The 61507-nt window shown below is 37.9% G+C and overlaps 3 protein-coding genes across 3 annotated transcripts; 2 read left to right on the forward strand and 1 right to left on the reverse strand.

Annotated features, from left to right (window-relative positions):
* The first annotated feature begins 6555 nt into the window (after positions 1-6555).
* Positions 6556-8233, forward strand: selenoe (selenoprotein e). The gene is made up of 4 exons (XM_063490695.1): positions 6556-6663; positions 6953-7029; positions 7293-7371; positions 8090-8233. The coding sequence occupies exons 1-4, from the start codon at positions 6556-6558 to the stop codon at positions 8231-8233; spliced, it is 408 nt and encodes a 135-aa protein (XP_063346765.1).
* Positions 8234-8655: 422 nt separating this feature from the next.
* On the forward strand, positions 8656-11677 carry zgc:112294 (transmembrane protein 17A). Its single transcript, XM_063489864.1, has 4 exons — positions 8656-8944; positions 9252-9358; positions 9933-10046; positions 10292-11677. The coding sequence occupies exons 1-4, from the start codon at positions 8818-8820 to the stop codon at positions 10610-10612; spliced, it is 669 nt and encodes a 222-aa protein (XP_063345934.1). The 5' UTR covers positions 8656-8817; the 3' UTR covers positions 10613-11677.
* A 17279-nt stretch (positions 11678-28956) lies between these two features.
* On the reverse strand, positions 28957-55740 carry LOC134639447 (calcium-binding protein 7). Its single transcript, XM_063490634.1, has 5 exons — positions 54858-55740; positions 37134-37277; positions 36876-36988; positions 34915-35065; positions 28957-32234 (listed from the first exon to the last, which is right to left on the reverse strand). The coding sequence occupies exons 1-5, from the start codon at positions 54964-54966 to the stop codon at positions 32104-32106; spliced, it is 648 nt and encodes a 215-aa protein (XP_063346704.1). The 5' UTR covers positions 54967-55740; the 3' UTR covers positions 28957-32103.
* Positions 55741-61507: the final 5767 nt, after the last annotated feature.

The raw sequence follows: 61507 nt of genomic DNA on the forward strand, positions 1-61507 counted from the left end.
ATTTCTCCCCCTCGAGGGAATTCAAGGTCAGACACACAACACTGTGTGACAAATCAGAATGGTTATTCTCAAGGACACCAGTGTGAATAAAGTTGTATTCAGAGCTTTACATAAAGTCATCATGAGCATGAATATCATGGAAATATGAGGTATTTAATGATGTTTGTATAGCATACATGTTAAATGTCTTTCAGACATTATTCTTATTCAGGGTTTTCTCTAATCCACACAGGTGGATTATATATATATATATATATATATATATATATATATATATATATATATACACAAGCTCAAATATATGCACATATCCCCACTAATATTTAGCAAAATGTCTCTGCCATTGTAAAAGCAGACATGTCTCAAAGATTGTGTCCAAAGTACATCCAAAACCAGGACTGTCCATTAAACTCAAGAAATAGAGAGGTCACAAAGAATGATTGTAGCATTTCAGTAATTAATCAAGCTCCATTTGCCTCAACAGTGGTTCTCAGTTCCAACAAACCAATGAAAATAGTTTTCACAGGAAATTCCAAGACGATACTCAACTCAGCTCTACTTTTCTTTTAATGACTTCAAAAGACTCTGTACTGAAACCAAGCAATAGAGAAATGCAAAATTGCATTTCTCAAATACAGACTCGATTTATTAAATTTCAACTAAAATAATTGTATTTTGGATATTTGTCAAATAAAAGAAAGAGCTTTCAGAAACAAATTAATGTGGACTGCCAGACATTTTGGGGAAATTTCTGAAGAATATTAAACCATATGCAGCTCTTCACTAACAGTTTCACTTCCACATAACTTGTATTTGCAAACATTTGTTTGAACTGATGAGCTTTGAATCTGCAATTTCTTAGAAATGGTCCTAAGAGACCTTCCTAATTTTCTTAATGTACAATTCTGCTTTGATGTTCACATTTTCTTGGACTTTCCCACATTGTCCTGCCTATTGTTCAATCCAGTGAGTGCTGTCAAAAAAGCTAATAAGTGTAGCCAATCAAAATCACCAACAATACAAAGCTGAGGGCTATTAACAGACAACCAGAAAGTTCAGCATCAAGTGTGCATATTTGAGCCCGTATGTATACTTTTAAACTTCCTGTGGATTTGAGAAAATCCTAAATAATTTCAAAAGTGTGCACTCAATTCTTTTTTTTCTTTTTTTTAAGATTTATGTTGTAGATTTGTAGATCATTCCACTCTAGAAAACAAACAATTCAAAAAACTTATTACAAGCCATGGCTATAACATTCATGCCCATGATGAGTGAAGATGTTGTCACGTACCTGACCCCAAACTGTGGGACCTCAGCACTTAACCAGTGACTAACAGGCTACATGAAATACACAAAGAATTCATCATCCATCACATGGGATTGTCTTTTTTTTTTTTTTTTTACAAAGCTTTAAATGACTACATCCAAAAACACAGAGAGAAAAAATGATGGTGTTATTATCTTGACAGATAATCAGCCAGTGCTGCCAGTTTTTCAGCTTTTTTATTTCCATTTTCTGCCAGTGGAGTTTGAGTTTCTGCAGGTGAGGATGTTTTTTAAGCTTTCATCATCCCATCTAATGAACCAGATGGTGTTTAGATGAACCCTTGCCCCCTGAGGATGTAAAATGCATCACGCAACTTTTTCATGAAAGGAATGATTGAATCTTCATAGAATCACCCACATCCAGGATGCTAATCTGTCCTGTAAGTAACACCACCACAAATCAAGGGGAGTGAAGAATAAAGCAGAAACTGTTTCTAATTTAAGAAACAAATGAGGCAGATGCTAATTTAGCTGTATAAGTGTATAGTTTATAAGTAAAAAAAAAAAAAACTTTCATAAACACTGTTTTAGGTATAAATAATGGGATAGCGATTTGGTGACAGAGCGCTCATTAATGATATAACCAAGTCAGCTAAGTGAAGCAATTATGGAAATGCCTTGAATTGCAATGCCACCATTTCAGATAGACTCCCATTCAATAGTCCCAGTCAACTGCTTCATGAAATTATAAGTAATTTTTCCCACATGTCAATAAGATGTCATTAGCTAAGGTCACTCCTTCCAGTGAGTGTACTAGCTGTCTTCTTCAGAGGAGAGACATATGTTCCCTCAGTCACGTTTCAAGTGTTGCTCACAGCTTCTTCCTCATGTCCAAATACAGTCAAGTCTATCTAATGGAAAAATAAATGAATCAGTGGAATGCAAAATAGGGCAATGCCCACAATGCCAATCTGCTAGTCCAGAAATGTGTGACGTCATGGTGGCTACTTAGGGAAGTAGTTCAGCTTTCAGCTAAATGTGCTTATTATGGTTTTGAACTTTTCTGAGTTAGATGTGAAGATTAAAGGCACAATCGTATCTGTCCTTTACTTGAAAACAAACAAAACAGTTACTCTGCCATTGCTGAGGCTATAATCTATCACCACATCCAGACTTCACTAATTAGTTTATGTAAAAATAAAAAATGAGACTTTATAAAGATAGAAAACTCTATTCAATCTCACATTAAAGTTTTGTGTGCTTGAAAAGTAATATTATGCAAAGTAATCACTTCTCTTTATGGCCTTTGTATTTTATATATTTTTAATATTGTTTTATATTACGTCTGCAGTGTAAGCAGAATTTTGAGGGTTACAGCTGCATGTATTTACCAATCTAAATACTGCACTGTTTTATTTAAAATGTTCATTTGCAGAGCATTTTTATTCAAAATGTCTTATTAAAAGTATATTAAAGTTGAATTGCTCAGTAAACATCCTTGAACGTTTAATTCAATTTACTTGAATAAAAGCATTTTTTTTTTACACAGAGAGTGTACATTGTTCAAAACAGTCATCGTCAACTTGTAAACAATTAATCAGGTATTACATACTCAAAAAAAACTTTTACTGAAAAGCAGCCATCCTATTTCACATTCACCATCACGCAGCGAACAAGCTCCAAGAACCGTCCTTGTATTTCATGCCTGTACAAGATAGATTCTCTGCCAAGGCCGGCAGCGTCGCACAGCCTTTTGTGGCCTCCTTGCGTGAAGAAAATTGGAGCCACTTATTTTAGGTCGTAGGTTCAAGCTAAACCACAAGCTAAATCAAACTCGGTGACACTCTCATTTACCCCTTGAGCTGTAAATTTGCTTACAGTTACTGTCACGCATAGACATTTCCCTAGGTTCTCCTGTTTTTATTTCCTAATTCCCTGTTATATTTTTTAAATTGAACCTTTAAGTTGTGTTAAGCTGCCCAGCGGTAATGACAGAAGCATCGTGGTGAGCAAGTTCTGCTAAACTATTTGATGCTACTGTACAGCAAGGTTATTGTATGTTTGAAGTGGAGCACACTCATTAGCATTATAATCTTTTTAAAAGTCCTCCACATCCTCCTTCACTTCCTTCAATGCTGCCTCTCTTTTATAAGCTGACTCGAGCACAGCAGGCAGGCAGACATCAGACTTTGCAGCAGCTGCCCCAAGGCACCAGACAGATAAGCACACACACACAGAGAGAGAGAGCAAGAAAAGACAGAGAACTAAATGTTTAGAACTTAATCAAGATACATTTTTAACCATCTACTTTGCTTATTCTTGAACATACTTATAGATATTAACATTGGAGCACAGAGGAGACACAAGAGTCAAACATTTCTCACAAACAACCACAAATAATTGTCCACATCATAAGAGAACAGACACACAGAGTAATTGTTGGTTGCCGGCTGGTAGGCAGCATCCGGTGCTTTGGAGAAAAAGGAAGTGTGTATCTTTATAACAAGCTCTCTGAAGGAGGGAGGATTGCAGTGAGGTGTTGTAGCTTTTGATCTTTTAACAGCTGCTAGTGTTGCAATTTTTAAAACTCCTACTGGAAAAAGTTGCTCAGTGCGAACTTTGTAAATGTTTTCATCATCTCCTGTCTAAGCTCCATAACCTTCCAGTTATTAATGACTATATTTCCCCCTTGTCAGCAGAGTAATAATAACAACAGCCCCCTTTTGGCATGCACCATGTGATGTAAGCTGAAACATGCTGATTGTGAACACATATGGTATGCATCCACACGTATAGACTGAGGAGTCAGCCTCGGCAAGCTCTCCCCACCCCCACCGCTCATTGTGTGCTTTTCTCTCTCTCTCTTTTTCATGTGAGCCATCCTTTTTCTCTAAATTCTTATTTCTCATTCACTTCTTTAAATTCTTTTGGGTCCAACTTTCATTGTGAAAGAGAGACCTGGAACAGTACGATACAAAGATGCAGACGTAAAACTGCTGCAAGTGTACAAGCCTGTAGATTTACAACAGCTGCCAAGGGGAGGAAACCCTGTTAAAAAAGAGGACTGTTTTATTGCCGTTTGACACATAATCCCAAACAGTACATGCAGAGCACAAGACTCTGAGCTGCAACGCTCTGTGTCTGGAAAAGACAGAGACAGCAAGATGGTTTTCGCTTCAGCATTCCAGGCAGGAATGGTTTATTTTTGTTGGAAACATAATTGTCTGTGGCTAGGATTTGGAAGTACACGTTACCCGCCAAACTGCCAGGAAGTGTACATGTGGGTGTTACCGCCCTCTTATGGTGACCTAATGAATTGGAGTTTTGCACAATACAAAGCAGTAGAGTAAACTTGGAGGGCCGAGATGTTTTCTTCCCCCCAGGGTGTTGACACAGTGCAAATGTGCTATGCTGTCACAAGGCCTGATTTCATAGAGAGAGCACAATGGAATTAAACATTGCATAGAAAGAAAGTTAGAAAAGGGAAAGTCAGAATGAAAAAACAGTGGGAACAAGCCATATACTGCTTTCATGGATCAGAATAGAGCTAGTGTTTTGTTCAGCTACATAACTGCAGGATTTACAAAATATGATTGTGAAAACTTAACAAATGTGTGTCAAGAGAAACATTCTGTTCAAAATCCTAAACAATGCGGAATAAAAGAATATCGCTGAGACTTAATGGATTAGTCAGACGTTTTAGAAAATATACTTAATAGCTTTTTTGGTGAGAGTTACATGTGAAGACCCCTAACACCGTCATGTCTGTGCAGTAAAGCTCCAGAACTGAACGGTGATAGTTTAGCTTAGTACAATGACTGGAAGTAGGGTAAGGCAGCTACTCTGCCTGTCACAGATAAAAGGATGTATTAAGACTCCATACAATCCCAAAGTGGCTAAAACTGCATATACAGCAGGTAAAATGAGTATTGAACACATCACCAAATCCCATGCAGACTGTTTCTGTGTGAAAGAATGGGCCAGTGTCACACCTGAGCAATACAGCTTCATATACAGTAGGCAAACAATGTAGCTTCTTCATACAGGAAGCTGTCATCACCAACAAAGGCTTTTGTACAAAGTATGAAATACATTTCAGTAAATGTATTCAATATGTTTTCCCTGCACCTTTTCTCATTATTAGACATAATTTCTAGACATCTATGATTTGATTTCTTTGCATGTGTGGATTTGATGGGTTGTTAATAACGTTCAATGAGAACTTCATGCCAATAGCAGCTTTAGAAATATATTTACTCAGAAAATTGGTGATGTTTTCAATACTTCTTTTACATGCTGTAAATTAGAATTTTTCTCTGTGTCATTTGAACATATGCATAGACAGTTGCATTGTGAAACCTTTTACACATCAGATTAAATGGATGGATGCTTTGTCAGTATCAGAATTTTTGCTGCTGCCCCCAAATAGCGCAAAAAGTTGTACTGTATCTGTAGCAAATATACTCAATATTTGGCATTGAAATGTTCTGTACACTCAGTGATCTTTCTAATATTTTACTATACTGTGTTTCATAAAGTCCAAATCATTCATGTTGTAGATATTTGGACTCATATTTTACTTGCAGTTTTTGCCGTTATATTCATCTTCTATGTAAATGTAATTATAAAGCTACATTACTTGGAAAAAATGTGACATGTGGAGGCCTTTCTGTGTGTTTCGGTGGGGGTTTTTTTCTCTTACAAGTCAAAGAAGTGCAAGTTGGGGTTATCAGTTATTTGAAATTTCCCATAGATGTGAATGTGATCATATGCTAACATTGTCATGTTCTTATTCCTGCAATGGCAGATGGTTTCATGAAGTTTTTAGTCATGAACCAGTTTAGCTGTATTGGGGGAGTGAGTCGGTAGTAACATGCGGTTCTCTGTGACCATTAACCACCTGCAAGTTTACTGCATGGGAAAAAATGATAAGAGTGCAGATGTTCTGTGTTCCCCCAATGACATTTGATCTGGAAGAAACTATAAAATATAAACCTGGGGGCCCCTTTGACATATAGAAAAACACCCTAACAGCTAACTCTGTTGCTGAATAAGTATGTGGTGGTAACTTACTTGGTAAACCACCAGTCTAATTCTTATACTGACACACAATCTATGACAGAAAATCACAAAAGTGAGATTAACAGCTCAGCCCAGGTGTGCATTGCTCCCCTACAGAGGTGGCCATGGTCTTGTCCACCCTGAAAAAACTGTCCAAGAGTATTAAAGGGTCACTTATCAGTGCTTTAACTCAGAAAAAGGAGCTAAAGATTTTGCCATCTAGTAAAAATGTGGACCTTCTTGGTGCTTACCCTTACCCTCGCTCTTAGGCTATTCGAAGCGAACAATGACACAGTAGGTGAAGAAAAGCTCGTTATAGCCAGAGCTAAACTGCTGGTAAGTATAGAGCAAAATCATCATTAAGAACCTTTTATATTGATTGCTTTTTTTTTCTTTTTTTTTACAGGAAATCATTTAAAGTGAAAAATTAAATCTACACATAATATTCAAAAAACAAGTGAGGAAATAGTGTGCATGGTGATGGATAGGTCGTGTGCTGTCATGGCAGTTTATTTTCTGCTGTAATGTGACACCTTTTTTGTCACCTTTGATCACATAAAGAATGAGATATGTACACTCCTCTTTGTCATGCTGTTTTAACAAATGTCTCTTGTCATCCCTGCAGGCTCCCAGTGTGGTCGGATGAAGCATAAAGAAAATGCCTGAGCTCTATCATTTTCTCATGGAGCGAATGGCTTTATAGTATCCTTGTATTGTTTTCATGTTCCTCAGGATTCTTTGCTAAGCTGTGAGCCTTCCACAAAAATCACTACTGATTTTCTCATGACCTCTTTTGTAAACAAAACAGTATTCCTAGCAAGCTGCCAAGTTCAGTGCCAGCTCTGTGAGCATTCCAAGTAAAAAAATCATGTTAAGTGAGCCTAAAAATAGCGAAACAGATGGATATGCCTTGTTCTTCACAACCCCTCCTACCTGTTTCCCTTGATCTGCTTTTTCCTGTGTAGCCACAACTTGGAATATGATTCATCGGAAGAGAAGAAACCCCGTCTGATATTCTACAATGAAAAGGATGAGATTGTTAAGGTGAGAAGTGAGTACAGGGACCTTTTATTCCGCTGCCTTGTGATGGAGCTTATCAAGAGACCGCCAGAATGTCAAACAGGATTCATGTGGGAAAGTTTCAATATTACTTCATGTGATATCAGATCATCTGTCAGATACCAAGAAAGAGGATGTACTTGAATGAGAGTTAAAAATAAATACATACAGTATATGAACTTGGGATTCTGAGAATGGAGCAATAATTTTTGTACTGAGACAGGAGAGTTGATGTGACTTTGAAAATTGTGTGCCTTGAAAGCAGTTCTCACATGCCATTTATTTTTCCAGGGTAGAAAACCCCCTGTTGCAGGCCCCTATTGCCCAATTAGCCTCTCCATTAAAACCAATAAAAATGAATTTTCTTAATGCTGGCCTACATCGAAAAAGAGCCAAGTATTACTGCTTCCTTGAGTAAAGCCTTTTAATTTTCCATCTAAAGCTTTGTTTAGAGGCTAAAGTTTTTCTAATGTGGCTTCTCTGGGAGATTATAATTTGACTTTAGGTAAGGAGAAACAAAAAAAAAAATAGTTGGACCCTCTAAATCTGTAGTGGCTAAACACTTCCAAGTAAAAACAGGGGTTTAGTAAATCATGTTATATCTACATATACAGCTAATATACAACGCATTACTGCCTTTAACCACGTTGTGAACCAAACATGTCTGCCCTCCTGTGTATGTGTATGTGTGTGTGGGGATCAGACTGTTTCTGTGAAGAAAATGAAGGCAGACGAGATCAGCAGCTTGTTAGACTCACTCGGCTTCTACAAGAGGTCCAAGAAAGGGGAAGAGGTGCCAGAGGAGTTTCAGCATTTTCCCCTGCGCGCCCCCAGGGACGAGCTGTGATGACCCCTTGTGGCCAAACTCTGTCTCTGCACCATGGTCACAATAATGACGAGTGAGGCCCAAAGGCCAAAATAAGCCAGGCACCACTCTGATGACTCGCTGGCCGGGTGCATTGAGCAGAGTGTTATGTCATTGTGTATATCTGCCGAATTTAAATAAAAAGACTTTAAACTACACCAAAATCTGCCAGAGTGAATCATCGCTTTAAATATGTGTACAAAGAATGTAGAATTTTCAAACATACTGCACAGAGTATGTGCAACTTTATCTCTATAAAGTTTAAGTATGTGCTGAATTCCCTAATTAGAAAACCAAATTAACTGAGCATCATAGATGGACACTAACTTCAAGCAAGCATGCAACTGTTTCAGGCTTATCTTCAGCCCGCCTCCTTCACGATAATCAGATTAGCAGTAGCGTCTGCCAGCATGTGCCTTTATGTGTCCACTTGTATCTCTTCTAGACTGGTATTGTGCGATTGTTTAACTTAAGACAAAAATTAGCAGCGGATACTGAAAACATATTTTTGGCACTGTAAACCTCCTGACTCCTTGGCTCTGTCATGATCACCACCTCTGTCAACAATGCCTGTGTTTTACTCGCCTGTTCCCGAAAACCTGCCGCTGGGTCTGGTGTATATGGGAGGCTCTGTGTTCACAAACAACAGGACAGCAGACAGTGACTTCACCAGGGAGCAAGAGGATGCATCTGGTTAGTTCGTGCTTCCAAAGACTGTTTGGAACTTTAGTGTAATATGTTTACTATACAGCACAATGCCATTTAGTACTGGAGAATGTAAAGGCTAAGATTAGACAAGACATCTAATGACTGTATTCTCAAGTAAATCACCAGTGTGCATCAGGATTGCTTTAAAAAAAAAGACTTAGCTGTTTATTAAGGTCAATAACAAAAATATTATCAAGTCTAAAACTCAGCTGTTAAAGGTTTTTCTTCGTTTGGTCAAATTTCACTTCGGTTTTTCAACTTAATGTTTTGTGCACTGTTATTTGTCTTGCAGTGGTCAACGAGCTGGTTTCTCACCTCCCCCTTCAAATGCTCCTGTATTTCAATATGTTTTATTTTCCCTGTTGGTGGTTTTCAGCTGTGTTCATGCTGGAAGTAAAGGTTAGTGCCAAATTAGTCCATGAAACACACACAAGAGAATTTTTTGTAATTTGGAGACTTCTTTTTTAACATATTGGAGCATTTTTGTTTTTGGTTGATTGCTTAGACTTTCAAAGTTACTTAGGCTTGTTCCATTGATCATCCAAGGATGTAAAAACTCACTCACGTGCACTATTATAGCGAGATCCTTTATTGAACAGCTTTTGGTGAGTAAATATTTAGAAGTATTCCTCTTGAAGTCAACAGATCAGGTTTTGATTAACCAAATCTATTTATCAAGCCCAGTGTATCAATTGGAAAACCTTTGACTTTGGCTCCATCTAGTGGTGCCTTCAAAATGAAAGCCTCCTCACATAAACTCAGAAGAGGCACAAGCAGTGAACTCCACATTCACTGTCTTTCTGAAAAACAAAACTTTCAATAAATTTTGAAAAAAAAGTTTACATAAAAATCTAACATGCCTGCGTGTACACACACACACACACACACACACACACACACACACACACACACACACACACACACACACACTCCTTGATCATGCTCATTAATTACAGCCCTTCACTTTTCCCAGTTCTACTATCTTCCTGGGTACTATCAAGCTCTACTCATTACTGGGATGATCCTACTTACAGTCATCGAAGTGGTTCGACTTTATCTGGGCTACACTGGCAACCTCAAAGAAAAGGTATTTCAAATTTATATCTTACACTGAACTACACGAAGCTCTTTTATGAACCGTGAAAAAACACAGAGGAGGAAACTGCTGAATATTCTACCTGCTTGTGGCTACAAGTGCCTACTGAGTTTTAGTGTATGTGTGTCTTTGCTTTCATGTGGATTCAACCAAAGCACTTGATGGATGACTGCTGCATCTTTTCATCGTTTGTGCGCGCCAACCCAAATTTTCTCTCTTTTCCTCCCTGTCATCAGGTGCCAGAGCTGGCAGCCTTCTGGCTCCTGTCTTTCATGTTCCAGCTGCCAGTGCTGCTGTTCTTCCTGACCGATGAAGGAATTATCATCCTGCCTCTGGAGAGAGCTGTCCACTCCCTCTATCTCCTCTTCCTGCTCGCCCAGATCCTGGCCTCCTTCTTGGCACTTAGAACCATGACCCGAAAGCTCACCCTGCTCTTCCATCTGCGGCAGCTTGGCAAGGTGGAGAGCTTCCACCACACAGGGATGAGCCCAGTATATGGGCTTTCTTATCACCGCAGTGTGCTGCCAGTGTCAGCCACCCAAGATATCTACAATTAAAGCAAAAATCCATCCTTTCTTAATAACACATGTATCAAATCTAGTGTTGTAGGAACCACATTGTTTGAAACTTTCCAGAAAACCTTCAACAGCTGCCAAAGCATGAGCATGAGCATTCATTTATTATTTAAAAGAAAACATTTAGAAACCACCTATTTTGTAAAACTCTGCTCTGTGGGTCTGCGTTTATTATGACTGTATAGCATTCAGAACTTTTTAGGCCACTGTTGTGCTGAAATTTGGGTGCCCCAGATCTTTCTGTATGACTTTTAATGTGGTATAAAATGACAGGCCTTTGAAAAAATAAAATAAAAATCACATACTAACTCTGATGCCACATTCTGACATTTACCGATGTTTTTAACAGATGAAAAACAACATTTTAGCCCAAACCTCAATGTCAAAACTTGATGCCACGTCAGCCAAACTGTCATGGAGTGACACGTTTACAGGGGAGTAAGGTAAAACACACCATCAAATAATAAAATGAGATCAGAAATACAAGGCAGTACAGTGCTTGTGGCTGCTTTTATCAGTATTAAAGTGTTTCAGGTTTTTTTTCCTTTCCTTTCTTAATGATGATGGATGATAGAGGCTGTAGTGTTGGTGGAACAGAATTATTTTGCCGAGGCAGATTACCTTCTTGCCCACAAGAAAAGTCGAGTCTTTCCCCAGGTTTATTTCAGCCTATTTCTGGGAGGAGGACTGTGATACTTCAATAAAACGGTTTCTAATTTATCTCAGTCATGGCTACAGGATGCCATATTACAATCTGATAAGTGGGTTGCAGGAATCTAATTTTTTAAACCTTGTACAGTAAAAGAGTGTAAACTGAATTGCAGCAGAACTGTGTTAAATATTTATGACCACACAGTGGCAGTCAGTGACCAAAAGAGGGATGGGGGAGCATCTGACAGTGTTGCAAAGTCCAATGAGTATAGATTATTATGCACCACATGTCCTGATCAGGAAACCCTCTGGCAGAGAATTAAAGGTTAGCCCTGTCTACATTCGGAAATGAGGTTTTTTTTTTTAATCGTTTTTAACTCCAAGTCAAGTATACATGAAAATCAATAACATCATTTTAATTGTAACCTCTTTCTTCTTATTGTCATTGTATATGCCTGACTGGTTTTTAAAATAACATTGTGTGATTTAATATTTCTTTCCTGGCGAGAAATTATTTAGCGAGTGGTGCATTGAACAGATAAGAACCCGGTTACTTGAGAGACACAGTTTCTGTGATACAACATGCTTATTCCGCTCTACTTTACATTCAGGAAACAACAAGCTGCAGTGGTTGCTGCATGGTTCATGGAGAGGAGGAAATAGAAAAACCTTTAGAGGGTGGAAATTATGCACTGTATGCAGAAGCAGATGCGTAAATGATACCCTAAACATAAGCTTGCATATTACTGCATTTTTTTTAAAAAAGGATTTGAACCCCCCCCCCCCCCCCCCCTAAGAATTCAAGAGTTAGTTCAACATAAACTGTAAAGCCATAAGTTGTATTTATGTAACTTTAGAGAGTTTAGGGAAACAGCCATTAGTACTGATAATGAAACAGCTTGGTGTGGTGTTTCCACCACAACAGCAAAATAAAGTAAACCACTGATAAAAACAGAAAAAAACAGTTTAGTCATGATTTTATTATTAGCAGCAGAATCCAAACCCATAAAAAGGAAATAATTTACGCAAGCTGCTGTCATCTGCAACAGCATAAGTATGCACCACACATGCAAGTGATTTATGGCCATATTTAAACATGCAAAAATGTGTCCCTGCATCTTTGTAAACATCTACCTGCACAATATATTTACACACAGTGTTTAAGTGGGGATTCTTTTAAAGATTACAGAAGAAATAATTACCATGTCAACCCTCTGGCATCTTTCTTTTTTAAGTCTAACCAGTGACTTGAGGGGTGATGAGTGTTTGTAACTGAAAGTTGGAGCATAGGTTTTTGATAGGAACGTGCATGGACATCTCCACTGGTGCCGGGTTGTATCATTAGTCTCTCACTTCATCACTTGATTAGGTTCACCTTCCTGCCTGCCCAGCTGCACCTTAGCTGTTCTCAGTTTTTATACATTGGGTAGTGTTCGCTCCCAACTGTTTGAACTAGTGATTATGTGTTCCAGCATTCACACATCACAGCATTCCATGTTTCATGCTTTGACATTTGAACACTAAAATAACCGCACATGAATTCATTGTTTGGCTGAATGATTACAGTGCAGATCATGCTGAAATTTGTTTCCTTCAGCACTAGGAAAAAAAGAGTTTGAGTAATTTGTCATTACTTTGAATTCCTCCCACATTAACTAGACAATTGTAGAGAGTAGGAGCTGATTGTGTGCTCTATGCTGTTTTGAGTCAGATTTTAAAGAAGAACTACCGTATTACTTCATAGATTTATAGAACAAGAGTCAATTCATGTGCACAGCAATAAATCATGTTTATTGTCTTTATTCTCCTCAGTAAAGTCAAAGAAGGAAAAATTATTAGAGAAAACCAGGAAAGGTGGACTGAAACTATTAATAAGAGGGGTTTTTTAATGTTTTGTCTGTATTTTTGCCACAAAACATTCACTGTGGTTACTAAAAGATGTAGTACAACAGTCTTGTTTTCATCTTTATTTTAACCTGACATGTTTTCAGTGTTCCAGCATCATGTTCAGACTTTCCATTCACCAGAGAGTACTTCATGTTCATCCTACTTCTCTCCATATCTGTTTTTAATTATGAACTCCTATTAGGTGCTGCAGAGGGAGATTATTCAGCTGGTGGTGAAGAAATGAAATAGAAATCACCCCCCTGGAGACACAGTGGTCACATCTGAAGCAGCTCCTTGCACCTTTTCCCTCATCAAATTGCCTTTCTTTAGCACGCACTGAACAATAGCCTTTGATAGTCCTGTTGCATTTTCTTTTTCGTCTCACTAAATGAATTGCTTGCCTCATGCTTTTTATGCTCTTCTGCAAAAGTTTTCTTCTTCCCGTCGTGTCCAAAATTCAGCAGCATAGCTCATCGTCAGCTGTGCATTAGTGAGAATGTCATCACCTTAATTATGATTGGGTACAGCTCAGAGGTAATCACAAATGTGACTGACGAGGCTGTGCTAAGCACCAGTGGGAGGCAATATCCGAGACATCACAGGGACATCCTTATGCCTTATTTCAGTAATCCTTCATGGTGGAGAGCTTGCCAGTGCTGCCAAGATGCCTGGAAGTGTTCCTGCCCTCTCAATTCCAGGTGCTTATACAATGAGCCTTACCCTCACAGACTATTATAGTCCAGCTTCAATATAAATTATGATGAGAAGTTGTTAGTACCAGTTACTAAATCGTTAGTTTTTTTGTTCATTTTTTTATGCTAATTATTTTCTATAAACATATTTTGTTGTGATGAAACAATAAATGCTTCTGTGGCTGAAAATACTTTAGTAAAGAAACTCTATATACTGTTGTTTAGGTAATGTCTGCTTGGGTTTGTATTGAAAGGGCAATCAAAACGTTTCAGCCCTGCTGGTGTTGCTTTCTGAATTAGAGAAAAGCTAAAGCCAAAAAAAAAAAAAAGTTCAGGACCTCTATTCAGCACTGAATTTGGTTCAGGTATTACACAGACAGAAATGCCACACAATAAAATCTTCAACTTGAAAAGCAAATCCAGCATATTAAAAAAGGAGCTGTCTCATAGCCTGAGAAAAGCAAACTTTTAAAGAACTTTCAAAACACTTCAAGTTTCAGGAGAAATATTCCTCAGAAACAGCTGAGGACAAGGACTTGCAGGTATGGCTTATGAAGACTGTGACACACTTAAAGTACTTAAACTGTTTTTTCCAATTTTACTCACTTTTTTTTTCACGTTCTTGTTTAAAATATTAAAATGTTTAACTGTCTGAAGCCTTCTTGTATTTTGTTTCCCCCTTTTTTTATAGACTTATTAAATAAATAGCACATTAGCAGCTGACCCTCCTCTAGAGCACACTGCTATACCTCTATAACCTGTTTCCATTAAAAATTGAGGGGAATTTCTTTCAAAAATATACAATGTCTAACAGGAGCTCACTGGTAAATCCTCTGGGATATTTTTCAATCTTGTTTTTTTTATTCATTTTCCTAGATACAGTTGGCTGGACCTTAGTGTCTGCAAAGAAGGGGCAATACAATAGTTGATGGAGACACATGTATGGTTCTGTTATTTGATGCCATTGTGATGACCCAGCTGCTTCACCAGTCAAATCAGAATAAGCAGAAGTCATTTTAGGGATAGAGAACACATATTGCTCAATTACTGACTCTAAATGATATTGGGCCATGAAATTCAAATTTCATTCATAAGCCACTTATATTGTCTCCACCTTTACAGCCTGCAGGAAAAGCGACATCACACTGGCAGGCAGGGAATATTGAAACTGGACTGAAATTGGCGGCTGGATATTTTCAATTTGGGGTCTGATTACCTGGGTGAGAGGAATGGCAGGGCAATTCACTTCTCCCTGTGGTTTAAACGGATACTCAGCATACAGTACAAATGGAATATTTTATCTATAGCAGTATTAAATCTGAGGGTTTGATGACATAGGAGAATCTATTGCCTTGAGTGTAAATCGAGGGGCGCTGTTTTTAACAGCCTTACTAAACACTAATTTCCAGCTCTATATTGTTATATCTGGATTCCATTAGAGAAGTAAAAAATAAAAAAAAATCCTGCTCTCCTGTGATTGGCTGCCTCTTCTCTGAATTCCTATAAGCAGGACCCAGTGCTCTAATGTGAGCATCTTCACTTCCAGTTGAAGCTTTTGAAAACAATCTAAGCAATAGTTGCTTGTTTCGAAATGGCTCTTTCTCATATCCATCCATACATGTTTACATCTGAATTACATGTGATGAGAGTGGATGGTTATAGACAACCAAGATTACAGCAGGGTGTCTGCTGAGTAGAGCTTTAAATCTTCTAAGACGATAGTGAGTTTTAGATAGTCCAACACTCTTCACTGCTCAGAAAAATGTAACTCTTACATTTGCCAACCAACAGCTGAAATGTTCAGCAGCAGAAGTTGTAAATCCTCTTTCATTACAAATTATATTTAACTACACCATGGAAGCAATCCATCTGCCTGCCATATTCCTTGCCCTTAGTGTTGTAGTAACAACTGAATACCTCACCATCTGACACACAAACATAAATACAGACGATCTGACAGATGCATTAGCTGTGATATGGTTTGTTTGTTTGTTTGTTTGTTTGTTTTTTTTGGGGGGGGGTTTGCCATGGTGGCATAATAATGATCATTGTGGGAATAAATAAATACATAAATAACTGATCTGAGATTTTAAGGCAAATATCATGCAATGAATAGTCCCCCATGCTCCCATATTCAACCAAATGTATCTATTGATTTCTTCTGAAAAAGCCTAACTTCTTGTGGATGCTGAAGATAATATGGGGAATTAGGGCAAAAATTCCAGGTATGTTCTTATTGCTAAATCTATTTTCACAGCACAATATATTGACAGTATTGGTATTATCTGTGGTCTGAAGAAGCCGACCTTGGTCCAAATACATTTCCACCCAAATCATATGAGGCGGAGAAGCATTCTTGATATATGATCCAGTGGAATCAGTGTGATGTGAGGTTGCTAGCAGCACATCTGCAAAATGCAAAAATGCTGCCTAAAATCTGCAACAAAACTTTCAAACCAACCTGGTATTTGTCCCTTTGGCTCTCTTAGTGCTAGACTAGCTAAGCAGAAATTGCAAACATTGCCTGCTTTCTGCACAGGTTTTCCAGCTGTTCTTTATCTTTGTTGTCAGCAATTTTCTTTCACTCAGACAAAAGGCAGATGATATTTTTATTTTTTTTATAAGCATGAATATATATTGAAGTATAAAGGGAATGCACCATTACCTGATTTCAATGTCATTGAAAGCAGCATGCTGCCACTTGTATTTTGCAACTGTTAGCTTGTTGAGGGAGTCCTCAAGGACTTTTTGGCTAACAAGAATGAACTTGGACTGGGGCGCATGACAGCAGGAAGTTGGGGAGTGAATTGAGAGTTACACTCGTCTGGCACAACCTGGGGCCTCACTAGCTCAGCTGTCTTGTTGTATTCACACATGGTGTGACTGGTGACATGCAGCTGCCATCAGGATCCTGGTATGGCTGACAGACTGCTGCACTGGAGGGAGGAGGTTTTGGTTTGTGTTATTTTACAGACTTTCTCTGGCCTTACATGAGCCAAAGCCAGCCAGCCTTTATTTCTCCCTTAGCAGATAAGATTCAATAAAAAGCACTCAGAGCCTTGACGAAGGTGAGTGACTGGAATCCTGTCATATTCATTTTTGGCTTTATTTGTTATAATTCCAGATTTCCATGTTTTTCTTTCTTTTTTTGACCTGGGTTCTAGTTACACATGATGCATGGAAGTACTTCATTTCATTTCTAGAGCCTGCATAACATAGTAGCGTTAATACATGGTCTTCCATATGACTTTCTCAGTTTTGTGTCACAAGCTGCAACTTGTGTAATAAAGGCCCTTGGGTGGTACTTATATTGGAGCTTTATGGTAATTTGCTGCCACTTCTACAAAGTCCATTTAATTTGTAAACAAAGTTATTCAAAGTTATTTCGACAATAAACACCTACAGTGAGTTTAGTTTAAACAATAAATGAAAAGAGGACAGGAATGTTACACTTGGGCAGATGTGAATTGCAGCTGAGCCATTTAACTAATCAAAGGAGTAGTCAACTGACGAGGGTTAGTCATCTCTCTCAAGGGCACTTCCGTTTGACGCTTCATGGATATACTATAGTCTTGGCTGTTGAAGAGACTGTACAAATGCACTATTTTGCTTTCAAGACCTTCGATATTGTCCTGCTCCAGGGAGGTGCCTGCAAAGAAAGAGGTGTAATTGTAAGTTATTTTTCTTATGTGCTTTGTCTGTGTGTGTGTGTGGTGGGAAATGCTCCTCTAAGTATAGGTGAATACACTACCATTATCAGTGCTGGAAAATGCAGTCTGCAGTTATCCTGACTTTTTCATTATATTAACTTATGCTTTCTTTCTCCTTCGTGAACTGGAGAATTATTCCCTCTCCTCCAACACAGAGAATTTTTCAGCGCTTTAATTGCACCTGGAGGAGTGAGGTGCAGGCTTTAGGAGGAGCTAAGGGAGAGCAAACACTGCTGTAAGTCTCAAATCTCATAGCATGTCATTTAAATGCTGCAACTCCACATTACACTGCAAAATAAACAGATGTGACATAATGCTTTCTAGTTTTGTGTACGTGTATATATGGATCAATAAAGTATTAACAAGATTTTAGTAATTAGTAATACTAAAATCAGTGATGATCATATCATTAATATTAGAAGGCACATGGTGCAATATGATGCAATGTAGCCCTCTGTCGTGTGTGTGTGTGTGTGTGTGTGTGTGTGTAAGACAACAAATATCAGGTAATTAACAGTAGCATTACACAAATCTGCAGCTGGTTTTCATTTGTGTGATGGTGTTTTGCTTAACAACAGTCTAGAAAATCCTAACAAATAACTAGGATGAAGGATGTGCAAGTATAATCTTACAAGATAGTTTTCCAATCCATCCAGATTTCACTATATCACGGTATGCATGCTGTACCTGTAGTGATCCCTGGGTTCTCTTGTTTGGTCTGTGCTGGATTCTTGTTTTTTGATTGTTAGCTTATATATTACAACCTTAGTTTATTTGTGGTGTTTTGTTGTTCTGGTGTTTTAGGTTCTAATTTTTGTTTGAATTTTTAGATTTCCTATTAGTTTAGTTTTCTGTCAGTCTTATTCTTGCATTACAAGGTCTTTAGTTTTGTGTTTACTTATTGTGATGAGATTTGCTTTGTGTCTATTTTTATTAAAATTTAGTAGAAGTAGCCTCCCCAGCTTTTCTTTTTGGCCTCGCTCTGTCTCATACTGTGTTTATGCCTTGGTCCCTTTCATTTCTTTGTCTCATAAATCTTATTTAGTGTTAGTATTCTTGTCTCCCTTGGTTATTTTCTGTTGTTTTTCTGTTAGTTTTGCTTCTTTAGTGTTTTCCAATGATCCCCAGATTGTTTTCACCTGTGGCTCACCTGTGTTCCTCTCCATCCTGTTTATCATTAATTTATAGTCCTCTATATGCATATATAATAGTGTAGTGTGTCCTTTTACCCTTGTCAAGTTGTCCTTGGATGTAGGCTGTTCATGTCCTTGGAATTATTCCTCATGCTTTGGTTTTTGGATGACTGCTTTCTTCACTTTTGTTTCTATTTGCATCAGCCATTAAAGGCTCATTTTCAGTTCGTTCTTTGGTTTCACATGCCTGCATTTAGATCCTCCACACTACAATCCACACTCTACTCATCACATTAACTGTTGGTAGTGTTTTCGGTAGTTTGCAAGCAGACAGAAGTGACAAGGATAGACTTTCTCACAATACAAAAATCAGTGGAGTGCCATGAATTGCTTTTCCCTTTGGTTTAAGGACTTACTGCCCTCTCTCTTGCTATTAGAGGGTCACATGACATTACGAAACTTAAAGAAGTCCAGTTGTTTTCTTTCCAAGCTCCTTTGTGACCTCCAGAAGTATCTGAAATATCACTGTGGTTAGTAATTTACTACAGAATATCCACTGCTGGCACTACCCATGTGGCAAAATACTAAGGGGAGTATTTCAGGCACTCTTATCTCCAGCAACAATTTGCTGTTTGTTTTTCCTGAAGAATCTCAAGGCCAGATGAGATCCTTCCAGAGAGTTCAAGTAAGGCGCTCTGGAAGCATAAACCAACCAAGTGACTCATCAGACACTCAGACTCCAGCTCTTCACTCCATCTCTACAGCCACCTCACACAGATAACAGATTCATACTGTTTGTATCTGCAGTCTCATTGTTTTGGTCAGAACTCATCATAGGTGAGGGCTGGATTATAGATAAAACAAAAACCTTGCCTCCTGGCTCAGGTCCTTTGTCATCACAACAATCTAGTACAATGCCCAGAATACTGTAGATGCTTTACAGACCTGGTTTTCCATCTCACATCTTCTTCAAGCTTAATCTTCAATTTCATATCAGCTATGCAACTACAATTTTTCAAGATTTCTAAAAAGTTAAATCACTCAGTTTTTTTTTCAGCTCTATTTTCTCAAACCTTTGATTTATATTACATATTCTGTATGAAGTTATGGTTCTTCAAATAAATCTCTTGCTATAGTAGCATTTGACCAGCTCTTCCTTTGTTCTCAAAAGAGAGTTTGATGATATGAATATGAATATGAATATGAGGCTCATTTGGGCACTTGTATTAAAAAACTGAGCAGCAGAGTTCCATTTCCAAGCTGGGATGAAACAGTTGCAGGCCTGCCAGTTTGATTCAGGCTGGGCTGGTTTCTGTTTGAGGTGTTTTCAGACAAAAGCACTAAAGTCTTTGGTCTGTGAGATTCCAGGAGGATAAGAGCAGTTAAGCTAATTGATCGACAGTATGAAAACATTTGGTGTGCGCGTGTGTGGGTGCGCTTGTATGCCCAAACACAAGAAAATGCTAATTAATTTTTGAATAATAATAATAATAATTCATTCACAAAGCATGATTTATTTCCCAATCTCCCCTAAAGTGGTTGCTTCTGAACTCTATTTTCTGCATGTTTTGCCTCTCTGTTTTTGTCAGGGGGCAGCAACAGCAGAAGCTGGAAGCCACTGAGCTTCTTAGAATTCTCCAAAGGCGCTTTTGGGAAAACATGTTTTAACTGTGATAGTTAGCCGGATGATCGAGCTGCCTGCAAGCTGACAAACAGCTGAGGGAAAAACATATCAGAGGGTGCTGAAAAACTCATAACTGCTTTCCAGCCTGACAGTTCTTCAAGTGAGTCCCATATGTATACCTATAGTATATGCATATGCATACACAGAGCTGAAAGACACACTCATGAAATAGTCATGCAAGCATAGAGTATTGATTTGTTTTTATATTATTATTTTTTCTAATTCTGATGTCATGCTACACTTAGAAGAAAAATTATATTGGCACAGTACTGATATTCAGTTGCTATTAGCCTCTTTTAAGCCTCCAGTTAATGCACCCTTAACCATCTCATGCTTATTCTTAATGCCCTGCTTAGTCATTTCTTTCCACGGACCACTGGTAGACTCCTGGGGAGAGCAGCTTCAATTCAATTAAAACTTGAAGTTCTGTGACTCCTGATCCAATCAAGGTCTTGGCTCTGGTCCATAGGCATGACGTGAATGATAATGACACTGAAGACAACTGCCGAGAAAGACAGAAGCGAGACAGTACAGAATCTGGCATTGTGATGAAAACTTATAGAGATGAATTTTTAAAAACGCAAGCATATGCCTATAAGTCACTGCTGTGTGATGAACAGCTGTCTAAAAAGAGACTGCAATAAGTGTTTTATTTCAATGCTGGAAGAAAAGTGTTTCATCCAAGGCTGTTTTGTGGTTATGCTGATGTAAGTCCATATTTATTTCCAGTGCTAATGATGTGGAACTATAATCAGAGAAGGAGAAACTCTTGAGTCTGTGAAGGTTCTCAGTCATCCAGGTCATCGTAGTCTAAGGAGCTTGGAAAGAAAAGCATCCAGACAAAAGAAGTCCAGATGCTTTTCTTTCCAAGCTCCTTAGAGAAACTCTTGAGAACATTTGCAGAAAACAATAACTGGAGGTCAATAAATTGAAAGAAAAAATGCTGACTTGCCAGTCACAGCTGGCTGATTGCTACAGTTACCTTAGCTTAAGTAAATCAGCGACAAAACTAAATCCCTAAAACTAGAACGAGCATTAGGATAATACTTGTACTAGTATTAGGACAAGTTATTTGTAACGCTTACATATAACTTGTCTTTGAGCCTTCCGCTCAGGTAAAGAGAATGATTGTACACTTTGTGCAGGGGCACTCAGAAGGTAGAGCAGGTCATTTATTAATCAGAAGGTCGGTGGTTTGATCTTTTTAGTGTGCATTTTGAAGTGTTCTTGAGCAAGAAACTGATTCATCCTTTGGATTGTGAGTATGATATTAAGTGCTTAAAGGCATGAAGTGAAGTGTTACATGAATATAAGTGTGAATGGGGAATAAAACTGACTTAGTGGATTCTACTAGGAACATACTGTAGATGTTCCAGCTATTGTTATATACGCCTGGTTTTTAAGACTTGAGAGAATACATTCAAATCCTTCTTTTTTGTTTTTGTGATCTTGGGAAAATTCCATTTATATCCTATATATTTTTGCTCATTAATATATCTAGAGGTTATCTATAGTGATTAGGTTATAGAAGCAATATTACAAGCCATACAGAATGGATCACAAAAAATGGAGAGAAAGATTGCTTAGAAAATGTTCAAATCTCACTAACATAGCTTGATCGCGGGCAGGATTCAACTGCAAACACTAAAAATGTTTCTTGTCAAAAACGAATACACAAGAAAAAAATGAAACCAAACAATGAAGAGTAAAAAGAAATCTTGAATAGGACTAAACGTAGCGATCCAGCATCGGCAGTGAACGCTTCATCTGCTATCAGTGTTGACACTGATAGCACACAAGTAAACTGGCCTGGACCTTGGGGTCGACTAGATTGACATCTCTCCTTGGCAGGAAATGTAGCATTGTTTGATTTCCTGAAAGTCTTCTGATTGCTCTATCTCCTGAGCTGTGAACATGCTGGATGAGGCCGGAGGAGGGAGGAAGTGGCTGGCTTGGATGAAAAGACATGTTGTTCCAGTGAAATCTAAGTGGAAGTTGGCTGAAGATGAGCAGCTTTCGTGTTTGGCTGTGTGAAACCCTATTATATAACTTCTTTGTTAAATTTCCGCTGTAGTTATTTTACTAAAAAGACCAGACTTATTTCTTGTGAAGATAATCTCCTTGTGTATCTTTTCTGGCTCCAATAATGTGCCATGCTAAAGTCTTTGTTCTTAATAATAAACAACTGCTGCATTTTGCACTCGACCGCACAGAAGAAGGGTTTCCGACATATTGTTTTCCCCTGTTTTCAACTTTTGTGCATTTAAAAAAAATTATAATATCAAGAAGTAAAATTCATTTACAACATATGTTAAAAAACAAATATTTCAAGCACTTTTTGCTTTAGTTTTGATTATTATGACTAAGAATCATCAAAATTAAAACTTCATGGAGTATGCTGGCTTGACAGTTGTCCAGATGATGATTAATATTCTCCACAAGGAGGGTAAGCCACAGAAGGTCACTGCTGAAAAGGCTTGCTGTTTTACAGAATGCTGTGTCAAACCATATTAATGAAAAGTTGACAACAAGGGAAAAGTGTGCTAGAAAATTATGCATGAGCAAAAGGCATGACTGCAGTTCCTACATTCCTAATATCAAGCATCTGAAGCTGACACAACATCAGAGACATCTTACCTGGGCTAAGAGGAAGAAGACCTGGACTGTTGCTCAGTCTTCCAAAGTCTTCTTTTCAAATGAAAGTAAATTCTGCATTTCATTTTGAAATTTTAAATTTATGATTTGATGTGCAATATCATATGCTGGTTTTGGTGGTAGCTGGTAGATGACAGTGCAGTCATCCACCAGGAGTGCTTCACGCTTCCATCTGCTGACAAGCTTTACAGATATGCCAAGTTTCTTTTCCAGCAGGACTTAGTCAGCTGCCAGCAGTGCCAAAACTACTGCCAACTGGTTTGCTGACCATGTTATTTCTGTGCTTGATTGCCCAGCTAACTTGTCTGACATGAACCCCATAGAGAATCTGTGTGATAGTGTGAAGAGGAAGAAGAGAAACATCCAACCCAAAAATAGAGATAAGTTGAAGTCGTCTTTCAAAGCAATATCAGCTTCAATAAAACCTCAGCGCTGACATAAGCCAATAGCTTGTGTGCCACGTGGCATTACTGAAGTAATTTGTGATAAAGGAGTGCTAATCAAGAATTGAATGAATAAATGAACACACTTTACATAAGTTTGACATTTCTGTAGTGTAATATTCTAATCATTTCAAATCATAGACTTTAGATTTTTAATTTGCTAAAAGCCATAATTATCAAAATGAAAACATGTAATGAATATCAACATGGTTATTATAGTTTAATATTTCTAATTAGTTTTTTATTTTATATCATTCTAACATTTTCATTACATTCAGTTTAATTTCACTTAGTTTCCATAATAGGTTTGCATATTTAAGTTTAGTTTTAATTTAGTTTTTATTAGCGTCAGTGTGAGTTTTAGAGTTTTATTATATGATTTCAAACACAAAGACAGAAACTTAGACTCAAAAGCAGCTTTATTGCTAGACGTCAAGAAAAACCCTAACTAAACTTGAAAGTACAAAATAAACTAGACAGGCGGGCAGACAGAACACACAGCTTGGTGAGGGTACAACACACCACAGCGAGGAAAACACAGGGCTAAAATACACACTGGAGCAATAAGGGAATGGGAGACCGGAGGGAAACACAGCTGGGAGAAATCAGAGCTAACAAGACAAGGGGAAGCAATCCAGACACGCTGACATGAGACATGCACTTTCAAAGTAAAACAGGAAACACGACAGGCACAGACTTGACACTGAACTAAACCTACACTAAACACAAGGACACAGGAACCAAAACCTAAGAACAAGAAATCACAAACCAAGAAGAACTGGAAAGCAAGAAATACAAAATCGAAACCAAAAACACTAGTAGTCAAAAACCATGATCAAATCCAAGATCAATAATAATAATAATAATAATAATAATACAAAAAACTAAAACACTGGGTCACCGACCCAAGACCGTTACACCTACTGTCTGTTCAGAGAGGTGCCAGGGAGGACAGCATACTGATTTTATTTTCAATAAATATTTGATCTTGATCTTTGATCTGATTTTATTTTGTCTGTCAGAAAGCCTTTTTGTTCCTAGACTTACGGATTTCTCAGACAGTTTTGAAGGAGGCAGGACTGCGGTGAGAGGTTTCGGGTGTGACTGGGTGGCACTGGCAGTTCACATACAAATTAAGAGACACACAACACATTATTTTTCTGTTTTCTAATTTATGTGTGATCAGTGGGGAATTAGAGGATAACTTTAAAATGAGTTCAAACTACTTTTATAGGACTTATAAATAAGCTTGAGCTTAAAGTAAATTGTGTTCTGCATACTGCAAATGTGTATTACAGTTCTGCCTTCTACACCTTTGTTTACTGTTGGCTGGTCTGGATTATTATGACTCAGATGAAATATTTAATCATTTCTAATTCTGGTCTTACTAAAATATGGAAATAAAAAAACCAAAGACTAATGAGCCTATCCAGGGTTTCATCTATGAAGGCTAAACAGGCTCATCAGTAATGGATGAGAAATGTCTCGATTTTTCTGCTGCTGTGAGAACCAGCGCTTTTAATCACTTGCACTCTGTGAGAAATATTGTGGCCTGGTGTGACTGCTAATGTCCCTGTTAAAAACAACGTGATCAGATGTTGCAATATGCACTGATATAATTGACAACGCTGTGATTTCATAAAGCTTGCGCCAGTAATCTGTATGCTGTATGGGCAGTCCAGTTTTACAATGACTGGCAAACACTACAGAGAGTCCCCTGACAATGAATTTAGTTGGATAGTTTAAATGTGTTAAGCACAATAATGGGGAATGATAATGACCTGTTGTGTACTAAAGGGAGTAGGGCATTTGGAAGAATTGGCTGAAACAAGAATATCCACTTGAATTTAGTATCAAATTCAAATAAAAAGAGAACAACACTGTTTGATATGGTTTCCAGTGAAATATCAAAACACACACACAAAATAACCCCAATATGGCTCATAAATAGGGAATGTTCCTGCGGTTTCACTCATAGGAGATCCAGGGAACAATGTCAGTCTCATAAAATACAGGCTGTCTCTGTAATATGTTGCTGATACTGATATGATACTGTCACGAAGGCAAGAGGTCGAATGTGAAGTGAAGCCATAACTAGAAACATTACATGGCTATTATTAACAAACACTATTTAAATGTGTGTTCCTCCAAACAAACCCTATTTAATAGTTTTGGGTTTTCAATTATCAGTCAATACCAGACATTACCAGACTGACATGTTTTTATTTTCTTTTAACTGAAACAAAGTCTTTAAGCTTTCACAACTTTGTGCCTCAGAGCAACAAAGACACTAGTGATATGCAGAACTTCAGTGAAATCCCCTTTTGGACTGATGCAATAAGAGCTTCTTTTTGCACTGCAGTTGAGCGATAATATTACCGTGAGTCACCAATCCCATAGTAAATCTGCGATAACTCTAGCTTTTCTCTTAAAGGGAAAAAAGTTGGGGTTTTTTAAACAACAAAGCTTCTAACTTTAGCACTGCACCTTCAAGTAGAAACTGAGGAGTGCCTCTTCTTTTTCGACCATAATTTGTGGGTTCATGTGCAGCTTCATTTTCTGACCTCCACTGATCATTAGGTCACAATAATGGTTTGTTGCTCTTCCATTGGTTTGTACTAAGGACTATTTCTTTTCTGTGTCTCCAAGGTTTTTACGTAGCACACAGAAAAGATGAATGTCATACCGGTTATTTCCTTTTGATTACCAGTGTTCACCTTGAGGCATTCGGAAACTGATTAATGTTGAGACAAAAGAAATGAAATACTTTCCGATTTCCTCCCCCTCTGGGATTGACAAACCTGTTACTCACTCGGGTAAGGGCTTACGCTGCTATTTGCTATCTAGTCGGGTTATAAAAAATGTGGACACATTATAAACCAGTATAAAACAGTATAAACCTTATTAGTGGAAATGCAAGTCCACAATGGATTAACAAGTGAAAAAGCACGTACATTTTTTTGTTTAATCATGTCTGTAGAGATTTTTATATTTAGTCCCCTTACCTACACATACATTTCTACATACAGGGGAAAAAACATGTATATACAAGGATATTCTATTTCACTACTTATATTGCTGTATTTAATAATGTTGAGTATTTCTCAGTATTATTTAAAGTGGTAAGCTCTGTTGCTTTGTTTATCAATCATGATACTCCTTTCCTGTTCCAGGGGAATATAAGGCCAATGTCTTCACACATTATGTGCCCTTTATGTAATTTCATAAACACAACTGACATTTGAGAGTTTTTCATGCCAAAGACAGAAAAAAAATCTGAATTTAGGAAACAAAGCCAATACATTGTTATTTAGAAATGAGTTTATTTGAGTCTACTGACAAATACATCCAAGAATGGCTCTGCAGACTAGGAGCCTATGTCTTCACCAACCTGAGCTTACAAATAAGGCAGAGATCCAAAGTAATTCAAGTGCAGCTTCAAAAAAGACATAAATAAATAAAAAAAATAAAAAGATTTAATCTGGTCTCCAGCAAACAGCATTACAGTAGGCAATGTCGCAAACACACAAGTATTGCAACACTGAGCATCACTTGTTTCTTCGTAATCTGACAACCATCATTAACACAGCACACAGAGTCATAAATAAAGAAAAAACAATAGTCCTTCATTGTCATGTATTCCTTTTTATATACAAGGCTCCAGCACACTTTATTTTACAAAGAAAAGGTTGGAATGGAGTGTCCATGTTCTTCCCTTATATTAGCAAGACTTCAAAGTATCCTACTCCTTATGCATGTTGTCTTATTTAATTTAGTGTAGGTCGCTTGGTCAGTTTCAACAACAGACACAGATGCTTTTTCCTTTTTTTTAAGGTCATGGTTTCGAACTGTTTCAGCTAGCTGCTACTAGCAACGTGGCTAATCTTAAAAGTGTTGCTACTGTACTAAGCAATAAAAAATTTTAAGAATTCTCTTAAAACTTGAAACTAAAAGTTTCAAATGAAGCACCGTACTTATAAATATGTATGTGTGTGTGTGTGTGTGTGTGGGGGGGGGGGGGGGGGGGGGGGGCATTAGTTCTGTTTTGTATTGGGGAACAAAAAATAAAATCCAGTCAGCCTGTGACCCCGCCCACCTTCTTCTCTCATGATTTCGTTTAGTCCAGGTGGTGCATGTGCTCTCAGCTGACACTGAGCGGTGACACTGTTGAATGGGTCCGTTAAAGGCGAAGTCTGAGTTTCAAAAAAGACAAGAGAGACACATGAAAATAAAGCTCATAGCTAAGTCCATATGAAAGAAAGTGCTTGACTTTCCAAGTGTTCGTTAGCTTGCTTCATTTCTAACAGAAATGTTAGCACCAAGCGCCCCTTGTGAGTGTTTTTTTTTCTACACACTGTTTTTTGCAATCATGCATTATCATTATAAACCACATAAATAGAGCAGTTTTTGTGTATGGCTGTTGCAGGTGGTGAGAGTTTTCTGAAAGTTAAAACACATTAAAGCCTATTTGAGTTCCACAGACTCAGGAAAGAAAGGCATTTAACTTGGATATACTTTGTTTAAAAATTGATATCCACAGGATTATTTAAGTTTTATTTGCCAGTACTTATTATTATAAATAAGTATACCATTTTATAGATGAGAATTTAAATGTACTTTGATTCAAAAAGCTAATGTATATTATATTATATTTGTATTTGGTGTAAGGTAACAATCAGTGTAAAAAAAAAAATCAGTTCTTCCTCCAGTGAAGCGGCTTTTTTAAAATTTTGGATCTGCCATGCTGAAGATGTCCACCGGTAACTCTGAAACCCTAACTGCAAGCTGCTCCAGGCTAGTTTGCTCAATTCAGTTTATTTATTTTTATATAGTACAGACTGCCTCAAAGTGCTTTATATTGTGAGGTAAAGACCCTACAATAATACAAAATTGTAAACATACTTCCCTTTTGCTGGAAATCCAATGCGATTTAGCATAAGAAAATGTCAGCCCTAGTGGCAGCAATGAAAGAAAATTTTCTTGGCAATCAGTCTTAATGTTGATAGTGTCATTTTTAAACTGCTTAAGTCATACAGTAATAGTACTGCAAGTAATTCAGAAAATTCTATTATGTGCATACAAGCCAGCAGGTTATAGTTAGTTACTGTTAGAAATAGTATCCTCTAGACTGCTTTAGATTAGGGCAGCCTGACTATAGCTCTTGGAAATATGAAATATAAAAGGTCATTTTGTCGGGATAAATGTGACAGATGGGGCCAAAACACTCTAAGCCAAAGGGTGTTTCCAAATAGAATAAAGCAATCCATGGATTCAATACACCACAAAAAATCCATCACTTTCTGTGGATTTTAATCTGAAATGTCAGGATGTCGATCAATACCACTGAAACTGATCCACACCATCTCATAGAGTTATCCTGTGGTCTGTGATTGAGGATTTGACAAGTCGAAAATGATTTCAGACACAATATAGACACAGTTGTTATATGGTTTATTCAGGTGAAACACTATTCCACATACATAGAAGAACATCAGGTGGAGTCAATGAACAGATATCACATGTTCAATAAACATTTTTGCAAGATCCAAAGACAAGTATAAAGTACAGTGCAATGCAGAACATTCAGTAGACTACCAACATGTTTGTACAGTTTTTTTTCACCTGTTAAAAGAAAATAAATATTGGTTTGTACATTTTGCTCTGATAATAAATAATACGTCCATGTCTGATGGATTTCTATGTTTGTGTACAATGCCAAAATGTCTCAGAGAATAAGGCAACAAATCAAATTAATAACTTTATTCCCCTAAGACAGTGTTCCCTCACTGGTGATATAGGAAGTGAATGCGAGCATCTTTTGCCAGTCAGTTAATAATCTATTCATCACATTCTAGTCAAAAAATAGATACATCTATGGTAAAGTGATTCTTTATGTCTAAATTATTTTTGGAAATGGATGAACAATCATGGCGGTGAGCTGTATTTGTGCGTTGCAGCACATGTTAAAGTGCAAAATGGAAACAAAGGTTTTTGTAAATAAATTGACTTTTATCATTTTTGTCTGTGTTCCCCTATGAGCTGACACTTTTGACAAATTGCTGAGGTGCATGTGATAGTCCTTACCCTGCCTGGCTCTGTGAGATAGTTGTGTTTTTGATTCCTGTTTGTGGTTTTGGCTCCTTTTAGAGCCAAGTTTGAGGAACAGCCAATCTCCTTGTTAAGTCTGATGTAATAGCTATTACTGGGTCCAAATACTCCCTCAGATCCCAAATGCAAGCAAACAGTGAGGCACCATTTCAGCGGTTATTGTAGCTGTTTTCCTGTGTAGTACAGGCACCCATGAAAAAGGAGGATGTATAAGGTTGAGAGGAGTTAGAAGTTGAGTATTTTTAAAACAAAGTATTAAAAAAATATAGATCGGCACTGCTATAACTTTGGGTATTAACAAAAATCAAACTGGGATTGAAGTTAGGCTTTTTGACATACAATTTCATGAAAGTAGCTGCAACTCATTTGGCTAATTGTTGGTGAAATAATTCCTCTGCAAGTGCCCGAAAGCTTAGAAAACACCATCTATAACACAAGGTTAGTCATGATTTCCAAGTTATTGCAATGATGACATCTTGTTTGCCAAAATAATTTATACAGATATTGTTGTTGAGCAGTATTAGATCTTTTTGTGAACCATTTAAATAGTAGTGCAGGGTACAATGAGTTTATAAAAGCGTAACTTAAATGTATGCTAAAAATGAATTTTGCTAATAAGAAGCTGGCAGTGGCAAAATGATGATGTTTTTTTCCCATTTGACTCAGATCTACTGAATGAGGGACACAGCACTGCAGCACTTAAAACACTCGCATCTCAGACAACACAGTAGAGGCTTGGGCAGAAAACAGTATCATCAAAAGGTCAATACATCACAACTTAACAAGGGATATTCATAGTCTTTTTTCAGGGTACTGTGGAGGGCTTTTTTTTTTTTATCTTTGGCTGGTGTTAAATACAAAGTTTGTAAGAGACTGCAGCATTTCTGATTTCTGTTCAATAATTCAAAATGATCAGAATTCAGAAATTGTGCCCTTATGTGGCCCAGTTCTCCAGTCACAGATTCCTCCTTAGCTTTGGTAATGTTGGCTTATATGTACAATACACATTAATAACAACAGACCTTACCTAATTGCATGCACAACAATCTAAACTACACACTTTGTGTGTTGTTTCACATGTTATTATTTTATTGCAATTCTTTGCCATCCAGCCCCTGTTAAACTTTAACTCAATGGGCAGCTTCAGACATACAGTCTTCTCATGCTTGAGCTTTCCATCTCAATGAATAAGACAGTTGTTCCATTTTCCCTTGAACATCACCAAATATATCTGCTCTAGAAGTGCTATAGAGAACTAATGCAAAACCATTTCAAGGATTCATGTCTGTACTGAGTTTTGTGTAATGTCTATTTCACATACAGTTATTGCTCTTTAGCAACACGTCCAGACATAAAAACACTTAAAAAGAACAAAATACATTGCTTCACATTTTTCCCTAATACCAACCAGATGCATATTCTTTAATTACTTGAGTGATGTATTTTGAACTGAATTACTGCCCCGTGAGTGTGTGATGACTTCAGGCCTGAATGTCCATAGCTTAGCAATTCCAAAAAAAACTTTTTTTCTAGGAGCATACTGTATATTACCACAGCCCTTCTTTTTCATGCAGTTGTATGCTTTATATTTGTTGTGAATGCTGATACCCTGCACCACACACAATTGCTCACAGTTTTCATTAAGGAATCGAAAACAGCTCTAGTACACAGTCATAACAATTAATACATTAAGAAGAACTTTTACAAATGTGTCAATACGACTGTTTAAATCCATGCATGTCATGCATAGATGATGATCATTGTCTCAAGCCTGCAAAGCAGACAGAGTCGAGTGTTTACTGCATGACCAGTTATTTTCAGCCAGTTGCCTGTCAGTTCAGCATCTTCCTCCCGAGAACAGTTAACCTACTTCACCCTGCACCATCCTGCTAAGACCAAAGCCCCGCAGCCTGTGAATGAATGGGAGCATCCACACAGTCACATCCAAACCTGCAAACCTATTAAACCCTATAAACTATTATCTCACTTTCTTACCAAGCTATTGTTATTTCCAAGTGGTTTTGAACAATGTTGCACCCCATACAATTTCTCCAGAGCACTGTGCACTCCAGACCTTGCACACAATATTTCACAGATTCTTTCTATTTAATATTAACAAACCCCATAGTACACTGAACAAATACAAAACTGGACAGTCACTAAACTCTCTATAGCTGCCACCATACTGAATGCAACACTGCTCAAATGCACATAGCTAATGAATACTAAATGTTGTGTTACGAAGAGTGATATGTATAGTTAGTTGTCCATTTTAAGAGCGCCACTGTCTCTTGGTACGTAAGGTCCAGGTGTCCTTGGAACTGTAAGTTGTCGGCATGTATTTGCCACCGAGACAAATGTCTGTGTCCTTGGGGACTCCAGTTTTTGTATTCTACAGTCATGTTTTATTTTACACGCATGTGATTGTCTGTATTTGTTTTTGAGTTTCATCTTCACAGTCTTTTATGGTAGCCAGTAAATGCTGGTCAAGGCAGAAAACGCCTCAACTCTTATTTCATGCCACTTCGCAGCACCTGATTAGCTGCGATGAGCATGACGCTGATGATGAAAGCAATGGCAAAGGCGCATATCAGGCTTTTGCGCACACAAGTTTGCTTGACTTGCTGCGTCGGGCTGGAGCCTGGGGAAAAGGAAGTAGGAAGAGACACAAGGAAAAGCAAAATGAGCTGAAGGTCCACTGAATCTGGTATTATTTAATGGTTGAAAGACATTTGATTGTTATTTCCAAATGAAAAGCTCACCACAAAATCATACAACTACAAGAACACAAATGAAGGGGAGTGCACACAGCCAAGAAAATTTGCTTTCACACCTGTATGCTACATAATTGCATCTAGATTGAAATGTTAATTGGAGTTTTGGAACAATAAACCAATGAAAGGGCACCTGACTGGCATATTAAAGGACAAGACATCGTCAAAACTATTGTGAATCAAAGGTGTAATTGTTTAGGTCTAACGCAGATGCAGAATCATCTCCAGTAAAGTTAGAGTTCATATCTGTTGTACTTTTACATCTCCCCTTCCCCAATAAAAAATAAATAAATAAATGAAAATAGATAAAATATTGTTTAAAAATCTAATAATAAAGAGGCATAATTTGTTTTTTGTTTTGTTTTTTCTGTTTTGTTTTTTTCCCCCACTGAGTGAGAAGAAAGACAGAGGGGAGTAGAAATAATGTCATATTTTTCATATTACAGAACAGCAGCCTAAAAGAGCACAGCAGTTCACTTACTGCTGATGAGTACCTAGAGCACATTTTAATCGAGTGAGCTTGCTGATGGGAGAAACTGGTATCTCCAGTTCTATTCATGTGAGGGCTGAGTTTTGGTGTGGTTTTTTTTTGTTTGTTTGTTTATTTTTTTGTTTTCAAATGCGATTGTGGGGAATTTTGAAGTATGAGAACTTAATCTGAAAGAAATAATAATGTATTCATACTGTTCGACAATGTAAATAGTTGTTACTGTATTATTATTATGATTTGGGACAATATAAGTACAAGCAAACTGAATTGGATGCTGGAAGGCGGAAGCTTAATTCAAAACAAGTTGATTAGTCCAAAGATACAAAGTCCAAAATTTCAGGGCCAACTCGGGAAGAAAGCCAGTGATCGAAAAGACAGACTCACAGGGAGCCAAGCAAGGAGATACTCAGCAATGCAGAGAAGAGAGCTGAAAGATACAGCTATGAGGACATCACAGCAACAAACAAGACAAGATTACACACAGGTTCAAAAGGGGAGAGCTAACAGGTGGGATACACAGCTGGAGACACAATGAGAGGCGGGGGGAAGTTAAGCTCAACACACGACACAGAGGACAACAGTTACTAAAATAAAACAGGAAGTGTGACACAACAGAATAGGAGAATTGGATTAACTTGACACGTAAAGAAGACAGGAGGACCAGCAGGTGAACACAGAAAGACAAACAAAGATCAGACAGAAAGTGAAACACAATGGAAACACAAAGTGAAGTAAATAAAGTTCACTAAATAAACAAGGCTAGAAAATAAGCAATAAAAACCTATACAAAGCAGGAAATAAACAAGACTTAGGACACAAAAGGGAATAACAACAACGTCATATATAAAAAAATAAACACTGACTACCAAGATACACAAAAACCCAGAGATAACCTAAAAAGTAGACCTTTAATACTAAGCAAATATTTAGACAGAGGTTGCTGGAAAGATATAATAATTAACAATATATAGTAAAATACAAAAAGTTTCAAGAGAAAACAAAAAAAGAAAAGAACTTGAACATACATTTCTTTACACAAAGCCAAAGGAATTAAACATTTAAGAAAGAAAAAATACTCAAAGACCCAGAGACCATGATAGGTTTAGCAGATGGTATCGCATTACACAATCCTGGCTTACTTATTGTTGACTCCTTAATCATTGTAGGATTTATCTTAAGATTTTCCTCACTGAAGTACATGACAGAAATACTGACCCCATATAAGCCAGTTTGCAGCTTTGGATCCACAGGTGGAGGCCTCTTGGCTTTTTCAAAGTCAAAGTTTAAATCTAAAGGTGGCTGTGCTTTTTTAGCAGGGCCCCTTGGCTTTGGAGTGACCTGCCTGGAGAGGTAGGGCTCTCAGAATCGTGACTTCTTTTAAATCCCTTCTTAAAAGCCCCATTTTTTCCAGACTTGCTTTTATGTGTTGTTGTCTTTTCATCATCTTTCTATGGTCCTTGTTATTGTTGCTTTTAGTGCTTTTACTATTTATACTGGTATTTCACCTTTCCCTATAATTCGAAATCTCATACTTTAGACAAATACATAATCATAGAAAAGGACAGCAGAGCTTGCAAATGTGATATCATTTACAAGTGAAGATCATTTGTGAAATTAAAAACAGATATAATTTACAACAATTAACAATCATTTGTGTGTAGAGAGTGTCTGTGATTATCAGGGCCTGAACAGCCCAGAAAACCTTGTGCTTTGTTTACAAAGACATTGTCATTAGCATAAATAATACATTATTATATGTAGTGGCTTGTAAATGTCATATCTTTTAAATACACCATGAAGAGCTATACCATGTTTCATATAGCTTGAGGGACCTATAACCTATAAGCAATGGTAATTTCTACAATGCAGTTAAAAAAAAACTAAAAAAAAAACAGGATGTTATTTTTTATTCAATATTCATATTTTATTCATTTATTTGTTTTTTTGATTGTTTTTTGTTTTTGTCTCTAGAAAATCTTGATTACATTCTAGACTTTCGCTTTAACTTCAGGGTACAAAACACACAGCAGTATGCTGAAATATAGGAGGTTCCTTACTGTCTATGTCCACCTGGCAGTCCTCGGGGTTCTCTATGTGATTCTCCTCAGTCATTATGATGTTTTCAATGTCTTTCATGGAAAGATGATCACAGAAGGTGTCATACAGTAGCCTCTTCAGCTCCTCCACTGTAAGCTTCTGCATGTCACACTGGGGATAGACACACCTAACATTAACGTGGACACAGGCTGGAAGGCACAGTAAAAACATACAAATGCAAAGGCAGAAATCTATAAACACACACAGACATAAAATATAAAGAGAATGTAAGTGCATAAATAGCACTGCTGTCTTGTAATTTAAAGAAAATATTTTCTGCAGTGTAGGCTTTACCAGAAGATGGAAAATATGAGTGATATGAATGTGCATTTTAGATTTCTAAATGAATGACATTTAGATCAAAGGAAAATTTGAGTCAGAGATTCCCCAGGTGGATCTGTTACTCAACAAATCCTATTTCTATTAAACTGTCTGATTTGAGTGCAAGCTCCTCATTTTAGGCGAAACATGTGCCCCATGGATCTCAGATCTAAAATTTTAACCTTAGGATTTTGTGGGGTTTTTTCAGTAAATAATAAATATTAGATTATCTTAAATAGTTCATAAAATGAAAAACAAATGCAACATAATTGCTGAAGTCAATCTAATAAAGGTGAATAAGACAGCAAAAAAAGTATTTACTAGCCATTACCACATCCCTTACATTCCCCTTTAGTTGGTGTAATCTAAAGTACTTTCCCTGAACACTGTTTTTGATACACTTCTTCAACTGTTTAATACAAATATCTGATCAGCCAATTACATGGCAGTAACTCAATTTCAAACTGAGCATTAGAAGAGGGAAGAAAGGTGATTTAAATGACTTTGAATGAGGGATGGTTGTTGGTGCCATATTAGTCTGAGTATTTCAGAAAATGCTGATCTACTGGGATTTTTCCACACCACCATTTTTTATGGTATACGGGGACTGGTCAGAAAAAAAGAAACTATCCAGTGAGGAGCGGATCTCGAAGCAATGTTTCTAGCACCTTGTTGAATCTATGCCACAAAGAATTAAGGCAACCCAGTGAATGCAAGGTGTACCTAATTAAATGTCTGGTGAGTGTAATTACTTTCTAAACTACTATTAATTAATTATTTCTTATTTTTATGTGAACAGAATTGTTAATGAGAAATTTGTTCACAGAACAATAAAACTATTCTGTATTATGTATTCTTAATTTGCCTAACGATGTTTTATTTCTAAATTAGTGATCACTGGTCAGTCTCGTCAGCACCCTGGCATCTCAGACACATAAATGACCCTTTGGTGTTAATATTGTGCATCACTGCACAGACACCAGTCTCACTCCCAGCTTGTCACATATGAATTGAGCTCAGCCTAAGCTCATCTCGCTGTTGTGACTGAAGGCACTGTGTGATCAATCCAGCAGCACATGCTTCATACTAGTATTCTGTTATATAATGTTACACGATGCTATGCAACACTCCCTTGGGCTTCTTGACTCCCTCAGCAGGTGTGATTCTTCTTTTGTGCACTGAGCATATGAAAAACTCACATTAATTCCCTTTCTTTCAGACTCAGTTTGGAACCTCATTTTTTTTTTGACAGGCATTTCAATGCTATTATCACACAGCTACAACAAAAACAACCCTGACATGAGCTACATCCCCACTAATTTCTATCACACTGTCAAAATGAACAGCTGATTGTCTAATGAGGTGTCTGTAAATAAATTAATATCTATTTTGCATGAAAAATTGACTTGACTAAGTGATAAGACTGCCACCACATGCAAACAAACAAAGATCCAGGATTCCATTAACAAATCAGTGGATGTAACAATTTAAACAGCTATTCCTTTAAAGAACCTAAATGTTTAATAGCTTTGAAGTTTACCAAATTAATGACGTCTTTGTCTCCTTTTAATAACAAGAAATAATTTTTTATAATGAGCACCTTCCAAAAAACTGAGTCAAAGTCAGTGCCATTGAATTTGTCTGGTAACCCAGCTGCTGTGAGCTTTGGACCCAGAAGAGTAACAAACTCCTCAAAATCCACCTGGCCGTCACCTGCAGAAAAGAGGAACAGTTAGTGTTCATTATAGCTGATTTTTTTTTTCTGCAGTAAAGTCTAGTTTTGTGGGCAAAAGCAGAACAAAGCATCTGCGCTTTTGTGATTTAAAATAGTAAAATCCAATCTGTTTGCTGGCCTCACCATCCATGTCCAGTCTCTGGATGATGACTTCCAACTCCACCTCATTTGGCATGTAGCCAAGGGAACGCATGGCCATGCCCAGCTCCTGCTTTGAGATGAACCCATTCCCATCTCGGTCAAAGACTTTGAAGGCCTCACGGATCTCTGCAGAAGAAGACACACACACAAACACACACACACAAGATGAAGTCTTACGGCAAATGAGGATATGAAAGTGGGACATTTTCCACACACCAAAGACACATTTGTTATGCTGCATCACTGCTTGAGTCATAGTTATATGGGGGTTGGCAGCTCAGGAGAACACAAGTTAACTGCCAAAAGAGAGTCAACAAAAAAAAAAACCTTGAACACAACGCAATGAGATCAGGACAAACTGTAAGGGCAGTAGTCTCTGCCTTGTATTTTGATAGGGATGATTTAAACTTATTAAATAACAAAAGATTTTTCACCCAAAATAGTCTAAAGATAGTGTGTAATTCTGCCACACTGAGAGGGAAAACAGAGACATTCTGGTAAATGCTTTCTGTCAATTCTTTAATAAATGACAGTCAGGTTGAAATGAGATTGGAAACTACCAATGGACCAGCAACTCAAAAATACTGTAAAACTTCTCTGTGTAAGGAATGGCATCATCACATGAAATAAAATCACTCACTGTAATGTGAAGGAATTGCTACAGTAAAAGTGATGAGCTGATTTTAAACTAGCTCCACAGCACAAACACATACTTATCATTTTGTTAGAAATCGAATTATTGTGTGGTCCAAAGAGACTTGAGATGTTTGTGTCAAAACATTTGGCAGTCCAAATTGAAAACATCTGTTGGATGTGTGGCTTTTTTGTATTTGAGTCTGTTTTGTTATTAAGTATCTTAACAAATGATCAGTTACAGTTTGTATCCAAATGTATGCACTCTCTGTCATCAGTTGAAGAAAAACTACAAATTCAAGTCACATTAAAACCAAACCTCAATTGTAGTATGTTTGGAGCTGTTTCTGTGGAGGAGGAGCTTACCGATGAGACAAAAAAAAAAAACCTTATAAAATCAATACCTTGGATCATGAGACTACAAATTGATAACAGCCAGTCTGCATTTCAGGCTGTAGCCATGGAGTTTGAACAGCATGGGCTTTTATGAGGCAGGAATGGTCTAACAATGAGATCTTATCAAGATACATCATGGGAATAAGCATTGCTTAAAATACTTTCCCTTCCTCTTTTTGTACGTAGAGCTTAGAGTCCCCAAGCTGTCTAGTTATTTTTTCAGTATTACTAAGAATATTTAGTTGTCACTATAGCTCAGAGTTTCTTGGCCTAAAATCAGTGTTCATTGGTTTATTTTCTCTTTTGACAATTTAAATCTTTTCATTGAGGGAGAGCTGCATTTCAGTTTATGTTTTCACTGTGTATGAACCTGAAACTAGAACAGAGGTCTTTTATTTTTCATTTATCATTGAAGGGTGACCTATTGTAAATCCCAATTCTATATTTCTGTTTGTATTATTTGCAGCTTTGCATTATCACAGCTCAGAATAATCCTTAATCTTATACCATCCCTTGGTATATTCAATTCATCCACTGTCTGAAATGACCTGTTTTAGCTAACCTCCCTTTACTACCCCTTTGAGCCAGTTATCGTCTCACTAGCTGGCCCTCACAAACAGAAGGTTTGAACTACATGTTGGCTGGTATGACTAGAGTAAGGATATCCCCTCCCCACATAATTGGTAAAATTGGTATGGCCCGGATCTGGACCACAAAATGTGCTTACAGATCTAGTTTGCTAGATGTGGCCCACACATGGGCCAGCACAAGGCCAGTTGCAGACACACTGCTGGCCCTGTGCTGGCCCACAACAGTTTCAGCTCTGGCCCCGAACAGTTTCAGCTCTGGCCCCAGATGTCAACCTAATTTGTACCTTAATCAAGCCATGTAATAACAACATGTGCCAAAACATGCAAAACAGTGCAAAAGTAGCATGACAAAACTCTGTTCAGACAGTGAATGGACCAACTCTTATATAGCGCTTCTCTACTTTCCCAGATTACTCAAAGTGCTCTATACAACATGCTACATTCACCCAATCACACACTTTCTCTAAACTGAGTGCTTCCTAACTACATTCATACACATTCACACTCTTGACATGCAGACTGGAGGAGCCAGGGGTCAAACCACTAACCTTCCGATCAGTAGGGGATCTGCTCTACCGCCTGAGCTACAGCAACCCAGTGGTAAACATGAGTAAACCTCACTAGGTTTTGGATAAAGTGTGCACTCACAAACCTGTCAAACCTGCATTTGAAACGTTGGCTACCACAGCAGTATAGTATTGCAACATGGCATGTGGATCTTCTAACTATAATAGGAAAATAGGAACATAAACAGTGCCATCATTGCCAGACCTGGCCCACATCTGGTTGACATACACTCTGCCATGACACCAGTCAGTCAGAAGTGCCAGCTTGATGGCAGATCCGGGCCAGACCTGTTTTCTATGAGCCTGGGCCACATAACCCAAACCACAATTGAGTCAGATATTGCATGCCATCACATAAACAGTGCTATCATTGCCAGACATGGCGCACATCTGGTTGACATACACTCTGCCATGATACCAGTCAGTCAGAAGTGCCAGCTTGATGGCAGATCCGGGCCAGACCTGTTTTCTATGGGCCTAGGCCACATGAACCAAACCACAATCGAGCCAGATATGGCATGCCATTACATAGACCGTGCCATCTATGCCTGGCCTATATCTGGATGACATACGTCTTATCATGCCAGAAGTCAGCCAGCAGTGCCGGCTTGATACCAGATCCGGGCCAGACCTCCTTGCTATGTGGGTCTCAAGGATATCCTGTCCCCTCTTACATGAATCACATGGTAAATGGCCTGCATTTGTATAGCGCTTTACTTAGTCCCTAAGGACCCCAAAGCGCTTTGGGGTCCTTAGGTCCTCATTCACCCATTCACACACACATTCACACACTGGTGATGGCAAGCTACATTGTAGCCACAGCTGCCCTGGGGCGCACTGACAGAGGCGAGGCTGCCGGACACTGGCACCACCGGGCCCTCTGACCACCACCAGTAGGCAAACATGGGGTTAGTATCTTGCCCAAGGATATTTGGCATGCAGCCTGGAGCAGCCTGGGATCGAACCACCGACCACCGATCGAACCACCGACCTTCTGGTTAGTGGCTGACCTGCTCTGCCACCTGAGCTACAGCCACCCCACATGCAGTTCATGTAATCCAAAGCTTGAGTATTTGGCTCATAGAAATGATGTGTACACAAAATGACCTTATCATGCAATATTTTTAATATATTTGCTATTTTAAAAATGTAATTAGAAATTAATTTTAATATAATATTTTGAGTTCATTCCTGCCTCCGTGAGTTTGCGATTGGGTCCTCATCCTGCCTGCACACAGCCGCATTATGACAGATAGTGTTCAAATTAAGTGCAGCTGAGGTAAAGGTACTCTAAGTGTTTTTTCCCCATCACAGACAACTAGAAATCCACACTACAACAATAAGAAATCAGAGTAATGTGTGTTTTTTTTTCTTTTGTTTTTAGTATTATTTTTACAGCACTTACTTTAAATATAACAGACTAACAAACTCGACAGCAAAGGGCATTAAGTGTTGCAACTACTCTGTGTCAGCAGAAAGCTTCTTCTAAACTTTGAAACCTTGAGTTCAATCACTATGGGAAATCTTTCAGCAGTTAATTCCTCCTCTTTGCCCCACTGCATATTTCCCTTCATTCTCCACTTGTTTACCTTTCACGAGGGACTGAATCCCTTAATTTATGCAACAACATCCACGACCGAGTCACCTACAATTTGAAACTTGTCACATCCTCGTCTTACATGCGTGATTAGCACACAAGAGCAGAGCTGGAGATGAATCTTAAAACAGAGACAATACATAGTGCTCAGGAAATCACATGTCAGATTGGCAGTATTTGTAATTTGTTTGTTGAGATGAAATGTATCACTAAAGACCGATGTAAATCTCATGCGGTCTTTGTAATAAGATTCAGGAACATTTAAATTCCCCACACATCTGGGGAAGTTTTAGATCAGGTCAGAGTAAAGACAAAGATAATTTAGGTGTGTAAATGAGAAAAATGTTGAGTAGGTTTGGAATGAATAATGGAAACAAAATAAGTGAATGCTGCTACTAAATAATACATAATCTGTCTCTATTATATGATTTAGTTCCAATAAAAGCTTTCTAGGTAAGGAAAATAAAATTATAATGTTTTTTTAAAATACTTTTCAGCTTGCAGCCAATAGCTGCTGTTAAATTACTGAACTCTAATGCTAAACGAGTGTACATCATTTGAAGCAGGGTAATGAATGGACAAGCCTTAGGCAACGTCGACAGTGTGACAGTACAACAAATTTCTCAGCAGAAAAAAAAACATAAAACGTCGGTGATGGTAGAAAAGAGCATGTAATTGTGCTGTACTGTATAGTAGCAAATCCAGGAAATAGTCTGTTACAATCAAGTAAATGCATAGGATAGAAAAGAAACTGCACGAAGGGGACAAGGGTACTTAAAAATCATGTTTTTCAACAGATTACGTCTGGATATGCAATTTATAAAGCCAGGTCTGGTGACATTCACAGCAGCTGTTTTGACATCACTTTCCACTGCAAAATGTCTAACTGAAGATATATTCTGAATCACCGAGAGCCTCCAGCTGTGTTTTTTCCTTCACTGGGTATGATGTTATTGTTTATAGAAAAAATAATAGCTCAGTATCCACCTGAGGACCCTGCTCCATCTGTTTACTTTAGAAAGAGGGGCTTTCCAGCAGACACTTGCTGCTAAAACATGTTGGTGCCTCGCAGGAGGCAAGCACATTCTCAAATGAGGTGCCAAAACTGTTTTTGCAAATGATCTCCTTCATGAAAGCCTTTTCATGGATCAAAGGCCAAAGTAGCAGTGTTACTATTAGTAGTTATAGTGTATCATTATATTTGTTATTTAAAAATAATCTGTTGGAGGATGATTTTATGTGGTGACAAACATCATTTACAGAATACTGAAAATGTTGTGTTGTACAGGCTTGAAATATAATGAATGGATTATCATGGCCTGTGAGATACATGAGCATAAAGCTGGAAAATTTAGAGTTTGTTCAAATATTTTATCAAAACCACTTGGTTCCACATGAAACTAGGCCAGAGTACTACTTGAATGAAGTAACAAATCTCTGAAGTAAAGAAGACCATGTGTAATCTCCATAGGCTGACTAGGCTGACTAATCAGTCTCTAAAATAATTAATTTTTCTATTCTTGACCACATTCTATCCAGATAAATAAATTCTCAAAGAGATAGCACTATATCTTAATTTTACCCAGAAGATACCCAGAAGCTTTATTCTTTCCTTTTAATTTTATTCTTTCGCCCAAAATGGACTGGATTCATATGTATTATGTACTAACTGTACTGTAAAGAAGACACTCTCTCTATAACAATAATTTAAAAAAAGAAAAATCAATTAATTAAATTGCACTGCACACTAATCAAAGAGACAAATACTTGTTTAAGTTGAGTATAACAGGTTTTAAATGCTCAGGTAAAACCCAGTTTTTACGAGCAGTGTTTTTTGCTGGTGTAACTGATTTCTCACTTAATCATGTCTGCTAGCTTCAAAGCTGCATTTGTTGGTTTTTGACTATTTTGGCGCGGCACAACAAGCCTGAACCCTTTAGAACCAAGTATGTCATATTTGATATGTGAGGGTTTTTTTTAGTTTTTAGACTTCTTCATCGTCAGTGTGATTTCTTTTTCCCCAAAAAGGCAAAATAATTTGTGTAATAGACTTTTAAGGAATAAATTGTCTGATGCAGCAAAAAAGGATACAAATTATATGCAAAATAATATTTAAGTATTAATATATTTTAATTTATTTTATATTTATTTTATTTCATCAGAAATTTCATCAAAAAATTAGAATTTTCAGGCAATTATTTCATGATTCAGGCTTTCATAATGGCATCATTTATGAAGAATATGCCCTTTGACATCTGAGCACCAACACACTGGGAATGGCATTAGTGAAATAGGCCTTTCACTTGCAGCTCATTATTTGTCATATGAGGGTGTATATTTTCTTCTAAATGATAATTCCCTAAACCTAACTAGGTTTATTGATTGAAATCTAAATCCAACAATCTTACCAGCAAGTTGGAGATCTCAATAGTTCCAAAATGCTTAAGTTCTACTTCCTAAACTAGCCTTTAAAATGGCATCATTGTCTCTGGGCACCAGTGCCAGAGGGCATTTTTAATGGGAAGATGCAGAAGATCATGAAAGCTACCGAGCCAGAAGCTTGTCCTTACATTCACCCACTTGTACCTAGTCATGTTTTCACTTTTTTCCTTTGTTTTACATGTTAACAAAATTCATAAGGAAGCAGCTTTCTGAAATCAGCATATCCTCCTGAGAACTGAGAAAAAAGAACCTTCCCAATGAACTTTTTGGGGATTTCCTGCCTCTTTGGAGGCCACCCGAACACATGAAATATCAATGGAAAGCCCAGGATGTCCTCTATTTAGTACATCAGGATTTTGTAAGGTTGTTCATATAAGTCAAAAGATATAGACCAAAAACAGAGGACATAAATGAATAGGCTGGTTCTCAGCAGGATATGCATAATAAATTTTAAGGATTTAAAAATGAGAAAAAGTTGTTTGTTAATGTCAAATTTGACTTGTTCAAAAATCGACCAGAGGCCGTACAAGTGACAAGCAGTTCCCTTTAAAGTGCCATGTTTTTACAATCCCAGCTCAGAAAAACTTGTGAAACTGCATAAAATGTAAATAAATGAAGAGAACATATGAAATTTATGAACTGAGAAACTGTTCTATATTAAGAAATTTTGAATTTGATGGCAGTACAATAAAAGGCTTGTACACAGGTCTAAATAAAAGCAGCTGTAGGAACTTTTTACAACTCATTAGATTGTCTGTGAAGGTTCTCAGTCATCCAGGTCTGGACGCTTTTCTTTACAAGCTCCTTTGACAACTCATTAGATTCTGAATTGCAACAAGTCAGTAACATGACAGGGTACGAAAAGGAGCATCTTAGAGGCAGAGTTTCTCAGAAAATGGGCAGATGTTCATCTATCTGCAGTATGTTCCTCAACATAAACTGTTAATATCTCATCATTAACAGTATATAGTATCATCAAAGACTATTAGAATCTAGAAATTTCTGTTCACAAGAGACAAAGCCTAAAATTAATATCGGATGCCTGTGATCTTCAGGGCCTCAGGTGGTACTGCAGGAATGATTTTGTCATGTTACTGTATGGACTCAGGGACACGTGCACAAATGATCGTATGTGAACACAGTTCACCATGCTATCCTCAAATGTAGGTTAAATGCTATGATGCAAAGAAAGGGGCGTATATGAATATGATCCAGAAACACCGCAGTCTTTTCTGGGCTGATCTCATTTAAAAGTGGAGGCAAAGTGGAAACCTGTTCTTTGGTCAGACAAATCTAAATTTAAAATTCTATTTGGAAAATATGGACATCACATTTTCTTCACTAAAGGGGAAAGAGACCACCTGACATGTTATCAGGTCCCTGTTCAAAAGCCTGCATATCTGATGGTATGGGTTGTGTATTATTGCTTATGGAAGATGCTCACACACATTGAAAAGCACAATAAATGTTGAATGGTTTTAGAGCAACACATACCCCCGTAAAATATTAGGGTCTGGGTGCTGAACCGGCTTGCAAGCGCTCGAGACCTTTCACTAGCTGAAAACATTTGGCACATCATAAAATGAAAAACACTACAAAGGAGACCCAGGACTGCTGAGCAGCTAAATTCACAACATTCCTCTCCTAGAAGTCCAACAACTGATATCCTGCAGACTGTTGTTAAAACAAGATGGGATGCTATACATGGATAAATACGCCACTGTCCCAACTTTTTTGAACCAATATTCAAGTGTGCCAGTTTAAAAATGTGATGTTTTCTACATTCTTTTGTGAATAAAATATGGGTTTATCATTGAATTGTGTTTATTTACATTTTACACTGCATCCCAACAGTTTTTATTTCTGCTTCCAGCCTTTTTAAATTCCGACTAATGTAATTTTCAGCTTCTGCCTCATTAATATACATTATTTAATAGATTTTTTTCTTTTTAAAGCTGCCTCTTCAGCTCTGTTTCTGGGACCATAGCTTCACCAGGGAAGTGTGAATATTTTCGCTGAAAGCATGTGATATTTGCTTTGATGTACAGAGGTGCTTGTTGGCCTTCAGATGCAATGCCACATAGTCCCCTGTGGTGTGATCTGACATAGGATGAAACCTCAAGTTAAGCTCAGCGGCTGAAAGAGCCAAGCTTCTAAAGCAGAACACCCACAAGAGAAAGGTGCAGTGCACTCCCTTTTGCACTTCTCTCCGTGTACACTGCTGTTTATCAGTGAATTGAGCTGCATCCTTGCAGCAGCACGGAGTTGCTAAACAGTCTGTACACAGCTCTAAACAAAGTGAGGAACCACTTAGAAGTGGAGCTTATTCATGCATATAAATGGAAAAGGCTCGACAAGGCTCGCGAGTTCCACTTTCTCTGCAGTGTTTTCCTTTAAGCCATATTGGGCTAACACTTTACATTACATGTTGGTAAAAACATGGCAACACTGGGACTTTTTCTTTGACAGGTAAAAGTTAATTAAGTAACATTAATGTCTAATTTATTTTAAAAATCAGAAAATAGATTAAACATTGAAAATGTTTACTTGAGAGTTTTGAGTGCTTTGGTTTTAACCATTTTCAGGATAAATTTAGCTTCACTTAAAACTTTTGCCAATTACACATGGTGTTTTTTTGAGCAGAGCAGACTAATGCCAGGGCTTTTGTAACAGCAACGCATCCGTGAACCTAATCCAGGGCTTGTTTTTCAGAGCCAGGGATCCTCTTTGCCTCATTCAGACCTGCATCTGCTTAGGGCTGCTTTGGATCGGTAATTGAAGCGCACCCACTCTTTATGTGAGACCTTATCACTGTGAGAAAAACACTGCTCTTCTCTGTGTGTGCAAACCTTGGGTGACTATTTTTAAACACTCATAGCAACCTTAATCCATCCTTAGCTGGATATGGGCTGACTTGGACATCCAAAAGATTTAAATATTACCATAACAGACTTCTAATAAGGCTCTTGGGGATTTGAAAGGAGTATATGGTGAAGTGTGTGTGTGTGTGTGTGTGTGTGTGTGTGTGTGTGTGTGTGTGTGTGTGTGTGTGTGTGTGTGTGTGTGTGTGTGTGTGTGTGTGTATAAAGAGAAAAGCTCGTCTTTGGGTTTGAAATGAAATTCCACCCTTCGTTAGAAAATTTAAAGTGCATTAACTTTGCCAATGCAGCACTGAAGTGACCACAGGGAAAAACTTTTTTGAATGACTGTAGCCAGTGACAGGCAGTGAAATTTTAGTCTGATGTTCAGTTTTTCTTTTCTGAAAAGGAAAAAAAACATGGAGATCTTTCCATCTTCCTTCTCTCACTCTTATTCTTTGCAAAGCATAAAGTTTTCAGTATCACAGATGATGCCAAGCTGGGATGGGCTCGATAGCCACAAGACAAAAACCCGTCAGAAGCACTTCAAGCATAGGTCAGTCAGGAAGAATCAAAAGCCTCCACTACACAGTACATCTGATCCCCCTCCCCCCATCAGTTCCACCAGGCTAACAGTGCACACTCACTTATGGATGTTGTTTTTCTACCACTATTATTGTGTGATAAAGACTTTTGGTGTATTGTTCATCAAAGGAAAGGAATATTACCCCAGAGAAAAAGCACTTCACCTCCCAGAACTCATCACAGTTCATTTCACAGGTAATAAAGTCTGCGGGATTCACTTCTTTGTGGCAATCAATCAAGATGGAAATAAATGACTTAACTTGAAGCCACCAGGCAGCCATAATCAAAGCATTTCATGATATTCCCCGTTAGTCTGCAGCACATGTTTTTCATCAAAACCCATTTTGGCATGATAGAATGCCATAACAGATTACACTGACTGATTAACTGAGAATTTATATGAGAATATAGATATTGATGGGATCGAAATGTCAAATAACTAAACTATAACAAGGGTCAGGAAAATAATAAATGTCAGTGTCAAGACTAACTTTTTCTTTTCCTCATTATGAAGAAAAGATGTATGCAAAGAAGTGAAGACTTGTCTTCTGCTTAGGTAATAAATTGGGGAAAATGCTTTGTTTGTCATATCACCACAAATATTGCATAGAGGGGGTTTTGTTCAGAGAAAAAATATATATCTGCATACCTCAAAATCTCCCCTTATTTTGTTGATTTAGTCAAAAAAAAAGTGTGAAAACAATACATCAGAGTTTTGAATGGAGATGTGAGCCAGTCACCTCCAGATAAAGCCAGGCCCATTCCCACCCTGCTTTATGCTAGCTGTTTATGGTACTGATATAAAATTGCTTTTCAACTCCATTACCTCAAAATTAAAATTCTCTTAATTGAATTAACCTTCATATATTTTTCTGGTAGACAATTTTCAAACCCTTCAAGATTTTTTTGTGTGTGTCTGTGACCTTGTGGTAACACCTGTGGTGCTGGAGCACTTTGCCCTCTAAGAAGAGGCTCATTTCTGTTAACATCTTTTTCACCATCTATGTCAAGTAGAGCTTTTCCATCCAGGCAGGTGATACATTTATGAAATCCATTTTCAAATCCAGTCCTGTCTGCCTGCCTGTTTGTCTTACAGGCTGTGTAAGATGACCCTGCATCTACGCAGAACTGAGAAGAGATGGGAAGAAAAACAAAGTGAGATTTATTATCCTCAGCCTGATCACATACAAGGACGGCGCTTTAATGGCCGTCCCAAGTGACACACATCTGTAATGCCACCGACCGGTTTCTCTTCTAAAATTAATTACTTTAATGTTTTTGTCTTGCTTGTGTTTTTTATATATCCTTTTTTATCATTTTTTATAGTAGGCAGGAAAGAGTTTTCCGTAAGATTTTTCTGCAGGTTTTTGATCTTTCTTCTAAACTTACGCAACATTATCTCACCGTCCTTCACTGGTACTCACAAATCCATTAGCATAAAAAGTCAAATTCATAATGAATTTGCTGGCTTTATTGGCTTTTTTAAAATTTTGGAGCAATTGAAAAATTACAGCAGTCTGTGTTGCTGTGCGTCCTTCTTCTTCGTTAATCAACAAAAGCCCTTTTGAGCTTTAAAATGATGTTTGGCAGACTTGTATCGATGTGAAAAGGACTTGATTTGTGAGTACAAGAGCGATGGTTTCAGAAGTAGAAAGGCACTTCATTTATTAGCTTGATTCACTTTATTGTTAATTATTTTTTTCAATATGTTTTTTTTAAGAGAAAGTGTTTAGATAAAAACAAACTCTTCTGCGGGAGGGTATGAAAGCATTCATCTGTGGAAGAGGATGCAAGCCATGTTTTTTAGGGGGATCCAATTTAAGGGTAAAACATGGTGTTTTTTTCCGAACGAGAACAATAATTGAGCTAATTCTGGCTTCCTAGGAGAGAGCATGCAAATAGCAGTCGATAGCTGACGTGAATAGGAGAGAAAAATAAGTGTTTGGTTTTGGTAAACACTTCTGGATCGTTTGCACACTCCACACTCCTGAAAATGAGCCAGCGTATCTTCATCCATCAGCACTGGCCATTTGTTATATGTTGTGTCCAAATCTTCTGAGCAATATATATGCTTTAAAATGGTCTCAGTTGACCCCTTAGAAGTACACCCCCGCAACGCCTACTGATTCTGCACCAGCAATACGTTATATGCATAATTTCTGTCTTTCTGAGCAGATGCCGGTGTCTTTAAATATCTTCATTTGTATTCATGTAAGTATTTCCAAAGGAATGGAAGTCAACCCTCCACCTCAGGGCAAAGAAATGAGTCAATGTTGCTGCTGCAGCTACAGTAGGAGTCGAGCAGAAACATCAACAACGCCTCACAGGCAGTTTATGCCATTAGAAACACAGTGGTGTCGGTGGGGTTTTTTTTGAGTAGCTGTCAGTCAAAACAATTTGCAGTCACAAAAACTCTGCCAAGGGAATGACTAAAAATGCTGAAAAAGAAGCCCCAGTAAATGTTAAATGCCTGGTACTGAGATGAAAACTCATTGAATAAACAAAATCTAGTGTGGAAGTCTGAATATTCAATATTCTAAATGCATTTTGATGAAGTAAACAAGCTCTGCAGTTAGTCCTGTACACTACCACAAAAACGCTGACTTCAGTAGTTTCATCATTCAAATAATCAAACTCTGCTGGTTGTGTGAGGAAGGTTTTACATTCACATCCTCTCTCTCCCACCAGAGTGTCTTTTTCTCTGGCACAAAGCAACTTATAAAGCTCCATTTAGTGATATTGTTGTAACCACAGATATATGAAGCAAGTGGTAAATTCTCACCATCATTTTTTGATATTTCATAAAATAAAACTAAAAATGCAGTATCTCTAAATCCAGCTTTCAGTCTCACTGATTTCAGTCTCATTGTTCCAGTCACTTCCCGTTTGCACCATCTCGGCTCTGTGCCATGGGAGGGGTGCAGACGACAGTCAAATCTGTGTTTGATCTTGAGACAAGGAAAACCCCCTCACTCTGCCACAAGTGTGCACAAATGGAGAGATAACTTTGTAGGCTGCACGGATTTCAATTGCTGTAGATGGTTAATTGGTGAGTTTAAAATGCTCCGTGAGAGATTTGTCCCTGCTGGTGCTCTGTGACAGGTCGGGGTCGGGATATGCTTTCATGTTTCCGTAACGGTGATTAAGAGAATCTTTTTTAGTACTAATACCAACACAGTGAAAGTAGAAATAAAGACAGGTTTTATTATAATTTTCGAATACAATGTCTATTCACTATAAATGCTATGCAAATCATGTCATATACTGTCTGCTTACATTTCTATGTTTATTTTGCTGCATGTGCTGAGTAATAATACCTGCAAGCATATGAAATAGCTGAAACTAATATGCACTAACATTTTCCTTCTAGTAGCTAGACATGTAGAATATAATGCTAATGTGATATTTAGTTATTTTTGTTATGAATTCATTCACTCCTTCTATAAATAGCCATTATAATGGTCTTGCTTTTAGGCAGAAAATGCAGTTATTAGAAAACTGGTGAGTTATCCTTTTGTTTGGCTTTTTGAGCAGTTCGCATAAGTATGTCAAATGGATTAATTTGCCTTAATGCCCGAATTTATTTACTACTGATGAATACATTTAGTTTTCCAGAGCGTTTTTTCGGAGCGAAGCTTCTGAGAATCTGTCAGCAACAGAGGAAATTTGGGGCTGATTTAAAAAACGATACAAAAGCACATTTCCTTCCAAAGATGTCCTCACGGTCATAAAACAGAGGGAATGAAGAAAAGATGGAACTAAAAGTTGTGTCAGCAGATGTTTCCTTCAATGTTCTTGTGTATTTCAACAGTGCAGGGGAAAAGGCAGAGGAGATTTCAACTGCAACAATAAACAAACTGTATTATCGCAAGTTTGCTTAGAAAATGCAAACATTTTGCTTCTCTCTTATCTTTTGCTTGTGTCTACCGGCAACTCCTGGCATCTGTTTACATGAGCCTTTCTCTGGGACCTGATACAAATGCTTAAAGCTCAGCCTTGGGACTATTTTGAAGCTACTTCCAATAGTGCTGTAGTTAGGCTGCGTGGAAATGGGCTACCCACTTAATTCCACCTGCAGTGATATTGACACTGAGCTGTGTGTATATATAAATGTGTGTGTGCGTGTGTGTGTGTGTGTGTGTGTAGTGGTGGAGGAGGTCTAAACTATATTGAGCACCTGTAATATGACCAACTGTTTTTTTTTCCTCTTGTGTAGGAGGGGAAATGGACAATATGGAGTCCAATTCAAATTATGGTCACATTACTGTACATTAAAGTAGTTTTTACCACCTCTAAGTTTCTATCATGCACACACACACACACACACACACACACACACACATACACACACACACACACGTGCACACACACACAAAGCATTAGAAAAAAATTGAGTTGTTTTTTCTTTTTTTTTCAATTATAGCTGTGACAGCCTTCTTGGTCAAAAGGTTTGGTGCCACTGGTCCATTCCCTTGGGTGTCCAAGCCAGTAATTGAAAATCAAGTACTTGGTTATGTGTGCCAATAGGGCTTGAGCCTCCTATGCCTCTACATGCGCTCACATACACATATTCACTAATGTGCTATTTCATTTTCTGACAAAGTCTTGTCCCTCTGACGGCCAAGCTGATGATTGTGACACCTCACACTTCCAGCCAATTCTCGTCCCTCTCTAGAGAAGAGCGACAGTGTCGCTTGGGTAATGCGTTCCTCATTTACAAGTCATTTCTGAAACGTCACTGCTGTCAAAATTTAATCAAAATATGTTTAATGTTGTTACTATATATTTTAAATTTTTATGTTTTCAATATTTGCAGTGTCTCCAATCTAGGAAATACTTTAGCACTGGAAGTTCAGTTTGTTAAAATTGCCTTTAAGTGCTAGTAGCCATATTATTCCAGATATCCATATTTAGGGTTTGGGCATTATTTTTGATCATAATTTGTCAGTTAAGATCCAGAATGAAAATCTTGTCTCCTCGTCTTTCACTTAAAATTTGTCATTACATAAAGAAGTAAAACATTTTATCTGTTATTTGTTATATAATCTGCACATTTAAAAAATAAATAAATCACCCAAATGTGATTTTGTGTTAAAATATGTCACACATAAAAAAATAATGTTTGGCATCTGGAGCGTACCACTCACCAATACTGCAGTGGCATCTTTATACAATATGTATGTCTGTTTTTAATGCAAGAGGTCCTACGACGTGTATTCTTCCTCTTCACTTTCTTGCTACTTTTGACAGCAACATCTAGAAAATAAGGGCGAGTCTGTGCAGTTGTCAGCTGCTCCAACAGTCATAATAAATTCCAACTTTGGAATAAGACTGAGTGCAAAATGCACAAGCCTTTACGTCACATAGAAACCCCCATCTGAGATATTTTACATAGATTTTCTGGCTGTGTGGAAGACGAAGGTGCTCAGCAGATTTGGATTAAGATTTGGATATATAAACAGAAACAATTTATATTCCTACTAACAACAGGACAGAAGTTGTTTCTTAATAACAGACAATCTCATAGTGACTAATATGAGTAATGAACAAAATGAGCATTAAGTTATATTCACAGAAAACTGAAACTGGCTTCACTTCTTAGACTCAGAGGCTGTTTCAAGCTTTACTGTTCAATTTATGTGTGAAAGAGGACTCAGAAGCTATGCCCATCTTTTATATACTGTCTACAGCTTAAATAGGAAATGAAGCTATGTTAATACTGGGTAATACACTTTCTAGGGGCTGCAGTGGTTGCACAGAATAAATGAACTCCAGCTTGCGTTACTGTCTTCCATCTCTGCGACACTGAAAACAATAATGAGAGTAATAGCAATATTGTTTCCATAGATTTAAAATTTAGTTAACTAAAAGTAAGCACCAATACTGGCACATAACATTTCATATTCTTTTTCTGCTTTTATTCAACAAACCATTCAGCCCTGTCATGTTCTATATTATTCTCATTTTGTGCTTTCTAGCAGGAAAAGCTGTGAAGCTGTCACTTGACAACGACAACAACAACAATGTTCAAGTCCCTTCATTGACGCTGGCTTAAAAGTCTGCCTCTTTCGCTTTCTCTAAGGCATCTCTCACACAGCATCACAACAGCTGCAAAAGGCTCTGTCACTGCTGTTAACTGTGCATTACCACAGCCTTCTCCAATCAAACTGCCACTATAAGTTGAGCTGTAAAACCCAAATGGCTCACTTTGTCTCCTGACACATGCGGCAGGTAAGTGGATTTGACTAATTGCAGCTAAAATGAAGTGTTGTTTGTTTATTGCATCCAGAGCTGACAGTAAAGTGGTTGGGTGGGGTGAAAAGAAAACTGAGATTTGTCAGTCTCAACAGTCAAGAACTACTTCTGAAACCCGAAGTACACATGTTTGACAATAAAGCACTGTGATGCAATGCTAAAATTAAGAGCATAACATCATGCAAGGATCACTTTTGGCATTGACATGTATCTCTTTTATCTTTCTTTTATTTTATTTATTTTTTGGATTTCAAAGCAAAAAAAGAAAGAAAAGAAAAAGGCAATAAGCATTAAATGAACAAGGGAGATGTGTATTGCGTGTCTTAGCTTTTCTGGATGTTTCTGGTGTTTTCTGAAACAGATAATGTTCAAAATGCACTGGGGCTGTTCTGCCTTTGAATAACCTCTGGGAGTCAAAACCAATATATATTTGGCCTCTTCCACTCAGCTTTTATAATTAACATCAACCTCAGTGTGAAGGTGCCAACCGTATTATGTGTTTACAAGTGGTTCTTTGCAAGTATTGCAAATGCAAACCTGTTTATGTGAGACAAAACTCTGTCATTCCAAATGTGTGCACCTGCAGGTAACATTAGCAGTTTGCTTCTTGGTGTCTCTGCTCCAGCACTCACAGACAGACATTTTTCACAAGACCAGACTTGTCTGTACTTCACACATATACATGAAATGCAGCTGTCAAGAAAAGCCACATCACTTTTAAAGGTTTGTGTGCCCACTCATCTCTCTGAATCTGTCCAGCGAAGGAGTCGAATTTGTCAGAAATGTGTTTGTCCTTTGTTTTTCAAAGAAAGTGTGTTTAATCATTATGGGGGGAAAAGGATCAGAGGTGCAGGGGACGAATCATTTAGCATTAATATGTCAGCTTACAGCATAAACACACTGAAAACATGGCAGCAAAACAAGAACTTCCTCTAATCACATCCACTTGGGGACTTCAGTCATGTCTCAGGGGCTGCTGTATGATAATGTGCAGATGTCACAGGTTCACATTGCAAGCACTCCTGGGATAAACACTCTCATGATCCTGAAATACACATTGTCCTGTGTAGCTGTCATTTTTCAGCATGCTTCTTGGTGTTGATATTTAGTGCTGTGGACGTTAACTGTGTTTTCTGATGTTTCAGATATATTCAACTTTTTTAAAAATGATGGGATTTACCCTGTTACTTAATTTAATAACCTTGCAGATGTGGGACAAATGCTTCACAATCTTCAGGAAAGATGGGGATAAGATACATAAAATATCTCTAAACCATTCAGTGTCTGTGTGGCCAGGCTTAACAGGCCAGTGAATTCCAGCCCTAGCTTCTGGTACTAGATCGAGCCAATGCATCACTAACCTCATAGAGCAACGTTTTATAACAAAATTCCTTTCTAAAAAATCCTGCTTGAACTTATGGAAAATAATGATGTGATAATGTGAATAGACTGAAAACATTTTTTTTAGATTCAATCAGTGAAAAAAAATCGAAAATGAGGATTATTGTAGCACATTCTGTTTTATATAACAAGATAAAGAAAGGGAACTGTGAAAATAAAAAGTGCCCTTAAAATCCAAATCACTTCTAGTCTCGATACTTGTGTATTAAATCAAAGCTCTCCAAGCGCTGTCCAAGGTCCTGACCGCGCGTCTGTTTAAAGGAACTCCACCGCAGGAGCTGACCGCGGCCACATACACTGCCGCTGCACAAATTAACACCTCCCGTATACTCCCAAGTCCTGATAACATTCAGTTCTATGTGAGCAGGTATCATTATTCTCACCTTCAACTTCGTCTTCAGGCAGGTTCACCGGCGCGCTGTAGGAGAGAATGTCAGGGATGGTGCAGATCCCCCGGTACATCAGCGTGGAGGTGACTGGATGCATCGGCATGGCTGCGACCTCTGGATACCACCTGCGCCCTCGTCATACAGAAATGTCTACAGAGAGGATCCTAACTTCCCCGCTCAGTCACCGACGGAAAAGCAAATCCATGGATGAGGGGCTGGGGTGCGAAGGGAAAACGTGGATTCCGCAGCGTGTCCGCCTCAATATGCCTTTTGGTCAATGAATGAAGAGCAAGAAAATGTGTGTGGGGGGGCTCTTACCTCTCTGCAGTTGTTATATGTTTAGAAGGAATAACACACAAAGTCAGTTAACGGAGCAGTGCAGAACACCGAGAAAATGCGCACATAGAAACATCACCATCAGCTCAGACAACCTCCACATCTGAGCTAATTAGCACGTTTTCCGTCTCTGCTGTAAACAACAATTGTGATAAAATTGCGGGTTATGAATCCATCGATTTCTTGTGTTTTTTAGTCCCGAGGATTGTCTGCCGTGATGAAACACATGCATCCACTTGTTGGATACATGCGCTAACTTGACGCACTCCGTCCTTAGGCTCCAGCCAGCTTCATCCACAGAAACGACGTGTTAAAAATCTTTTTTTAATGATGAGTGAATAGCATAAAAGATCTAAATGTGTCTTAAAAGCCCGATATGATGGCAGGTAAAGTAGGGCGCATCCGGATCCTCACAGACAATAATTACTCGCTGGCTCTTAATTGGTCGTGAGCACTGGGCGCAGTGCAATCCAGTTGTTCAGTCTTCAGTGTTTTTGTGAAAGGAAGCTCTCTGTGTGGATCAGATATGTAGTCTCTCCCTTCTCTGTCTCGCCCCCGTCACTCTGTCTCTCACATAACATGCATACATGCGTACTTACACACACACTTATACGCTCAGCGTGTGGACGCAGGCAATCCCACCACACAGCACATAAACGCAACACACCCTCCCTGCCCTGTCGGTTTCTCTGATCTTTGTTTTCTTCTTTTTTTTCTTTTAATTACTCTCACCCTGAGCATACACTAAAACCATAAGTGTGATTGATTACCGTGTGAATGGTGGGTGTATGGTTGATTTCCTTCTACCGCTGGAAAGCCGGGGGGGATGAATGGCTTGCAACCCCAAATGCCTAAATTATAATCCATAAGGCTGAAGGCATAGCACTTATTATGCACTAGAACATTTGTAATGACTCAAAGCTGCATACACAATACTGCCAATTTAGCTGCTCAGACTGCGGTCAGTGTGTAAATTGACTCCTGGGATCACAAGAGTAGGAAGTGATTTATAGTTTTTAAAAGAGAAAGGGAGTTAAAAGTCAGTGCAGCTTTTTTGTGTCATCTTCTCCAGTTGGATACTCAGCTGCATAACAGTGCAGAGTGACCCTCTGAAATGAACAGCTGTAGCTTAGCAGTTCTGTGGTGGTTAAGATGTAGCACAATGCTAATTGCTATTTGATTAATTACTGACTTTATTTTTTTTTCTTTCGGTAGAATACCTCAGGTAGGTTTCAGATGCGTTTTTCTTTCTTTCTTGCACTTCACCTTTTTTCAGTGCATTTGAAAATGTTCTTACTTTATCAATATATGTTATTGTACGGTATAGCGTTTATTTATATAGCATTTATTATTACTTTTATCATTATTATTGTTATCAAAGAAAAATTTCCATTCAAAGAAAAAATTACATTCAAAGTTCACAGTAACTGTTTTAACATTAGTTTCCTTTATCATTTTCTTAACCAGACCCTATAATAATAATCCCTATTATCACTGTAGGGGTGGCTAAGAAAAAAAACAAACAAATTTTGACAAAATGCAAAAAATTGATTGAAATATTAATAGCTGACTACAAACTGATTTCTTTGTATGATTTAGCAAATAAAAAAAAAGTTTTTTTACAAAGTCGTTTAGGCTTATGTAGCACTTCCACTGTCCAATAAAATAAAGCAACACTCTAAATAGACGTGTTTGGCATTTGGCAGGGCAGTACTGCCTTTAAGGTGCTGTCAACACCAGCAGCAAGCAAAGAGCAAATAAACACGTATAGTAGTTAACCTAGAGATGTGATCTTAGACATTGTAATACTTCCAAGTTACCAATATTTCCAAGTGGCAACTGACAAAGAGTGACAATTGTGTTACTGAACTCCACTTTAAGTTTGTTTCTTTGTGTATCTGCTACGTTCATATTTGGACTCAACCTCACTCATCTTATCTTTTTGTGTTAAAGTTATAAATACTGTCTGCACCCTTTAACAGACAATTAAAAAAAACATTAAAATGGGGTGAATGCATATTGTAGCAGTTGAAGAAGCACCTATTTTGGGAGTTGGTGAACAAAGTCGAAAGAGACCTGATCAATTGTAATCTCCAAAGTCTGAGATGTTTCATAAAAGTTGGGACTCCTCCAAACTCAGTCACTCCAAGTGTGCATATAAAAATATCCAAAGCGCTGGCTGGCATTTTCAAATGTTTAACAGACCATTGGTCAGTCTGACAGAGTCAGCAGTGTCCAGGAACCGCTGGCTGCACACAAAAGGGCACCGCCAACTTTGTATCCTCGGGTGACATGTGGCACCTTTTATTTCTGCAAAAACAGTCCACCTAAAGCTCTCTTGACAGGAGGAAACTTTGAAGGTCAGACCACTTTCAGAACCAATAGCCACAATTTTCTGACTCCAATGCATCACAGGGCCCTTTTGTCACTGAAAATGTTTAATGATTACCCCCTATAAGCTAAGGTCATTCATACACTTTATACACTTTCTGGCACAAGATGTCAGCTGATCCTACAAATCCAGCACCCTCTCACTTTGGTTTTTAAGTACTGCTGTGGATGCAAATGAAAATACATGTAAGAAAACATAAATATAACAAAACTAAAATGGGTGCTGTTGAAAAGTTTTTTGAACTTTACTTCTTATCACCCATGCATTACCATAAGTGAGATTGTTATGGCTCTAGCTGAGCAGGTCTTCAGTGTGCTGTGTGGGTGTGCCCTGTTTCTACCACAGACTCAACTGCCGCCCATTTCTCTTGAGGAGCCAGTGCACAGCTGGCTCCACTCAGTAATTAGCCTCCCTGCAGTATAAAAGCTGGTGAAGAGTCATTCAGTCTCAGTGTGGGCCATCCTTAAGAGTAGTGACTTTTAGTAGTGTGGTTTCAGCTACTAGTGAGTAGCTAGTGCCTTTTTCCAGCAGTCTTTTTCTTTGGTTTGCTCAACCATCTATTTTCTTTTCAGCATATTTTAGTCTGTTGGCATCCTTTGCTTTATTATCTGTGGTGGCACAGCTGTCTCTTTAAGTTAACTCCTTTTTAATAAAACCTGCTTATTTCTTTTAATCTTCTGTTCAGCTTTTTTTTTTTCACCCAGTCTTGTAACTACCTTCACCCTAGCCCTTCTTTGGGGACAGAGGTGTTTGATTATCATAAAATTTATTTCTGTTGCATGACAATGACTCTAAACTCTGTCGGTCAGTGTTCTACATAATAAAGGGAAAAAACTCTTAACTGTCCTGTTTTTTTCCTGTGAATTCAGTAGCTTGTAGAACCACCTTTAGCAGCAATAACTTGAAGTAATCATTTTCTGTGTGGCTTTATCAGTCTCTCACATCTCGGTAGATAAATTCTTGCACATTCTTCTTTAAGACATTATTGCAGGCATTAGCTTATGCACAGATCTCTTAAAGTCTTGGTAGAGCATTTCAGTGAGGTTGGGGACTAGACTTTGACTGGGCCTTTGCAACATTGTGATTCTTTTTGTTTCCAGCCATTCTATTCTAGATTTGCTAGCGTGCTTGATCATTGTCCTGTTGCATGACCCAATTTGGGCAAAGCTCTATCTTTCAGACAGATGGCCCCACATTTGGCTTCTGCAATACTTTAGTAGAAAAGCTCATACTCAACTTTAAACAAGCCCCTAAATCATCACCCCTCTGTTACCACGGTTGGCAACTGAAATAGGGTGTTTGGCTTTTGCCAAACATAGTATTGTGAGTTATGACCAAACATCTCTATTTTGGTTTCATTTGTCCAAATGACATTCCAGGTTCCTGGTGGGAATGCTTCCATACATGTTCAATCTTTTTCTAATTGTACTGCCATGAACTTTAACATTTAACATGCTGAGTCCTGTAGAGTCTGTGATGTAGCTCTCAGTACGGCATAGTGTCCTGTGAAAAAAATCTTTTTTTTCATGACTGTATATCATTTTTGTCGACTAGAACTTCTTGTTCAGGTACTAGGCCTATAACAGATGGTATGGTTTCCTCTGAATCCCAATCTCAACATTAATGTCTCAGTCTATGATAACAAGATCAAATCCGAAGAGATCCATGCTTGTTCCATGCTTTGAAAATTTCTTGGACCACAATACTTTCTAATTACCTTGAGAAACAAAAGCAGAGGAGAGCTGATGCTGCGCTGAGAGCTAGTCTTGAAAGCAAATATCAGTCACCCCACGTAATGATTTTTGTGGTGGTGTTTTTGGCACATTATACTCTTAACAACCAAAGTCCCAGTTTGAATCAGCTGAGCATGTTCTTTCTGAGTTCCAAAAGTGTATAAAATGGCAAACAAATGAACCTAAACAGTTTGGCATAATTATCCAAGTCTTCTGAAGCCAAATGATTGCACTGTGGATTCAAGAGTCCAATATTTTCTTCATTAAACCCCTGAATTCTCTCATTCACCATGCTTTACCCTACAGCAGTCTGCCCCTGCTGTCTTCATCTGCTGATAAGCAAGACTGAGAGTTGCAAAACACAAGCCTAAACCTTAATGTGCATTCAAGCACATTTGGTTTCTGTAAAGAGATTTTCAGTGTCATTCATTATTCAATGTAAAGTTTATAACTTGCGCTTGAGTTAATCATTTGAAACAATAAAATTCTGCATCCCGTTGCTTAAGGAACGCTGTAGGACCAAGAGTGCCTGACAAGAGAATTTCTCATCTTTGATAAAGAGGAAAATGAACAAAAAGAGGAATACAATTAGTCATTGTTTTCACAAATTAACCATATAGAGTAGATTAAAGGTCTTTATCAAAATGGCCTGAAAATGCAGTCAGTAGCATTAAACAGGATTTAATTTCCAGATTAGTAGTAACTGATTCAGTATGCATGTTGGTAACACAGTAAGAAATAGGCTACTAAGATTGCAACTGCCTAAAGTCAGCAATAATCTGGCGCCTTTGCTACATTTATCCATCTGGTCAGAGACACAAAGAGAATTTTTTTTTGTAAAGAAGAAGAAATAAGTCATTAAAGACAAAAATAGTTAAACCACAAGACAAAACAAATCTGATTTTAGATGCAAATTACATTTGTCCATGCCCCATGGTAGCTGTTGGTCATGCTTTTGAAATATACAGTATTAATATGGGATTTCAGTTTTTGCAGGCTGCTCTGCCCTCTGTTTTTTCTATAACTACATAATCATCCAGCAGACTTTGGAGAAAATAGATGAGACAGTAGTCATAACAGTACAGAAGGCTAATACAGATTATAGTCATTTGCTTTAATCATGCAAAATCAGAGGTATAAAATCTATTTAAAGCTTTGCTACCACACACAAATGTGGTATGGCTTACATTTTATTATCTGCTACACAAATGGTGTAATGTTACCCTGAGTAAAATCAGGTATATCTTACCTTTACTGTACACCTCTCTGATTTTGTTATTCTCGTTATTCTCAGCTATCCTGACTGCAATGGGGCCAAATTGAAATCCTCACGCTCCTTTTCCACACATCTCATCCTCAAATGAGCAAAAAGAAAGGCATATAACAAGGATAAAGCACAAGGAAGAACCCGGGTGCACACACAAGCTGCCTGATTGAATTGTTGCAGATTAAAAGTAAATGAAGTGAAAGACTGCAATTTCATGTCAGGCTACCTGCCACAAGTTATTACATCTGAGGATTTACCTTATTTCCTAATAAATATCAAATAAATAAATGTCTTAAATCACCTGAGTGACAGGGAAAAGGGACAAATAAACAAACCAAGATGCATGTGTAAAATGTGGGCCTCCTCGGGCACCATTTTTCTATAAAAACTGTGGAGTACATAAGTTGAGGGCTTGTTGTGATGCTGCCCCTGTGGTCAGATCCCTCTGCTCTCGTGAAAGAAATAAACTTTTCAATTCCGACTACGTCCTTGGCTATTGACCAGCACAGAGAAAATGTACTGGAGTGAATAATGGCCCATATTGCAAGCCATTGACCTGGTCTAGGATTATATGCATGGAGCCAGAGACGGCTAGAGTCTGAAGGGAATAGATGGAGAGAAAAGCTTTTCCTGTCTGTTTGGGAGAAACAGGAAAGACGAATCTGGTCGTTTCTGAAACCCTCTTAACAGGCTTATGTCAATAAAGCTCTGCATTAAAGCCAGTTTATGTAATTAGGTGAGGCATTTTCAAGATGTATGAATGACAAAAAAGTTCCTTTGGTTGCCTTAAATGCTGACAAAAGTCTGACATTAGTGACTAAGCCCTATCATGGATTTCTCCTCCACACTATTCATTCGCACTGCACCACACTGAGATGTGGCATCAGCCTTCTTTGGAGATTATGTGTCTCCCCAC

Source organism: Pelmatolapia mariae, linkage group LG12 (genome assembly GCF_036321145.2).
Source record: "Pelmatolapia mariae isolate MD_Pm_ZW linkage group LG12, Pm_UMD_F_2, whole genome shotgun sequence".
NCBI lineage: Eukaryota > Metazoa > Chordata > Actinopteri > Cichliformes > Cichlidae > Pelmatolapia > Pelmatolapia mariae.

What these genes read in the sequence shown, in the direction of transcription:
- zgc:112294 (XM_063489864.1), top strand. Translation starts at nt 8,818, where the DNA reads ATGCCTGTGTTTTACTCGCCTGTTCCCGAAAACCTGCCGCTGGGTCTG. An exon ending in GGAGCAAGAGGATGCATCTG is followed by an intron (nt 8,945 to 9,251) that starts GTTAGTTCGTGC and finishes TTTGTCTTGCAG; the next exon opens with TGGTCAACGAGCTGGTTTCT. An exon ending in TGTTCATGCTGGAAGTAAAG is followed by an intron (nt 9,359 to 9,932) that starts GTTAGTGCCAAA and finishes CACTTTTCCCAG; the next exon opens with TTCTACTATCTTCCTGGGTA.
- LOC134639447 (XM_063490634.1), bottom strand. Translation starts at nt 54,966, where the DNA reads ATGCCGATGCATCCAGTCACCTCCACGCTGATGTACCGGGGGATCTGC. An exon ending in CCAGAGACTGGACATGGATG is followed by an intron (nt 36,989 to 37,133) that starts GTGAGGCCAGCA and finishes TCTTTTCTGCAG; the next exon opens with GTGACGGCCAGGTGGATTTT. An exon ending in TTGACTCAGTTTTTTGGAAG is followed by an intron (nt 35,066 to 36,875) that starts GTGCTCATTATA and finishes GTCTATCCCCAG; the next exon opens with TGTGACATGCAGAAGCTTAC.